Source organism: Amphiura filiformis, chromosome 18, assembly GCF_039555335.1.
Source record: "Amphiura filiformis chromosome 18, Afil_fr2py, whole genome shotgun sequence".
Taxonomy (NCBI): domain Eukaryota; kingdom Metazoa; phylum Echinodermata; class Ophiuroidea; order Amphilepidida; family Amphiuridae; genus Amphiura; species Amphiura filiformis.
The window spans coordinates 13,453,146-13,525,234 of NC_092645.1; the positions used below are offsets into that span (position 1 = coordinate 13,453,146).

The 72,089-nt window shown below is 36.8% G+C and overlaps 2 protein-coding genes and 1 long non-coding RNA gene across 5 annotated transcripts in view; 1 reads left to right on the plus strand and 2 right to left on the minus strand.

The window, feature by feature from the left end:
• Positions 1-7,613, minus strand: part of LOC140139891 (surfeit locus protein 2-like) — a 23,289-nt gene extending 15,676 nt beyond the window's left edge. For all 3 annotated transcript variants that reach the window (XM_072161655.1, XM_072161654.1, XM_072161653.1), the window contains exon 1: positions 7,498-7,613. In XM_072161655.1, the coding sequence (XP_072017756.1) occupies positions 7,498-7,608 (111 nt within the window). In that variant the 5' untranslated portion in view covers positions 7,609-7,613. The remainder of the gene's footprint in view (positions 1-7,497) is intronic.
• Positions 7,614-25,043: 17,430 nt separating this feature from the next.
• On the plus strand, positions 25,044-43,907 carry LOC140139583 (eukaryotic translation initiation factor 3 subunit G-like). The gene is made up of 10 exons (XM_072161288.1): positions 25,044-25,129; positions 25,229-25,275; positions 29,657-29,748; positions 30,435-30,494; positions 35,239-35,343; positions 37,543-37,738; positions 39,632-39,767; positions 40,783-40,915; positions 42,532-42,638; positions 43,112-43,907. The coding sequence occupies exons 1-10, from the start codon at positions 25,113-25,115 to the stop codon at positions 43,128-43,130; spliced, it is 912 nt and encodes a 303-aa protein (XP_072017389.1). The 5' UTR covers positions 25,044-25,112; the 3' UTR covers positions 43,131-43,907.
• Positions 43,908-44,590: 683 nt separating this feature from the next.
• On the minus strand, positions 44,591-45,137 carry LOC140139892 (uncharacterized). The gene is made up of 2 exons (XR_011857183.1): positions 45,005-45,137; positions 44,591-44,844 (listed from the first exon to the last, which is right to left on the minus strand). It is a non-coding gene; the product is annotated as an uncharacterized lncRNA (long non-coding RNA).
• Between the last annotated feature and the right edge of the window lie 26,952 nt (positions 45,138-72,089).

Genomic DNA, 72,089 nt, shown 5'->3' on the forward strand with positions numbered 1-72,089 from the left:
AATGTACCTGTATATCTTTTACATATCCAGCGCGATCAAAAAAAGTTTCTTGATGTTTCTGATCGTCACGATGAAACACTTTTTAAGGACACGATTTTCTCAGTTTTCCCAGCCATTTTGTTTACCCGTTGTTATCGACGTGACCCTAAAGTAACTGATTAGTCTCGACCCCAGAGTGCAACATGGCTGTATCGCGAACATGACTTGACGACAGAAACCGGCTGTAAATGAGATGGGTCATCTCGTGACTTGCATTGTTTCATCGCTGAACACGCTTGTCGAACGTAGGGGGGTCGATGGCTTGAAAATTATCTTTTAAGTACCGGTATCAGAAATTCCAAGTTTAATTTACTTGGATACATGGAATAAGATAACTATGATTTGGAGATCAGATATGTGAGTACCAATTTCATATAAATTGACTGAATTGCAAAAAATATTGTTGAAATGTTTGAGCTGTGCAAAACGTTGTACAAACGGCGTACACGAGACTGGCAAGCGAGTCTAGGATACATCTTAAAAATTTCTGGTGAAATGGTATTAAAAACCCCACTTTAAAATACATGCATGTAGCTTGACAAAATTGAACATTCCAGTACAATCACATTCTATGGTACAATGCGCTTTTTGAAAGAAAGTGAAACCACCTGTTTAGGTGCTAATTGACAAGCAAGAGGCGATCTGCTGTTGCCGAGTAGTTACAACAAGTCATACCTAGAATATTTTCTCAATTTGAATTTTATCCTTTCTAGGTATGACCTAGTCCCTAGTTAAATTTGTGTAACTTCATGTTAAGGGGGTACTACACCTACACCCCTGGGCAATTTTGTGCCTATTTTTGCATTTTTCTCAAAAATTATAGCACATTGAAGACAAGATAGATATGTGGGCAATTCCGCGGTAACGGAATTACAATTCAGAGAATTTTTGGCCCCAGTTTTAAATGCTGTGGCTTAGTATTATGGTCAAACTGAATATGAAAACTTTTATCAGGTCAGATAATACCTCTGCTATCATATAGAAATAAAAATTTCGAAACTTCCTGCATGTGGAAAGATCCAAGACCCAAAGAGTACTGGTAACGGAATTACGGCACAAATTTGGGTCTTATTTTTCCCTTGACTTTCAAAAGGTATTGGCCTCGGGTTGATCTTGATTTTTATTACCTATGGTGTCAACTATAACCTGGCATGAATTGTTTCGGCTATATTTTATGGATATTCCAGTACTAGACCTTTTCCCAAAAAAGGCAGCGGTAACGGAATTACGAACAAGGCGGTTCTCGAACCACGAGTCTCGCCTGCTTTCGCGATCGCCTGCTTTTACGATTACTTTTGGTAGAAGTAAATGAACCTGCAACAACCCATGGTGATTTGCCTGTTCAATTTGAGCTTGATTGAGCTTTGATGATCCCAAAATGACCTTCCAAAAATTGGCTCTAAATGTTGACTGTACCCACCAAGTTTCATGCCCATACAACAGTTTTTAGTAATTTGACCTCAGATGACCCCTGGGTGACCCTGAAATGCCCTTCCAAAAATTTGACTCTTAATGTTGACAGTGACCACTTAGTGTCATGCCCATACAACAGTTTTTAGTAATGTGACCTCAGATGACCCTGAGTGACCTTGGATGACCCTGAAATGACTTTCAAAAAAACATGACTCTAAATGTTGACTGTACCCACCAATTTTCATGCCCATACGACAGTTTTTAGTAATTTGACCTCAGAGACCTCTGGGTGACCCCTGGGTGACCCCGAAATGCCCTTCCAAAAATTTGACTCTTAATGTTGACTGTAACCACTAAGTGTCATGCCCATACGACAGTTTTTAGTAATTTGACCTCAGATGACCCCTGGGTGACCTTGGATGACCCCTAAATTACCTTCTGAAACTTTGACTCTAAATGTTGACTGTACCCACCAAGTTTCATGCCCATATGGCAGTTTTTAGTAATGTGACCTCAGATGACCCCTGTGTGACCTTGGATGGCCCAGAAATTACCTTCCGAAACTTTGACTCTAAATGTTCACTGTACCCACCAAGTTTCATGCCCATATGACAGTTTTAGTAATTTGACCTCAGATGACCCTTGGGTGACCTCGGATGAACCTGAAATAACCTTCTGAAAATTTTACTCCAAATGTTGACTGTACCCACCAAGTTTCATGCCCATACGACAGTTTTAGTAATTTGACCTCAGATGCGCGATGGGTGACCTCGGATGACGCCGAAATAATCTTCCGAACATTTTACTCTAAATGTTGACTGTACCCACCAAGTTTCATGCCCATACGACAGTTTTTAGTATTTTGACCTCAGATGACCCCTGCGAACCTTCGGATGGCCCCGAAAGAATCTTCGGAACATTTGACTCTCAATGTAGATTGTACCCACCAAGTTTCATGCCCATACGACAGTTTTAGTAATTTGACCTTAGATGACCCCTGGGTGACCTCGGATGACCCCAAAAGAATCTTCCGAACATTTTACTCTAAATGTTGATTGTAACCACCAAGTTTCATGCCCATACGACAGTTTTAGTAATTTGACCTCAGATGACCCCCCAACTAGCACCCCAACAGAGACATTTTTGACATAAAACCCGTTTTAGACATTTTTTTGAAAAATGCTTCCTTCACCCTAAAAAGGTGCTTAAAAATGTTCAGTTTCCTATCCTTTTGTACATGAGAGACATTCTTGAAGTCTTTTTTGGCCTAATAACTTGGCCTACATGACCGAAATTGATATATAATGCACAATATAAAAACATTATTTCATTAATTGTTGACCCCCCCAAATTCGAGTGTGTGGGAGGGGCCACATGGGGGGGGGTGCTAGTGAACATTTGACTCGATGTAGCACCCCAACAGAGACATTTTTGACATAAAACCCGTTTTAGACATTTTTTGAAAAAATGCTTCCTTCACCCTAAAAAGGTGCTTTTAAATTTTCAGTTTCCTATACTTTTGTACATGAGAGACATTCTTCAAAGTCTTTTTTTGGCCTAATGACTTGGCCTACATGACCGAAATTGATATATGTAATGCGCAATATAAAAACAATATTTCATTAAATTTTTGACCCCCCCAACTTTGAGTGTGTGGGAGGGGCCACATGGGGGGGTACTAATGTGCATCCTCTCGTCATACTACCCCCTACCACATTATGTTGACTGTACCCACCAAGCATCGTGCCCATACGACAGTTTTAGTCATTTGACCTCAGATGACCCCTGGATGACCTTGGGTGACCTTGACGCACTAACCAATACAAACTTGTTCTGTCTGGGGTGAAGATGCACCCACCCACCAAGTTTGAAGAACGTATGCGACCTCTAGTCTCCGAGAAAATAGGTTTTGCATTTTATGCATAAATTATGCAAATTAGGTACTTAATTACCATATTTTGCGCTGAAAATCGAATCGGGTTGAGATCCTCTGGTCATACTACCCCCTACCACGTTTCATCATCATAGGGCTTAGGGATCTTACGAATCCCCAGATACAGCTCCACAAGGCGGATTTCTTCAGATTTCCAACCATATTTGTAGAATCGTTCCGCATAAATTATGCAAATTAACAACTAAATGCGCATACTTTTCAGCGAAAAACTAATCAGGTGATCAGCAGATGTGTATCATAGCTGACACCAGGTTTCGCTACCATGCGCCCGACGGATCTTGAGATAGTCTGTCCACAAACTCCGCTATCAATTTGCGCTGATTTTCGCATAAATTATGCAAATTAGCTATGTTAATTTGCATATTTTTCACCGAAAACATACGGTTACGGAGCAAACTTGGATACCCTTCCTCCCACCAAGAAGCGTCACCGGAAGTCTTACGGGACCCCAGAGACAGCTCCGGACGGACACACATACATCCACACACACACATCCACACGGACGGACGGACAGACAGAAATAGTGATTACTAAGTCCCATCCTGAACAAAGTTCAGGCGAGACAAAAATGGTAACGGAATTACGTCTCTGAAATATACCACAATAAATAACATTTCTTAAACATCAGATTGTCAGAAATGGCTTTGTTAACACTTCACAAGTTCCCAACTTTAATATCAACCATAATACATTTTTTGTACAAGTCACCTGTATTTCAAATTTGGTCATGTGACTTCTGTAGATACGATAAAAACTATATCAATAATGGAAAATACAATATTTCACATATAAATTGTACCCTAAAATGTAATTAACCACTTTCATTGAATTCCTTGACCTCAAAAACATAGAAAACAGCACCAAAATCAGTAGAATAGGACATAGAAAAAAAAAGTTACATAGACATTCAACGCAAAATGGTAATTGTCAGACCCCCCCCCATAGACCCCCCTTTCCAAATTGTTTTTGGGCTGCATCAACTCATTTTTTGGCCAATTTCAATGAAAATGGTGTCAAAATGCTCAGGAGATCCTACTGCACCAAATAAGCTGGAGCCCCAAGGAATTTAAAACATCATCCTTTTTTTTAACCCTTATACAGCCCATCCATAATTGATTTACTAAATTTGTTGATTAGAAAACAACATAAAATTTCAAAGTACTGGTGAGTGGTGACCATATACAAGTCAATCTTTGTTTGTATGGTGTCAACTAAACCCGGGAAGGATTTTGTTGGGTTACATTTTTATGGATACTTCCATGGTCGACCTTTTCCCCCCAAAACGGCAGCGGTAACGGAATTACGAAAATGGTAACGGAATTACATTTTCAGACATTTACCTGGAAAAATGGATGTGTTAACACTTCAAATGTTACCAACTTTAATATCAACCATAATACAAATCCTGTTTGTCAAATTAAAAACTATTAGGGGGATATACCTCCTAAAAATTGCTTATTTGGAAAACGACATGACACTGTTCTTTTAAATAAAATGGTATATGATGCCAATATGCATATCAGTTGTTGTTTGTATGGTGTCAATTATATCCTGGCAGGATTTTAGGGGGTTATGTAGAGGATGTTTAAAGACATTCCCATGACCCAATGGGGTTTCTGACCTTGGTATGTCTGGTTTTTGTACACATGTGGCAAGTTGACCATACTTTGCATTGGGATTGTGTGCAAATATCTGATGTTTTCATCCTATTATTTAACATTGAAAACATCGAGACTTAGGAATAAAATTAATGCAGTGGGACAATATGAATGTTTCCTGTAAGAAAATCAAATATCAGTCCTAAGTCTCAACTATTAGCTCGTTGGCTGCAGTTTTAAAATGACCATTTTGTGTGTGTGGCAATGGGGACTTTGCCTCTACAATTAGGTTATATTGGTCAAATTTCCCAATCATAGTGCATTGTAGGAATGCCTTTGGGGTTATGTGTTCATGTGTACTCCATACACAACCTTATAGTTCTAATAATAGGCAGCGGTAACGGAATTACAAAAATGAAAATGGAGTTACATCCTTGTAAGTTTACCTGGAAAAATCACAATTCTTGAACATCAGATTATCAGATATGGTTGTTTTAACACTTCAATGTTAATACCAACCAAAATAGAAGTCCCCTGTATGTATGGTAAACTGAAAACTATTGGGAGGATATACCTTAGTACTAACAAATTTTGTTTATGTGGGAAAACAATATAAAATTTCATGGTAATTAATGGGAGTGGGCAACATTCATGTATAATTGTAAGTCAATCTTTGTTTTTATGGTCACTGGTTTCAAACTCTGTAGTCCTGGCTCAGTTTATGGGATAAAGCATCCTATAAATCCTTTACTTGATCAAACTGTAGCCTCCGGCAATCAGGTTGTAATTATGTAATTCCGTTACCAATGTAATTCCGTTACCAATGTTTTAATAGGAATACATTGAACTATTTCAGAAATTGGTGTTTTAGGCTTTAAGTAGACTGATGAAGGAAGAGAATTTACAATTACAGAATAATTCAGCAAGAAATAAGCTCATGAGGAAAACTTCTTTCATATTTCGGTAACGGAATTACAACAAAAAATGGGCAGATTTGGCAATTCTCTCCTGCAAATACCATAACCACTTGTACAAAGTGCTTTACCAAAGAAGATCCCAGGGTTAAAACATGTAAAAGTAGAATAGAAAGTATACATAAGAATAAGTTTTTGATTCAAGGATTTATTGAATTTTGTATAATTTATCCAAGGGTCCTTAAGTCAAGCCAAAAAAATGTTCAAATTTCAAATCGGATTTTTAGGAAAACCACTTTAGTTATTCCAAAACGGTTTTCTGTTCCTTACAATTTATGAATTTGTCCACACAGGAAATGTAATTTCATAGAGGTTTGATAAACTTTAAATGTTGCTGTTTTTGCCATCTCTCATACGGAATTGCCCATGTACGGGCAAGGACTGCAACTACTACACTGAAAATTCAGCAACTCAAAGCAAGTAGTTATTGATTTATTGATCAAATATTGGTTTTCCCTCATTTTTTACTGTAACTCCACACCTGTTGTCTGTGCTGAAATAAAATTTCCAGGGCAGTCCTTGTTGGTATCTCCTACTTTTCTTCAATTCGCTTTCAAATTTCATTTGGAAGTAATAATCAGTTAAAATCAATGAAGAAATTTCTCGCCAATACATTCCTACGGCTTTAGAAAATTAAGCAAGTAGTTGACCTTTTGACCTGATCGGTGCTACGCATGCGATATGTGCAAAGAACTTATTACTACAATATTATTTAATATGTGGAGTCGGCTGATTGAATGAGGCAGTGAAAATGTACTGATTTTGTGATGAAAAGTACAGGAACTTGTATAATAAATATTACGACAAATGGGCAATTATTAATGTGTTAAAAAGGTCCCGGTACTGATATAATATTGGATGGCTGAGCGTGATACCATAACATATCGGATGAGTCATAAAAATATCGGACAAGCCAACGGCGAGTTCGATATTTGTATGACTAATCCGATATGTTATGGTATCATGCTAAATAAGCCATCCAATATTATCATTATTAGGTTTTCTTAACTCCTATATAATAACCCTGAAAACATAATGTAAAATATCGCACTGCTACAAAAAAATGTATTCAATTGCGTGGTGCATTGGGGTTACATGTATTGTATACGTAAAATGCCTATACGATGATACCACCCAATATAAAAATCATCGTATAGATCCCTGTACTAGTTGCCGAGTGGAAATTTATGAATGAACTGTGCATGTGGCGTGCGCCGTACGCGTTGTTAGCTCCGAATTTGCAACATGATCTGGTAGTCGCGCTCGTCAAAGGTTTACTGCAAAATAGTATAACCCTAACTGATCAAAAGGGTAAAAACCCATATTAATAACCAAGTCTCACAAAATCTCACTAAATGTCTATCTGCAAAGCGAACGTGACCGTGGCGGTAGTAGAGCCATCATATCATGCCATCATGAAGCAAGGTAAGCTTAACCGGAAAATTCAGACAAAAAGCGACTCTAAATCATATATCACAGAAGTCACAGACATAAAATCATCGATTATAAATGACCCTACCTTTTTGCTTTCTTTGCAATATTTCAGAGACGGGTGTTTCTTTAAATATGTTTGTATTTCTCCAGAAACTTCGGCTCCCAATTTGTCCACATGGTCTCCAATGCTCGCCATGTTTACAAGCTTTAGACCCCCTGGCTTCTTGAAAATTAATTGGATTGCGCAATTTCCGCGGTAGTGTCTATTGGATTAAAGGTGTATTTCATAATTTTTGACCGTGCACTTTGCACCGGGACTTTGCATTTAATAGGGTGCGGATTGTACGGTATTATCTAAATTATCCTGACAAATATCCAATTAGCTTTATTAAGTTATTCATTCATTCATTCATTCATTCATATTTATTCGGCAAAATCGTCAAGAACAATAAATTTTTGGAAATAAGGGCGTTTTTCGTATGCTGTGACAATCAAGCCCAAAGACTAATTTCAGTTTAGGCCTATGCATTCTAAATTTTGGAAAAGACATGTTTCATTCTTAAACTAACCATTTAGGCTAATTCAGTAACACAAAAAAGGTGAAAATTAAGAGCAAAATTTCGGCATATACTCAAGATTAATGCTATGATTGAGCTATGTTTCATTTAGTGGAACTTGATTATATTTTTTAATCCCAAAAAAAATAGTGCTGTATTAAGGAGGCACACAGGATCACTAATTATCCATTATTATTCACCTCATAACTCGAAAACTATTTATGTAAAGTATATAAAAGTATACATTTTTTGAACGGAAATGAGCTCATAAATCCATTTAAAATGTCAGTTTTGGGTCAAAAAGTACAATTTTCGAGAAAATTCCAAAAAACGGCTTTTTTGACCAAAAATTTTTGGTCCGCCATAAAAAAATATTTGAAAATCAAAAACTGTAAAACATGAATTTTATTAATTTAGACAAATAAATCTAGAAAGTGTTTTTTATTTTTTCGAAATTTTGCTTAGTTTTTAAAATATAGGCAAAAAATCAGTAAAACGTGTGACCCGTGTTCAAATTTTTGAATCATGGGTGATAAAAAAAGTTCTAGGCCCTAATTTAAAAAAATGAAAAAACACTATCTAGATTTTGGCCATATCTAAACGTTTGACTTAAAAACTTACCTCAGTGATGCTTCATTTAGACGCTATGGCGGTCCAAAAATGGTTAAAAGTGGTCAAAAGTGAACTTGCCGAAAATCGCGATTTAGAAAAATACAGCGGATTTTAGGCCCATTTTTGAAGATTATTCCATAAATATATAATCCGGTGACTTGTGACGTTTGGTCAAGTTAGAAAATGAGAAGGGGCGTCCAACTGCAGCAGATTGGTATTTTTTTGGTGATTTTAGAAGGTAAAATATACAATATGACAAAATTATCCGTGCACATTCGGCAGATAATATCCACATGGTGTAGCCATTTTATTTACTGCAGTCTTGTTTCCATGGCGCAGCAGAGCTTCTGGCAAGGTCGCGGCGTCGCGTCTGCGTTTGAGGAGCGACAGGGCGCGCGGACAGACAGACAGGTTACGCGAATAAGTTGCACAATGCATGGTCGTGTTGCCGCGAACGAAACCATGATTATTTAAGGTGGCTGTGTACTCTCAGACATGCATGTAGTAAAAGTGCAATAACTTTGTAATTATTCGCGCAAGACATATAAAAGTATACATTTTTATAAAGGCAAGACATCAATAAATCTTAATATAAATACAGATTTGGGGTAAAAACAACAATTATGAAGAAAATCACAAAATTTGAGTTTTTGGCAATATTTGTTAGGTACATCATAACAAAAAACACTCTTTCCAAAATATTTTATTTTGTTTTTAGCTCAATCTTGAGGCTCCATTCCAAAAACGGTTTTTTATTTTTTGATATTGGCCTTAGTTTTTGAGATATTGACCATATAAGGCATCAAAATGAACTTTTTAAAATTCACAAACGCCTATTTGCACAAAATGATGCCTAAAATCGGAAATAGACCCAAATATAAAAAAATGAGAAAACCGTTTCTTGAGTCGATCATGCTTTTTACGATGATCATATTTGCTTACCTATAGATGCTGTATTTATTGAGTTATCGTGTACCTAAATCGTCATTTTACCGAGAAAATGAACATTGAAATAATGACCGTTGAAGTTTAAAGTGGTCACATTTTGCCCTTTTATCGAATCTCACAGGAGAATGCGGCAGTTTTCGTTTTTCTACCTTATATTACGTGAACATCGGGTAAATCCACAGCCCGTTGAGAAGTTTGAGCGAAATCCATTCATAACTTGATATTCAAATCGAGGGAGAGAACTTGAAAAAACCCACATTTTATCAGCTAAAACGGAGCCATTTGACCACTTGAAATTAGCGTTTCCAAAGGATGCGCCACGCATGCAGTTAAGCGTCGCGTATGCGTAGCGTATCTGTGCGTTAACAAATTGCGCGATACGCAGCGCGATGCGTTGTTGCGCGCGTGTACCTTGCTGATACAACAAAGATTTTCTCTCCTTTAAAATTGCAAACACGAATGAAATAGTGAAATAAAATCCATAAAATAGCGCAGTTGGAGTTTATAAATCTGGATTTTCTTTCCTTGTATTTATAAAAAACATAACAAAGTAACAAATATCAAAAAATCTCAATTTTGCGAAAGAAACAACGTCTTGAGTACACAGCCGCGTTAAGCACAATTTTGTCCTGTTCCGTATTAAAAAAAAGATCATGCTCTGTATTAAAATTTGCGGACATCAGAACATTAAAATTTTGTACTAATTTTTATAATTTTGCTTTAAAAATGCAATGTACGTTTTTGGTGATATTCTTGGTGATTTTCTTCTTTTTTTTTTTTGGTGTTGACAAATATTGCATTTTTATGTTTATTGTCCTTTTCTGAACTGCAAACATGATGTTGTTACTACTCGTTGCTTTTTCTTTTTAGTTGGTGCTTGAGAGGCACCACAGCGGCCCGTCCGCGCCAAAGATATACGCATTTTAACGCCCGTTATAGCTAGACCTACACCACAGGAATCCCAAGTAAAAATTTAAAAGATTCTGATGTGTCGCATTACTCAATATTCCGTTTTTGTTATTGTACTTGTAGGCCGCGCCTAATTGTTTGTTATTATCATATTTTATTTTTAACTTTTTACGGAATATCAAACACGTACAAAAGTCATAGGCCTATTATAGGCCTAAAGCCACAATAAAGTTGTAAAATATTTTGTACCGCATAAAAAGTTAATAAAACTACAACAACAAAAATTTAAAAAAGTGTGTCTGTTGTTGTTTTCAATCAAATAAACGTGTAAAAAATGGGATAAAAGTTGTAATAGGGCCTATGTCTTTAATAAACTTCTTGTAAAACGGACAAAAGTAGGCCTATATATATGTTAAACGGGCAAAACATGGAGAGGTCACAAGAAAACTGAAAACACGGACATTTACATAGCCTAACAAAACCGAATTTCAAAAATAGAAAATGGAACACTTATGGCTTTAAATTAGATTGTGGTTTATGCAGTAGGCCTACCGTATATAGGCATCATGCTATAAAGAGCGTTTTAAAACACTGCATGAAAACAAAAAAAAAAAAATGCTTTAAAGCAGTTTACCTTTTAAAGTATGCAGAAAACATTAAACGTTAAAGTTGAAAGCCAGACAAACATTGCAAATAAAAAGGCATTCGGCCAAAACATTCGCAAAAAGTGTTGTAAAACAAAAAGCTTTTATCGCAATCATGGTATATGGTAGACCTAATAGGCCTACTAATGGAAATGTAGTTAAAACGGGTTATGAAAAAAGCACGAATTTGCGTTTTCGATTATATTTCTCGTTTGAAATTATTATTTAGCATTAAAACATTCATGAAAATGCTTTCATAAACGCGTGCTCGCTATGCCGATTTCAAATATCGACATTTTTTACTTAGAGTTGTAGGCCTATGCCTAGATGGTCGATATGATGTATTGAAATGTCAACGTTTTTGACATTGCGTTAACGGTCAATCTTAGAGAACGTTTGAAAACGAATCTTAAATCCGTGTTTTAATAACACTTTGAAACATTATTCAGGGCCTTAGGTATCTAATATAGGCCTACCGGTAGTAACTGCTTGCCTATTTTTTATGGTCTTCAAAATGAAGACGAGACTGAACAACCGCAGAGGCTCCCGAACCAGGAACTGCATAAAATATAAGCTAATATAGGCCTATATTCTTGTCCAACTACACCAACTTGCAAGGTAAATCAAATAATAACAATGAAATGAATGAAATGAATGAATGAATGAATGAATGAATGAATGAATGAATGAATGAAATAAAACAAATTTTTAAACATAAAATAATAGCCTAATTATGTACTATACGGGCTAAGTCTAGCCTACTAGCAAAATATTTAGGGCCTACGTTTTCTATCGTATCTACCAGATTGCGTCATCATTACAGGGCTTCTTATTACGGGTAACTACTTCTTACAGATAAATTTCATCTTTTCAAGTTCAGAATGAAACTTGAAAAACAAAACAAAAACAAACAAAAAATTCACTATTATGTTCATATTTAAAAAAACCCATAATTTAGGCCTATACCACTATATCAGCACTTTTTTGGCGAAATTGATCGAGTAGGCCTGCTGATTCTGGGACGGGGATGGTGGTAGTCTGTCGGCCCGCAGTTTCGCAATGCAATGGTGCAAGCTTTTACCTTGGAAGAGATCAATACGATAAAATACGGTAGTGATCGCGATTGGCGACTCCAGCGCCTCAATCAGTAATCACCTCGCCCATCCAGTTTACCATGTGTGCGTGTCTTTGCTAGCTGTACACCGCAGTACGCGTTACGAGAACGCGATATATTGCGGGAAAACAATGATTTATTTGCTTTTGCATTTTGACGCATTTTTAATGAAAAAGGGTCTTTAAAATAGCTTTTCTTATGGTTCAAATTTTAAGATTTCTTTAAAATCTATTAATGACAAGATAAAACACGGTTTGAAGATGACATTAGTGATGAAAACTCAATTTTGGCCATGTAACACTTCAGTGATCCTGTGTGCATCCTTAATCTGAAATGGCAGGCTGAAATTGGGAAAATACCCTGGCGCCGCCACTGTGTGGGATGCTACCGTAGCTGTCCTCTTTAAAGCCATATTATAACATTTGCTGAGGAGGACGCCCTCACTGATTTTTTTAATTCACTTTTTTACACGATTATATTGTACTTTATTAAACCAATATACCCTGCAAAATTCAAGACTCTAGGTGCTGTAGTTTTGTCAAAATCCGAGATTTTGAATAAAGCGCCGGAACCGGCGTCTTATTATTACGATGGAATTATTAGTCGAACGCATACACGATGTTCATAACACACAGTACACACGGCGTGCAGGACGGTGATCTACACAACAAAGGGTCGTACCATAACATGACCGAAGGAGTGGTACGTATTGGCGACATACGCGCTGGTAGTAAATTCCAATTTACTTTGCTTTGCCGTAGTTGTTCGGCTCAAAAAATAAAAGGGATATATCTGACAGTAAAAACTAACATTTTATGTCAAAGAATTGCTAATCTATTTTGTATGATAATGTTATAATATTGCTTTAATTGTAGCCCATTTTTGACCAATTTCGTCATAGTTAGCCCCCCTCCCCCGAAAGTTGCCTTTCCTGCTCGCTGTGCTCGCAACATACCTATTAATTAATAGTACTTTTGAACAACTTTAGCTCAAAGTTTATTGAAAATGGATGAATACACATAACATTGTAAAAATTGAATACACATAGTAACAATGTAAAATTTGTTATTTTGATGCAAAAATGTGAATTTTAATTAGGCCTATTTCAAATACAATACAATACATAAGATAAAACAATAGAATACAAAAGAATTCAAAATATTTAGGAAATACATCAGAAATTTGCCGCTTTTTCACCATCCTTTCACACAAAAGTTATTGTAACTTTGCGAAGGAAAATCCGATCTTAATCAAATTTGAAGCAAAAGAACGACTACATTTTAAGCATGATTTTAAATCAATAATCTCGTTTTGTCATTTGAAAACATATTCAACGATATATAGGTTGCTGTGCTCTCCTCTTAAAGAGTACACAAGTATGGACACAGTATAGACAATTGAATCAAGACGATTTATTTGTACTTTCATATAGGCAAACAATCTTTTTAAGTCAACTATAAATGATCCTATCATTTAGCTCTAGTCAAGGGACACTCCAAAACTTTTTAAAAAAATATCTTAAAAAATCGAGTAGAGACCAGTCATTTGACCTAAAAACACCAAGTAGTAAATTAAAACGTATCCGATTGAAATATGTCAATCTTTTAACGATTGATGATAGGAATCAATCTAAATAGATTGAAAAATAGATTGAAATGTTTTTGGGGTTTTTTTTTCACTCTAACTCTCTTTGTAGACTGATTTCACTATCTAATCAAGTGTTACTCCTAATGTTCTGCCAAATGACATATGTTTGGAATGAGATTTCAAACTGTTTTAGAGTGAACATTTTCAATCTTTTTTTTCAACTGGAAAGGACTTGTCCATAAAAATATTTAGGACGGCAAAAGATTGAAAAACAATGAAAATCAATCCTTTCTACTGAAAATCAAATCGAAAAAGATTTGCCTAACTTTAATCGCTAAAAGATTGTAAAAGATTGAGAATCACTCCTTTTGATTGAAAAAAAGTTTGAAAAATTCAAATCACCCGACTGAATATAGACCTTTTCTGATGACGTCACCTAATCGATATTGGGGTCTGAGATGTAAACAAACAACACGTGCGTTTCTCACGTGTCCACGGTGTAAAAACACCAAATACTGCGTATTTTCGCCTCTGTTTTGTCATATTTCACTTTAGCTTCCATAAAATAATTGTTTAAACAGGAACTGTATACTAGTTACCTTTGTTCCAGTTTGTTTTGATGCCATAAAATACAAAAAATACGGTAAAACCGCGATGCTATTTAAAATTCAATCTTTGTTTTGTTTCACAATTTTGTTTACTTTTTACACCGCGGCGAACTAAACGCGTAGTCGAAAACGATTTGTCCCTAATTCGGGAAGGCGAGATTGAAATTATAATTATTAATTTAGGCCTACTGGGGTGATTCAGCGCTGGCTGCTGCTCGCTCATTTACAGAGCATTATAAGGTCACATGTCACAGGGGAAGTTGCCCAAAGGTGTCAAAATTCTCCAAAAATGTCCGAAATTTTGCAACATTTTTTAATGTTACATATAAAGTTCCCCAAAAGTGCGTGAGGTTGCATGACCTATTTGTGCTGCACTGGAAAATTTTTGACAATAGAGGCCGTCAGCGTGACGTCATATGCCGCCATCTTGTGGGTACACGTTGTGATCTTCGTTCGATATCCATGCGTGAGCAGCAAACTCACCGTGTTGAGGCGCGATAACAGCTGCGTGGCACGCTGCGCCCTGCGCGTAGTGTCCGACGCATGAACACACAGATCATTTGTACCCACAAGATGGCGAAAGGCTGACGGCCTCTATTTGATGGAATCCGCGCTCACTTTACGCAGCTTGCGCGGGAGTTGAAGCAATTTTGAGTAATTTTGAAAACTTTTGAGCATCTTTTCAGCAACTTTAAGCAATTTTGAGAAAATGTTAAGCAATTTTGTGAAATTTTGAATAACTTAACGCGATTTTGAGAAACTTAAAAAGCAACTTTGTGCAACTTACCGCAATTTCGAGGAAGTTTTAAGCAAGTTTGTGAAACTTTGAATAACTTTATACTATTTTGACAATTCTGGACCAATTTGGGCAACTTCCCCTGTGACATAGGGCCTATTATAAAGAGTAGAGGTTTGTGATTTAGGCCTATTGGCAGGGGCGGCGGAACGATTTTGAAAGTAGGGGGGGGGCAGTCACTAGGTGATGTAAAAAATCGAAATAATGGTCCCGACTATTTTAATATTAGGCCTACACGTAGGGCCTATTATAGGCCTATATTAATCATGCATGCCGTTTTCGTTACCGGATTGACCTAATTTCAAATCTCGCTGCCCATTTATAATTCTTGACTTTTTACAGCCTGTATTTTAGGCATTGAATTTAGATGTTATGAACGGCAAAGTGATAGCCTCATCCACAATAGAAAATCTGATCATCTACCTTTAATATTACTCTATGTATTTATTTTCAAAAGGCTAAGTGGCTTTGCAGCTGTCTTTTTACCTATGGAAAAAATGGAATAAATTAAAACAAATTGTAATGAAATCGATAAGGTGTTGACTTTATAAGTAAATCAATTAATTATATTTTATATATTTCTTGAACATTTCAAAGATAAATAAATTAAAAACTGACATTTGAAATATTTAGAATTTTATTTGAGATATTCAAAATGCGGTGTTGTTCTAGAAGTATTCTACGCCATAATTGCATTCGAGCTATGTGAGACCCCGGATATCAAGAAAGGACGCACCGTTTTGCGCATGCGCATAGTAGTGATTTCCCGACTTTGAGCATGCTCATTTCAGTGATATCTCGACTTTGCGCACGTATGCGCATTTGAACGAATTCCCTAGTTTGCGCAGCCGAATTTCCGATTTTGAGCAGCGTGCGCAAACTGGGAATTTCTTTGATATGCGCATGCTCAAACAGCCGAATTTCCGAGTTTGAGCAGCCTGCGCAAACTAGGAATTTCCTTGAAATGAGCATGAACGTATGGAACGAAGTCAACACGTAAAGCTAACTTGCATCATGATCACGGACGGTACAACTGTCAAAACGGAGGAAATTATTGCTCTGAAGATTTAATTTTGCTTTCTATCATCAGAATTGTATATTATTATTATTATTATTATTAGTGTTATTATTATTTATTATTATTATTATTATTATTATTATTATTATTATTATTATTAGTGTTATTATTATTATTATTATTGTTGTTATTATTTTTATTCTTCTTCTTCTTCTTCTTCTTCTTATTATTATTATTATTATTATTATTATTATTATTATTATTATTATTAGTGTTATTAATATTATTATAAATATACTGTGGTTTTATTATTGATATAAGCCGGACTATTTGTATTATAATAAAAGTCACATTGGAGAATTTAATTTGTTTATATTATTATTCTCTTTCTTCTGTTACTTATGTATTTATAATGTATCTTTTATCTATTTATAGGCTGTTTATTTATTTATTATCATAACATATTTGATCATTTATTGATTTATTATTATTTACTTAGTTGTTCATCTAACAAAATAAGTACCTTTTTGGGGAACTATATTGGTTATAATAATAAAATAATGATAAACAATACAGGAAAGGATATCATAACAATTGTCCACTTGACAAGGTGATTAGCGCAATGTCACGTTATATAATAGGAACAATAGCTGAATGGCTAGGATATTGAATTCTTTGGTATTAATCATTGACTGGGGTGCTATTATTAATCAATGGAATCTGTATAATATATATAAAATCAATGGATTCTATAATTTAACCAGATTCTTATCATTAAAATCAGCCACCTTTCTTTTGTATGAAAATGTTTAATAAATCATAGACAGTAACACGGTAACACCATGGCTGTCGAAAGATTTAAAAAAAGTTTAAAATGAAATCACATTTCTAAGCCCCTATATCACTAAACTTGAATGTTTAACATGTTTAAGTATATTGAGGGATAGTTCTTATAGTACTAAGAAGAAAAAAAAGGAAGGAAGGAAGAAAGAAACTTGCGGAAAAAAAAAAAAAGATGGGTTTCCTGTCCATTCAGTCTTTCCGATATCCCGATTTTAGATGAAAAGAAAGGAAACAAACAAATCGGCCCTTCAAAATATAATAATTAGCCCGATTTTAGATGAAAAGAAAGGAAACAAACGAATCCGCCCTTGAAAATATAATAATTAGTCCGATTTTAGATGAAAAGAAAGGAAGAAAAACAAATGAAAGAAAGAAAATCAGTTCAAAACTGTTTAATATTATACAATAACTCATAACATCCATGCTAAAAAAAAGACAAAACAATGTTTTGTTAAAACATGGAATAAAATTAAAAGAAAGTCACTGAAAGAGAGAAAACAAATAAGAAAGAAATATAATTTAATTTTCTAATTTGAAAAAGAAAGTCACCCCTTTACAAAGACCTTAATTAATTATCTAATTAAACGATGCTATTACAGTCTACAGGGTGACCATGCACACGGCATAAAACGACCAACTTCTGTGCTTCCAAATCTGGGTATTTGATATACCCAGATGTGGGCGAGTGAACAGGAAAAATAACGAGTTATGAAGTTTAAAATGAAATATATATATATTATCACTAAACGCATTATATAATGCAATCACTTTGTAAACATGTTTGAATGCTGAACATGTTTGAGTATATTGAAGGATAGTATCTAAAGAGAAAGAAAAAAAAAACACCAAAAAGACAAAGCAATATATTGATAAAAAAGAGGACTAATAGTAATTGTAAGTCAATAAAAAAAAGAAAATAAATAAGAAAGAAATATATTTTCATTTTTAATTTGAAAAATAAAGTCATCCCCTTATGGATGCTATTATAGGGCATGCAGTCTACAGCCTGGCCATACACACGGCATAAAACGACCCACTTCTATGCTTCCAAATCTGGGTATTTGATATACCCAGATATGGAAGACCTATGTGAGAGCGTGAACAGGAAAAATAACGAGTTATATGATGTTTAAAATAAAATATATCGCTAAACACATTATTGCAATCACTTTTTTAACATGTTTAAATGTTGAACATGTTGTAGTGTAGAAAGAAAGAAAGAAAGAAAGAAAGAAAGAAAGAAAGAAAGAAAGAAAGAAAGAAAGAAAGAAAGAAAGAAAGAAAGAAAGAAAGAAAGAAAGAAAGAAAGAAAGAAAGAAAGAAAGAAAGAAAGAAAGAAAACAAATAAGAAAGAAATATATTTTATTTTCTTATTTGAAAAAGAAATCACCCTTTACAAAGATCTTAATTAATTGTCTAATTAAAGGATGCTATTATACAGTCTACAGCCTGACCATGCACACGGCATAAAACGATCAGCTTCTGTGCTTCCAAATCTGGGTATTTGATATACCCAGATATGGAAGACCTATGTGGGCGCGTGAACAGGAAAAATAACGAGTTATGAAGTTTAAAATGAAATATATATATTATCACTAAACGCATTATATAATGCAATCACCTTTTAATCATGTTTGAATGCTGAACATGTTGGAGTATAGGGATAGTATTTAGAAAGAATGAAAAAAAAAACACGCTAAAAATTTTCCACCTAGTAGAATTTGGAAGACATTTGCATACCCTACTCGAATTAACTTTCAAACTTTCAAAATGTATACGGGTCTGTAGGAAGCGGCCATATAATTATTTCCAATTTCCATGCAATGCAAGAATAAGAATTAATATACGAAACTAACTATAAATTGCACACAGCTGACAAATGGAGCAGAAACGGTCAGTGTCAAATTATGTCAATCACTGATTATATCTGGTCTCATATGAGAACTGTTATATCAGGCTCAAATATCTATTGGCCCGTCGGGTCAGCATTGTTGGAAGTTATAGTGGCCCAATTCAAAACAGTGGCGTACCGTGGCCGCCCAACCCCGGGGGGCTGAAGAAAATTCAATTTTGCCGCCCCTTCCTCAACAGCCCGAAAAGGTTGACCCAATTTTTTTCTCGGTCGTTTGAAAAAGTGGTTTTCAGGTGCTATCGCCTTAAAAGCTGCAAATTATGATGTAAAGTACCATTTTTTCAAAAAAATGTATGCTTTATCAAATTTTTCCGCCCTTTTGTATTTACTAATTCTTTTTGCCGCCCCTTTGTTTATGCCGCCCCTGTTTTGGCCGCCCTTCATTTTGGCCGCCCCTGCTTTTACCCGGGGACTGGCGCCCCAAAGCCCCCCCCACACACACACACAAAATACTCGCATGCAAAATCCACTGGCGCAGGGCCACCGGACCACCGCTAAATCTGTCCCTGCCTATACGGGTGAAACTGATAATTTAGTTATTATCAAATTTACATTCTAAAGTTATTATGTAGGCCTACAGGCGAATGCCATGTTGCATTCGTGACGTGAAAATACTATTATTCAACAAAGAATTAGGCCTGATTTATAAGCGCTTCTACCAGGCCATGTTGACCGTGTCCAAACAGGGATTTGCCTTTTAATAATGGAGCACCGCGCAATGCCGTATGTAGAATAGGCATATCCATTGGTATATATTCAAAATAACTGTCAGAATAGTTAGATTGTACCCTTTTTCATAAATAAGTACGTGATTAATATTATAATAAATATAGGTGTGGTGTTTGCTAGAAATCAGTAATTTGCAAAGAAAAACGACAATCAGGGGGTTAGCGACCTTTAATTTATGCAAAATTTACCATTAATGGCCAAGTTGACCTTCCCGTTTTCGGCTTGCGGCTAATCACGGCGTATTATACAATTGTATGACTTACCGAAATATGTTAATAGGCCCTTTAATCAACATCGCCATTGATTTGACAATGATTGACAGACGAGATACATATTAATTATACAGCATAATTATAAATCGTATGTGTCAATCATTTGCATAGGCCTATCGTGATTTGGGTTTTACTTTTTTTTATAGGCCTCATGAAAGAAATAAAGAAAGAACATTATTTATAAATGTTATTTTGAACTTGACAATCTTTTAAAAATTGTGATTTGACCATATAGGCCTAAATGATCATGATAATTATGTGCATTTTAAAAAGAAAATAAAACAAATTTTCCAAATCTGGGTGTGTGAAATACTTCAAGTATAATTATATTGGGGATGAAGGGAAAAACAGAGTGCACCAAAGACGATAGAAACGCAGAAAGAAAAAGAAAGAAGAAAAGGGTTGTATATAAGTTGTTTTGGTGAGACGCGTGACGTTCATGTTTTGTGATATGACATTTACAGTGAGCTCTAAATACCGGTAGTTATCATATAGCATTATTATAAAGTCTCAAATTTATTTTCGACATTCTGCGCTTAAAAATACTTAAAAGTCCATTAATGATGTAGGCCTAGATTGCGTATGTGCGTGTTTAGTATTTGTTTGGCGGGTGTGTGGCGAGTGTGGGGTGAGTGTACAACAGGGGTGTGCTGGTTAGTTTATGTGATGAGACGCTTTTGTGATGCTTTATATGGTGAGCTCAAAATGCATTTTTCCGCATTCTGCGCTCAACATCTATAATACCGCGTGTATGTTTGTAGGATTGGGTGTGGGGGTTGTGTAAGGCGGATGGGTGTGTATTTTGTATTGTAGTTTTGATATGATAAGCCTTGGAATTTGGTGGTAGGATATCCTATGTAATGCTAGAAAGAACCATTTATAGACATGAAAAAGATTTTGCAAAGGCCAAAGAACCATTTTGGGGTTCTTGCAATTTCTCATAAAACACACACTATTCTCTTTTAGCTGTGCTGTAATACCCTTCTCTGATATAGTTTAAAAGGGGAAATGATGTGCACGAAAAAAGATTGAAATACAGAAATAGAAATCAAAGCACCTATATCACGTAAGTTGCGTAAGTTTCGTATAGTTTCGTATTTGGTAATGTTTTATACATGTTCAGGGTGCAAAACAAATCTTTCACAACCTTTCATGATGTTTTCACCCTGTAACATGTATTAAACATTATAAAACCCTAAGAAACTATACGTAACTTTTTTGTATACATGTTGAGGGGCCAAGTGGACTTACGGTCTTCTTGCGCTCAGGTCTTCACTTGGTGAAAGAATCAGAGGCTTTTAGCTTCTCACCAAATGACCCTATCATGCCAGCCTGATCGTGCAAACGATGAACTGGACCACTGGCTTCCAAATCTTGAGTGTTTGATATACCTAGATAGGGAAGACCTATTATGTGCGCGCGTGAACAGGAAAAATAACGAATTCTGGAGTTTAAAATAAAATCAAAACCGGCCCTATATCACTAAACACGTTATTGTCGATCAATTCGTAAACATAATTAAATGCTAAACAAGAAAGATTTCCTTGTCTATTCCGGTGATTTCAAACATTAAGTTGGCCGATTCCAATTGAAGCTTTGACATTGTTTAGACATTAAATAATGTCAAAAATCCGCATGAGGCAGTGTTGAAAAACATTAAAACGATCGTAGGCCTATATGACTTCATCTCTTGACCCCGGCGGCCCTGATTTGGTAAAACGATCTAACTTGAAATTAGGAAATTTTGAGATAAATCCATATCATGGGTAATGTGAGGGCGCTCTTTCCATTGGTGACATCCTCAAATCACCACCATGCCGACAAATAATGAGATTTTTATATTTTCTAAGACATTAGATCCGTTTAATGATGTATTTTATTCAAAAAGAAAAACGGCAAGTGTTCAAACTTAAAAGCTCTTTTTCTCGAAACAGCGATTTTAATTTCAAGTTAGATCATTTTACCAAATCAGGGCCGCCGGGCTAATGACAGTTGCACACCATTATCACATTTAAGGAGAAAAAGAAAGATTGAAAGAAAGAGAAAGAGAAAAGAAAAAGAAATTTAAGAAAGAAAAACAGAAATTTAAGAAAGAAAGAAAAGAAATTTAAAAATAATCAAAGACAGAAATTAAAGAAAAGAAAGAAATGAAGACCTTAATATGGAAAGAAACTTAAGAAAGAAGGACACTCGAGGAAAGAATTGGAGAATTTGAGCTTTTCACCAAATGACCCTGCATGTACGTACTAGGCTATATAGGCCTAATAATATATCTAGCTGTAACCAATGACCGGGGAACTCATCACAGTATGAGGAGATGGTCCAGAACGCCGATGTAACCTGTCAATCTTAATTATGTCATGGTCCTGAAAACCCCCAAAATAGTATGTTTTAGACCATGGTCTAAATATGCACAACTTTGTTCCAATATGTATGCTCCTTTAAGAAAGGACTCACAGGAAAGGATATACAATATAGACTTTTAGCATTTCAAAACTTTAAAAGAAGGACTCAAATCCTCTGAACATGCTGATGAAAGAGTCAGAGGATTTGAGCTTTTCACCAAATGACCCTGTACTATACTACACTCCTCAAAAGATTTAAAAGATCAGATGAAAAATTATCAGCATTTTTGAAAACAAAGGATATGATGATAATATTATTGATAATTGTGCTTGATCTTTCAAAAGGCAAAGTAGCATCGGGCCTAAAATTAGGCCCTATATATATACCGGTATATAAGACTCGTGATCATGACATGACACTCAGCTAAGCAAACTTGACTTTCATGTAGGCCTACGTGCGTTTTTCACACAAGCACGATCCGAAATTATATGGTTATAATGATGCATCCTATCACACTAGCCTATACACAAATCGGATAATCCACTAAGTAGGCCTATTTTGAAATGAAATGCTCAAATAATATTAGTACTAATACAGATATCGATAATAACTTAAAAGCCTGCATGACAAGGTATTAAAGTGAAATAACCCTTCTGGCTATTTTAGTCTGAATATGACATTATCTCTATATTTCACTATCCAACATTTTAGGCCTACCGGCTATTTCATCAAAAGACTCCACCATCAACCTGTAAACCTCGGCATGCATAGATGTAGGCATAGGGAGTGGGAATATTTGTGTGTAGGCCCAATATACTGGTCCCGGGATAGGGCCTATATATATGATAGGCCTATATCAAAATGAATCGATGCACGCAAACGGTACTGTTTCTTGTTTTGTTTAAAAAAAATTGTGTTCTTAACAATTTGCCATTCGTATAGTCTTTGAACGTCATCAGAGCTTTCAACATGATTAAAATATACTAATTTATTTATTTATAAAACGACTGCAAAAAGAGACTAGGTCGTGCGCAAACTAGGAAATTCCCATGAATGCGCAGATGCTCAAAACATAGATTTCCCGAGTTTGAGCATGATGCGCAAACTCAGGAAATCCCAAAAGGACGCAGCTTTTAAGAGCTGCGCATATCAAGGAATTGCTGGGTTTGAGCAGCTTTGGGATGCGCAAACTCATGATATCACCATTTCCCGCATGCGCATTTTTCTGCGTAAACTCATGAAATACGGTATGTTACATACATGTGCATTCTCTTCCTACAGGCTAAATCCAAAATGTATTCACAAAACTGAAATTTCATCAGGGTTGCCAAACCCGCGATTTGGGCGCCCAATTGGGCGATTTTCAACTTCCGTCCCGCGACAAAGAAAGTGCTCCCGCGATTTCGCGACATTTGGGCTACTTTGAAAATCTCACCCGCGAAATGTATTAAATGTTGGGCGATTTGTGACAAAGCCGACTTCAAAACTTATTTTTTTGATCATGATTGCCAATTCTTTCAATGGTCATTCAACAAAAGCACCAAACAAGTAATTCAATAAGCAACTAGTTACAAAACACTCTGTGGTCAGTGTGCTTCCCATAACAATGGCACGCACAGGGAGGGGACTGGTTAATCGCATCACATGTTGTTGCTAAAGACCACTTGAGCTGGAGGATTATCCTTAGAATATTCCCATCTAAATACTCACAAGTGGTTTAAGACGACTTAAGTTGCTTCTTAGTGCAGCGGGGTGCCAAGTTTGAAGTTTCTACTTCAACATAAGGGTTTTTTTCCCGTTGGCGGTTCTTTTGAAATAAAAATGTGTAAACACCTAGTACCGATACCGCACATTTTCTTTTGAAACGGCATGATGATCAAAAGTACCAGCCGTTTTGAATTTGATTAAAAATAGTACATGCACACATTGTTATCACTCAGCTGAAGGGAAATTTTTGTAGGCCTACCCCCCCCCCCTATATTGCAATGAATGTGTTCGTTTTCCTGGTATTTTTTTTAAATAATTTTTGTTCGTTTGTTTATAATTTGTTTCAGCATTTCCCCAAAATTAAAAAGATAGTGCAGAACCCCGTCAAAAGTCAACATTTTATTTTCCTTGCAGTTTATTTTTTTCTTAAATTTTTGAAAATGTTTGTTAATTTTTCATTATTTCAATTTGCAGTTTAAACATTTTTTTTTTCTTAAATTTTATTTTTTTTTACTTTAATTTATTTCAATAATTATTTCCACAAAAATTCACAAATAAATTTTCCTTACAGTAGGCCTAAGCCTATAACAAAAAATCAGTTTTTGTTAGTTTTTTATAATTTATTTCAGCATTAAAAAAAAATAGAAAGGGGTGTAGACCCCCCCCCAGCCGTCTTTGAATTTTTCTTTTTTTTAAAACTTTTTTCATTTTTTGTTAGTTTTTTTATAATTTATTTCAGCTTTTCCCAAAACTTCCCAAATAAAGGGGGTGTAGAACCCCCTCAAATCGACTTTAAATTTATCTTCAGCTTTTTTTAAAATTTATTTATTTAATTTTTTCAATTTTTTCAGTTTTTGTTGTTTTTTTAGAACTAATTTCAACATTTTCCAAAATTTCAAAATAAAACGGGGGTGTAGAACCCCCCCTAAATCGACTTTAAAATTTTGGGCGATTTTTTGGCTATTTGGGCGACATTTCACGGCTAATACCCGCGACTTGGGCTGAAAAGTTTTGGCAACCCTGAATTTCATACGCCTTGTAACCTTGCGGGAGATGATGTTGCACGATTGAGAAACGACGTGACCGAAAATCTGCAATATGCCGACCGGAGAGAGGTAAAATAGCTAAATATTTACACTAAAAAGCTCTATATTCCATCTAAATATAGTTTTGAATATTTCTGAATGTTTGTTTTCATGTGATTTGTTTTTCAGTACACAACCTATTAGCTGGGCGGATCAAGTGGAGGCGGGAGATCTCAGTAAGTAACATGATTTTTGTTGGTCTGTTGAATTCGGCAGGTTCATCATTGTTCATGCATGTCATGTTTATTGGTCATGTTTGTTATACATGTCATGGCATAAGGAGGTGGGCACCCAAATGTTGCCGTACAAGTTTGATTGGCATTTGGTAACCACTTTTTCTATGGGACTGGTTCATGCCTCATTTATTCTTTCAGTGACTGTTGATGACATTTGTTGACATAAAAAACATGACAAGGGTATCCTATAGTAAGAATTCCAATTGAATGAACGCAGCTTTCAACTGCTGTACTCGATCCAACCGCGATCGTATATCGCGTATTTCAAACTACAACGCGAGCGCACGACCTTGGATACAATGCTAACCAATCATGAGTGTGTTGGCATGGTTAGATTCGCTTCGCGTTACTCACGCACAGTCGCTGCGCTGGCGTACATCGCACAGTGTACGCAAATGTTCGTCACGCTATTGAAAGCTGCGTTCATTCAATTGGAATTCCCACTATAGGTGAATTCAAATTTGCCATCAAATTGCATCGTTTTATATATCAAATTAAAGCCCTTGTGTAAACTAAGCCAAAACTGAAAACCTTTTTTCATAGCACTTTCCGTAGCAAAGTTACATCTTGTCAAAGATTGACTTTCATCAAAAAGATTCAGCTAGCAAAATTCCCCAAAAGCGGCATTTCGGGGTGTTTCTAGATCTTAGTCTCATGGCGATGGCAGCTTTTTTTAATGGAACTGCTATCAAAATCCTCTAAAATTCCATGTGCGACTTGATTATCACCATAAAAATCATATATTTGGGTCAAGTGAAGTATAGAAAACATATTTATGTAGGTTTCCTTCACCCACCTATTCTCGAAAAAAATTCAAATTTCTATGTAAATATGCATTGTGTTGGGGCCCGGTCTCGCGAATTCGCTGACTAGTAAATGTGTTAACTAAGGTTTGCCTAGGTTACCTAATGACAAGTGCAAGAGTCTAGTTAAAAAAGTTTTAGTTCTAAAGCTGGTTTCATACTACCCTGCCGCGATGCCGCTGAGCGGAGTGGCGCACACGCATTTGCAGACAAACGGACACAATCAAGGGTTGTCATTATTGGTTGAAACACCCTGCCGCTGCGGCAAGCGGCAGGAAAGTATGCTGGGGGCTAAACGTCGAACAACTGGATACAATGACAACGTATGGAAAAATAGATTTTTGTAAACAATTTGAGGTCATTATCAAATTGATATTTTGTACAATTTGTACAGCTATCGAATCTACCCTATCACAAGCAAACGTACCTGTATGTAAAAAGTGCCCTTAAATACTGGACACAATTTGTGTCCAGAACACGAAAAGTGTCCAGACCTCACGCTTGCTCTCTCGGCTACAAGCAGATGACGTATTTACCAACTCTGATGATGCGTAATGACCTGACCTTGTCAGACCGATGAGTTACATAGGTTTGATCCACCAGTCCCTTTACTGCTTTATACGCACGGTCATTTTATTCCGCCATAAATAATGTTTCGAGATGTGAGACAAGGAACTCAGGCTACACAACGTGCACAGCTCTGACAATTTCCCACAATGCCTTGCGCATTTCCAGAAGAAGGCCTGGCAATTTCCCACATTTCGGTAAAATTGTAAACAACGCCTGACGTTTCGATAGGGAAAATGGAGATAGCGAAGTCGCATTTTACATCAAACATGACAAACAACTGCAACTGCAAGAGTAAAACGTTATGAAGGATCGGTATAAATGATTAACAGCTGGTCTGGTGTATTTGAAGTTCATATTGAAGTTTGTAAGTTTGTGACTTCGTATGTTAGGCCAAGTAAAATAAAAACATGTTTCACGTCCGGTTTTTGAAAAAAAAAAAAGAGGAAGAGGGGCTTTTTATTTTTATCGCTGTTTAAGCGTATACAATAATGCCTGGAAAAAGGAGGAGGCCTCTTTTTATTTCTTGTTCTGAGAGATAGGCCCACTCTACTATCACAAAACCTTATAAAAGTGTTTCTTGTATATTAGCAAGGCTATAGATAGCATCTCTACTTCCTAGACATATTTTTTGAAAAGTTATAACTGAATTTCAAAAAATAAAATTGGAAGAAACCTTAAAAAAGGAAGCGGGAGGGGACGTGAAACATGTTTTATTTTTTATTCGGCCTTATGTGCAATAGATATTACAGGAAGCTTAAATTGGCACGCTTTCCTGCAATATGTCTGTTGCTTACGAAAGTTATTTGGAGTTCAGGGCACGTCACACTGAGTGTGACGTGACCGCGCTGGCATGACTTCTATTTTAAAGGGCATTTTGTGATCCACAGCCTCATCCCCCCACTTTTCTCAAAAAAAGATGAGATTTTTATATCAATGGAAACCTCTGCATGTCTGGCTACATAATGTTTATGTACAAAATATTTCTTGCAGATTAATTTGTTTAGCAAAGTCTATATCGTGAAAATCGGAATCAACTGAAATTTTGGGAATTAGCTTTTTTCGCGGATTTTGGGGGTTCAAAGAGTTCAAATATGTGCTGATATGGCCTTGTTCTACAAATTGGGTCTAAAAAGGGCAATTAGCTTCTCAAAACATACAATTTATAATATAGCATCTGTCAAAGGCATTAATTTTGCCTGTCCCAGGAGCAAACTGGCCGTCTAAAATGACAGCCAGACGGGTGGCTAGCTAAACTAAGACCCTGGGTAGTGGATTATGCTCAAGCGCTGGTGTACACACGCACACAGCATCGCATGCAATTAAAGCATGTATGATGTACGGTACATGTATGATGTAAAGGCACTGCATAGATCACCGTGTTGACATCAATGCTACATTTAACAGGCCTAGAAATCTGTGGATTCTCGGAAGAGAATTTTGCGAGAATCCCTGATTCGCACTTGTTACATCCTGCTCATGCGCTGCACAATGATTGAAAAATATACGGTACTGCACTCATACGGTTATGACAGTCTGATTTAGTCATCCAAGCTGGCAGCTCTGGCGAAACGAAAAATCGGCACGCAACCGATGGCTGTTTTTGCTGTTAAAATGCCCTCTCAAATCAGTATTATTGTACAAATTATTAATGATTTAAGTAAATAATACCATAATTTGTCATTTTGGGGGTTCAGTTCCTTATAAATAGTCAAACCGGGACACAAACTGGGTACCGGTACATATTTTTTCTTTCTGTACTCTACCAATACACAACGTGAATCCATATGGATTCGCCCGGTTGATGTTTTACGGGAATCTTTGGAAGTTGTAAGCATGGTAAATGAATGAAAAGATACCGGTACCGGGGTACATCACTTTTATTTTTCAACATCACTTTTAGAATAATTTCAAGATATGCACTAGTTATGATTATAATTATTATATGGTGCCCAATTTTTTGTGGGCAAAATATAAGGGTGTTATCGATAGAGATTTTGTGTATCGCCATGTCGGAAGAAAATACTTCCAACAATCGACATGTATCGACAGTCAACAACCCGACAGCGTGGGAAATATCTTAACTTGCCCATTGCACCAACTTCCAATTAAGCTTACCGGTACCTTATATTCATCAAAACAAATGCTCTACAAAGATCGTGTGTGTGGCATTACTGCTCTACCCCACGTGATCTGCACAATAGTGAACATTATGTCATGATATTCCAAAGCTGTAATTGGTTGAGGTGCCCATGTCACTGACTTGATATTTACATAAATGTGTTTGTCCATTTATTACGGTAAATTCACATCACTGTGATGACATATCTTGTGCATGTCATGTAATTTGTGAATTTTTATGCTCCTGGTTGTGGGGGTATGTCTTGGTATATAATTTTTGTTGAACGTGTGAACTTAAGGTCAACAAACTTAATCATATCCCGGGATGAGTGCATGAGTGGCTAAACTCTCTATGCCGGGGGTGTGGCCTAGTAATTTTCCGTACAAAAAAATTGCTTTCTTGCATGAATGGGAGTTTCCTACTCCTAGTTTGTTTTGGTCTTGTGCTATTTATATTTCAAGTGTTTAAGCTATCAGTGGCTAGTAGCTTTTGATGTTGGGAGACAGTACATCATTCATGTCGTTTGTGTATCGATACTACCATTGAGTGTACCGACATGTCAGAAGTCGTGAATTTTCCGACTATCGATACTTTCGACAGTCGATAACAGGCCTAGCAAAATAATTTACTAGGTGGGCAGGCACTTTTGGGCAATGGGCAAGTGGAATTTACAGAGTGGGCAAAACAATTTACTCGGTGGGCAAATGCCCACCCAGGTAACATGTTATTTACCTCCCTGGAGTTTGATCAGTAACAAACATTGTACAATATTAAAGCTAGAGGTTAGCTAGTTATAATAAATTTGTTTTTGCTTCCTTTCCTCAACCAGGGACTAGTATCCCACCTCCAGAAGAGATTATAGATGGAGACATTAAGAAACTAATTGAGTACAGAAGAGAAGAAGATGGCAAACTTGTCAAGGTAAAATAATTGGTTCAACTATTTTGAGTCGTGAATAGTTTACAACGTAATGAGCACTCCAGGGTTAATATGAAAACTACATGTACATGTACGATGTCATGCCAACATATTGGATGGATGGATTGAACAAGAACAACAACAAACGCCAAACAACAATACAAAATACAAGTTTGAGATTGAGAATATTAAAACTTACGAGAACTAAGTTTATAATATTTGTAAAATGAGTTAAAAGAAAGAAAGAACAATAGACGACCGTCGGAACTATGCATTCATTTGGGCGCAGTGCCGATGATGCCGCGTGATTTGTTTATCAACAATTCAACATGTGATCATGCATTCACGTGTCAAAACATGCGTTGGGGTTGGGGTTTCCTATCTAAATAGCAGGGCGAATGTTTATGTTTTTGGGACATCCCTATGACGTAGTCGGGGATTCCCTATGCAATTTTAGACATCGTATTATCTGTTTTGATACAGCTTCATTAATTATATTACTTCACAGATCTGTTTTGTAAGGCCATATAGGGCTCACTCATCAGAAGCACACAACAATATACAAGTCCAAATTCATTAATTATTTAGCTCCCATAATGGTTGAGCACTTTACCTTTGGCTGATTTCAACCATCTTGGATATATCTTGGATTTATCCACTTAACATATCTCTTGTTTATTTTTGAACAGATTACAAGAACATTCAAAGTAGAGAGATTGAAAGCGTCCAAAACAGTAGCACACAGAAAGGTATAGTATTTTAACAGCCTGTTTAGCATCTAATTAGGTTCTTTTAAAATTGGTATAATTTCCTATATATCAATCACAGTGACCCACTTTCTCTGTGACCGCACAATCCAAGAAAAATAGCGGTTGAAGTGTATAGAAACGTGAATGTACATGTCGGCAATGTGTTTGGAACTTTGATGATAGTTTGTTGTGGTTCCTTCTCATCTGCTATTTCCATGGTTCTTTTAAATGAATATAATTTCCTATATATCAATCGCAGTGACCCACCTCCTCTGTGACCGTGCAATCCAAGAAAAAGGGCCTGCTGACTATGGATTTGACCTTACACCATCACTATATGGCTCTGGTTTTTTTAACATGTATCAAAAGTGTGAACTGAGAGGGAAAAAATGAAATTGACAGAAGACACTTAAAATATGTCATTTCTCAAAGCAGATGACTTGAATTTTATGAAAATACAAAACTTGGAGCTTAATTCTGTTCATTTGGTCTGTAAACTTTGTAGACCCTTTGGCCAAATGAGATTTTTTCATAAAAAGCAACTTGTTGCCAAAGCTAGATATTGCTTACTGTAATGCCCATTAGTTACCAAATTAGTTGTCATAGGAAAATAATGAGTCCAAGTTACTATTGACCAAATATGGCCATTCTGCGATCACTTTTAGGTAACTTTGCAGGCATATGAAACTGAAAAATGGGCAAAATAGCAGGTTTGGTGGTCAAAAATATGCTCTAAATGTAATTAATTTCATCCACATATATTGCTAATCCATATGTGAACAAGGTAATGATAACCAAGTACTGACATATCAAAATAAGTTTGATAATGCCTTTATAGTAAAAATGTAACTCTAGATACTCGTGGGTTTCGGATGTTACATTATTTTGTTAACGTGCATTATTTGCAGGTATCTGGCCCTATTTCTAAGCACATATTAGTTCAAAAATGTAAATGATAATCACTGTCAGATGATTAAACCTATCACTTGAAAATCTAATCATCATTAAATGATATTTTCATCTTACTGAAGAATTTTTTAAATTTAGATGTATATACATGTACTGATATGGCATTTATTCATATACATTGTTACCCACATCCTTATTGTAAATGTGCACTGGACATCATAATAAACCAAATTAATTAGCTCCTGAAGCATTAAGTTGATAATACAAAAGGCTACACCTTTCTTACAATCATAATCAGGCTTTCTTTTACGTCTTCCCAACTTAAGAGTGTTTCGGATGTTACATTACGTTAACATGCAATTGCAATCTAATTGAACTTATTGAGGGAAACATTTGGGATATTTCATTATTTTAGCATAATATCAATCACTTTGAATCAGAAAACCTGTTGAAATTATTCAAATGATTCAAAATATGTGCAAATCGTGTATAATTAAAGGCAGTGATTCGGATGTTACATGATGTTAACATTTTTACAAAGTTTGATGGTTGGAAGTTGAATTAACAAACATGAGATCATTGCATAACAGGTATGTTGTCATGATGGACACTCAGAATTTTTTTAATGCAAGGCACAATCATTTATCATTTGCACACATAAAATATGCAAAAACTGATCGTATAAAACGGCTCATAAGTCTGTGTTAACAAATAATTCCCATGAAACTTGTTCTGTTGTAAGAGTGTTTTTCTTAGTGGTTAATTTGTTTACATTGATAATTTATTGTTTTATCGGACATAATGAAGCTGTATGAAGCATAATAAGTATTTCTCCTGCTTCGTTTCTGGTATATGTGCATATTGATTCCAATAAAGGCCTAACACATGTACATACTTATATATTTTATGTTAAAATAATCACTTTTTTTATGAAAATGCAGCTTTTTTCAATTTTGAAATAAATGATGACAAAATTGCTACTTAATTATTTTCAATAAGTTTTAGATATCATCTAATGCTAAAATATTATAAAGGTTAATGAAATTACAACTTAATTTTGGACTTGTTAACAAAAAATGGGTAACATCCGAAACACATTTTAAATCAAAGTATTTTGCTAGTGTAATGGAGAAATATTCAGTGTAAGTTGCTTTTCAAATTTAAAATAAATTTCTTAGGACATGTGTATATGTCAGTAATGAAATTAATTTGAAAGGAGTGAACCAAATTAATTATGTTGCTTTTTATCTTATGTGTTATACATAGAGACAATAGATATTGTAGAGCTAACAACTTGTAATTTTCTCCACTAGCAAGGTTTACAACTTAGGTGAAATGGAGTCAGCAATATTAGGAAAATGAGGATGTACACCATATTTACTAGAAATTCACATTCATTTAAGTGTATATTCTAAAATCTTCTTACAATGCCCTGTTATTGGCCTCACTTTCCGTTAACATTTTGCCTTGTAACATCCGAAACAAACTTGACATGTTAACGGTTTGCACACTCAAAGAACAAACCTGGGTTTGGTAAAAAATATTTCTACTATGGCCTTCCCATGATTTCCAATCCATTTGACCTTTTTATTTCCCCTCTAATTAAATTTCTTCAACAAAATGTCACTCTTTCTGTCTCGGATGTTACATTTGATTCGGATGTTACCATTGTTAACGGAAATGTTGTGTGTCCAAAATTTTACATAAAGTTAAGAGGAAGTGAAATCATTTTTCATTTAGATACTTGTTGACATGTCTACTTCAACTTAATAATGGAAATTCAAAGCTAGTATTGTTCTTCACATAATTATAAGACAATATGTATTCTTTCGGATGTTACAAAACTGTTAACGGAAAATGAGACCCATTTTAGTAATGCTTCACCATAATTTGAAAACATTCAACCGATACAAAATTTGCACTTAAAATTATTTATATTGCCTTGAGGCAAACATTTGGAGTATTTGTGTATGTTTTACATGATAAAACAATCACTTAGACCATGTTAAAAATAGAGCAAGATTGTTAACGGAAAATGTAACGTCCGAAACATAATTTTCAAGTGCTCAAAATTTTTTCATGTTAGAAATTATTTAGGTAAATCTTGGATTTCTTGGATCTTGTACTAACATGTGTTCATAAAATATTGAACAGAATACTCAGAGCTGATCTGGTTTTATTTTGTAAACAAAACAAATTAGTCACTTTTGTTAGGTTGACAAATTTCCGTTAACAATTGGACATTTGGTCTTCTCACAAGTAAAGAAAGAAAACTGGGACAAATTTTGTTAAGCTATGGGAGATTGGCCTAGGTCTACACTACATAAAAATATAAAAAGTTATCCGGAAATAGGTCATGTGTTTCTGCTGGGATCTCCCAAAGTGTCAGTTAGCCTTTTGATACATGTTAAAAAAACCAGAGCCATATACCACTACATATTCAATTCCTTACAGCCAATAGTAACTGGTAATCTTCAACCCACATTTAATGAATATTTATAATTTGCCACAATGCCTATCATGTGCAGACAAGATCAGTGATTGATGGTATTCATGGCATGGGTCTGGTGTTGCTACTGCTGACAGTGTCATGCCAACGCCGCGCCTAAGCGCAAAGTTGGGCTACTTGGCGATCACTTGCCGCTATTCAAAAAAGCATGCCGCTACTTGCCTAAAATTGGGCTATTTGACAGTGTCAGGCCGCGGCAGTAATTTGATGTATTTTCCTTTCAATTTGCCGATTTATAAAGGTTTTGAGTCTCTAAAGCTCCAAATTGCAATTACAATGGGTTTTGTGACCATTTATTGATCGGTCAGTAACTTCCTAGTAAGTTTAAAAGTCAAGTGCTTTTCCGCCCAATTGGGTGATTTGCGTTATAAATTCGGGTTAATCCGCTTTTTTGGAAGCTTAAAAAATTGGGCTACTTGAAAGTCCTTTACTGCGGCCTCGCGAGTCAATGCGCGGCGCCTTGGCGCTGAAAAGTTTTGGCAACACTGACTGCAGACAGGTATACACCTGCACTGTTGTTCGTACTTGTGTACAAACTCAAAAAATACAATGTATTAGCATTGTAATGTAATGGCATTATGGCAGTACAATCATGGGTGCAAAGTTCCCTGTAGATCTGATCCAAAGTCAGTAGGCCCTATTGTGACACACAATTTTGCTTCTATCCTAACCACTTGTGCATTTTGAACTCAAAACTTTAAAAAGTAAATTATTTTATAGGTGAAGTACAAAACATAATATAAAAAATCGGACCACCTAGATATTTTGAATCAACAAAGATTGCAAGACAAAAACTCCCCCATTTTCCTTTTTGTTTAATGATGATTGGAGTCACCCATTCAGGTAACCCCATTGGAAATTTACACTCTCTGTGTGGAAGATTGAGGTCAAGTCTTCCATAAGGGTGTATGGATTTGAATTGAAAATAATAGCCCAAATGTAATTGTGATTCTAGCATGGAATGATTATCATGAAGACTCCCCCATTTTCCTTTTTGTTTAATGATGATTATTTAATATACTTGTACTAAAGGTGTCTTAAGCTCTATTATATATCTATTATACTTGATTCTTGTTGTGTTTTTGGCAATAATGCAAAATAACTTGAAACACATTTAGCAAGTAATGACTAAGGGATGAAATCAAAACTCGACCAGCGGTCGACCTCTGCTTCCGGGCGGTTCCGTCCGGTTGGACCCAGTTTCCATTGTTCTAAACAATGGAACGTGGTTCAGCCGCCGGTAACCGCCAGCGGTCGAGTTTTGATTTCATCCCTAACAATTTGAACCCATTTTTACCATATGACTTTCTTTCTTTGTTATTGCAGGCATGGGGAAAGTTTGGTAAAGCTTCACAAGATGGGTCCGGTCCTAATCCTTCAACTACAATCATCTCAGATGATGTCTACATGCAGTTTATCACTGCCAAAGATGTAAGTTAGTGGTATCTATGGCATATGTAATACACAATAAATGAGAAAAACCTGCACTTTCTAGTGATAAACCCAGTTTCTCAGAGGGAAAACCAGGTTTCTGTGCGGAGAAACCCAAGTTTTTGAAAAAAAATCAAGTAAAATACTTGGTTTTACAAACCGACAAAAACCAAGTTTAGCGATCAAAAAACATGATTTATCGCAAAAAAAAGAAACCGGTTTCTCTCTTTTATTGTGCAAAATATGTGCCATGGGTGTTTCAAAGAGATTGGTATTAGACCCAAAGAGTGCCAACTCGGAGAATTTACCTTTTATAATGCTGTGGTAAATCCGCCATCTTGGTTTGTCCAGATGGAGAGTAAAATACTGTACCTCTGGCATTGATCGGCAAAGATCGAAATTGAACAATGATTTGCATCTTTAAGTGTTAGCGTTGTCACCATTTATTGCCACAACACAGTGGATGCAGAGTGCAAAGAAGCACATGCCATAAATCTTTAATTTTATCAGACTCATGACAGAATAATCCTGAGGTACACTATTATGCCCTCTATGAGTGACATGTAAACATGGCGGAGTCAGTACTCCTTGGGTGGAATATCTTTTGGTTGTCTGCCGTATTCAAACTTACGGCACAAATGGACAACCTGACCTCATATATTTGGTTGCCTGCACCTTTGACATTATTTTGTTTGTACTGCAATTTTTGTTACAAATCGGACTCCTTAATTTATGAATATTTATTGTATAGATTTCATGTAATCTGATTTGCTAAAAGTGCGGGCATAGTTTTGATTTTGCCCGTTGCTGTGGGTGAGAGGCATAGTCAACTTGCCGGTTGCCAAGGGCCACGCTATGGGCAATTTTGTGTATTTTTGGTAACATGTAGATGTTAGAAATATGGGCAGGGATGAATCGAGTTGATATCATTGGTTGGTAATTCTTTTCTGCGGATTTGGGGTGAAATGGGGTTCCAGCGTTATCGAGGACTTTGTTCAAGAGTTTATTTTCACCGGTTTTCGGTGTCCAGTTAGATGGTCAGTTAGGTGGTCTTGTATTTTCAACGTCCTGAAAATGAGCTTTCAATCTCAAGTGCCTAAAAAAGGCATCAGCATCTCTGCAAACAGTATATTCATTAATTTAGATCTATCAAGGGGGACAAAGTTCAGCCTCTTACTGTATTACTGAGCACTGATTGCTCATCGTCAAAGAGTGTTAAATCAGAATGTATGATGGCAGCAGTCTTGTCACTCTCTTTACGATCATTTGCTTTAGTTTTTGGAAGCAAATGTTCAAGTTTGTGTTCCTTGGTGTCACACATGTGTAGATAAAATTTCCTGCTAAGGCCATGGATTGTATTACTAACAGGAGTAGGATTGGTGAGTTGGCAAACCAAATCTATCTTCTGAATCTGACCTCCTTAGCATGGTCGAAATGTGTTTCCTCATGAGCATGGTTTGAATCAAAGATCGCATTAGACAACGGGTATAGTGACTCGGGTGTTTTGTATTTTTTTGGTGATAACAAGGTTCTGTGGTAACATTAGTATAAAACGAAAGTTGCAATCCATTTGGGATTACTTTTCTGCGCAAACAGGTACTGAGAAAAGATATGTGACTGCTGAAGCGAGTTTTTCCAAAGGTGGCCATAGCCAAAGCCAGTATCGTTGGTTTCACTTGAACAGGATATTCTTGAATTTTATATTTCAATTGCCGATGTAGTCCTGAAATGAACAAAAAGCAAGTAGGTCCTGGTACTGCGTTGCACTGTGGTGAATATATTATATATCGTAAGAATCAAACTTAAATTGATGTACATTGCTAATTCGAAACGTATGGAAACAAAACGTTTCCCATTTTAACCCTTTAAGAAGCGAAGATGGAATGACAAGCAAAAACTACCTTGCAAAAAAATAAAGCAAGAAAATAATAATATACAAAGTAAGAAAATAATAATATGCAAAAAAAATACAAAAGTGAAAGCAATTATGACATAAGAGTACATTGCAAAAACTACCAATGGTTATCCCATATATCACAAAGCAATTACATGCAACATGCACAGGATCTGTACTCTCAGTGTCGATTCAAAATGTGCAGCAACCATTCACACCTCGCTTTTGCCGTGACGTCAGACGCAAACTAATTTTTTTAATTCGGTCTTCATTATAACTAAACATTGTTGTATTTTGTCCTCCAGGGTGATGGTAACCAACAAGAAGAAGACACATTAACCAAACTGAAGCAGCAGCGTATAGTCATGTGTCGTGTCTGCAAAGGCGACCATTGGACCACCAAATGCCCCTACAAAGATTCACTTGAACGTTGCAGAAGGAATTGTTACAAAGGCGGGGACGGAACAGGTGGTGCTGGGTCTGATACAGAGACTGATGGCGGTGAGTGCATGAGTACTACCTGCTGATTGGCTACAAGAAGGTTATATATGATTTATTGAGCCAATCAGCAACAATGTAAGATTATACAGCTGCAGAGGATTGAGCTTGCCTGTTTAGAAGCTGTATTTTAATTGGTCACTCAGATGCATATACTGCATAATTAACCAATCAGAAATGCTGTAAGAATGACAGTAGTTCTCTAGGTCAGACAGGGGCTAAAGAAGGATTTTGTAATGTAGATCCAGAGATATGTTGAGGTTATTATTTCATGCATTTTTATTGGTTGGTTTATGTGAAATCTCCTGGGGAAAAATTAGATCAGTGTGACACAGTAGTATTCAACTCTGATGTAAGAGGCCAGGGGTCCATTTCGCTAAACTTTTAACCCTTTGTAACTCAAGTAACCGTTCGTATAGTTACGAATATCCAACACTAGACGTAACTTTACGAAGGGTTTCTGTAGTAATTCCCTATTACTTACGAAGAGCACCGTTCGCATGTAAGTTTAGTTACGATTGATTTTGAGACTTTCGAAGCTTTGTAAAGCTTAGTGAAATGGACCTCTCGCTTAGATTCTCACTGGAAGTAAAATTAACATATTCTGTCGGTCCGTGCCACGTCATTTCCGGTTGATGATGCGACTCAAATTTGAGTGAAAACAAGTCCTTGGTTCGATTTTTTGTTGATGATTTCTGTCATTTGTGTTGTGTATATTTCGATCGCAAATAGTCAGTGGAAGTTTTCAGAGTGGAAGTTACTTACTTGATTTATTGTTTTATATAATGACAAATTGACAATTAAAGTCCCATGTTCGAGTGTTGGTTTTTCCGAAATTGACGATGTTGTCACTCCAGTCTGGAGTGACAATATTGATAGTCTCCTTCACAGCCGGTTTCTGTCGTTGATTACAAACCGTGAGCCACGTGAAGCTTGGGCCCAAGACTAGAAGCTGGACCGACAGAATACCCACTTTCTTCATTACTGCATATTTTCAAGAATGGATCAGAAAGATTTTGCAGCCAGGTACAATGAGGGCAATGCTTGACTCTTCGTGCACCCTCTCCCTGGGCAGTAAAGTGGCGTACGAATAGATATCGTATTATGCTCCGCATCATTCCCAGTTGACAATGACTTTGTAATTTCGCTCAATTTGTAAGTCCATGTGCACCGTAGCAAACCACACAGTGCAACAAAATCATATCATCAACTGGGACAATGCCAAATTCAATGCAAGGAGTATGATACGAATGATACACACATCATAGAATCCTTTTGGGTCAGAAGACAAGGACCCAACATCAAGAACAGAGACCAGAGGTCCACTTCATAAATCATATTTATGATCCTCTCCCAGTGTCGTAACTAGGATTGGTAGTGCCCGGGGCAAGAAACAAAATTGGCACCCCTACCCCCCACCTGAGAATATCTTAGATGCAGGTAGTGGGGTAGCTAGGGTTTGTGGCGCCCAGGGCTAAGGTTACATAATGCCCCCCCCATTTTTGAAACAATTGCGCACAAGCGCGCAGAATTTTGGACAAACAAGGCTTACTAATTAATTTTGGTTACTAGAAGTTGAATATCGGTCTTATAATTTTCTTTCAATTGATTTTGTGCTGAAAATTTTTACTTTCGTCGCTTGGAGGGGCGCAGAATTGATGCTGAATTGGTCAATTTGGCACCCCCTAAGGGTGGCGCCCGGGGCACGTTGCCCCGCCCCCTAATTACGCCACTGTCCTCTCCCAACTGATAATACACCATCTACGCTCGAGACATGTCTATTCGTAAGTGAGAATCAATAATAGTCATTCTGATGACACCTATGATAGATGATACTTGTCAATAGTGAGTAAAATTTATGGTTTTATTTTTTGTATATTGTTATTTTTTCCATAGGTGCAGCTAAACCTGATGCAGCTAAAAGCGCAGGTGGTCCTGGTAAATATGTACCTCCAGGAGCAAGAGCAGGTGCCAAAGGACGAGGAGAGACGATGGCTTCAAGGAGAGGTAAGAAACAAGAACCGGGAATGAAGTTTGACTCCTAAAGCGACTAATTTGATTTAATTTTTGGTAAGGAATCCTAGAATAGTCCCATAATAAGCATACTGCATTAATGTATAACTCGATGTGGTAAAACCAAAGAGTACAGACTCTGCCATGTTTGCATGTCACTCATGGAGGGTAAATAGCGTACATCCAGATACATTTTTAGGTTTCCAATTACGCTTTTTTGGGCCTTTTAAGAACGTATTTACATGCTTTATCTTGCAGTTTTCAAAAAAGGACATTATTGTGCCTATTGTTTGCTTGTTTGTATTTTGCGTCTAACGCATTGTGCCAATTACAAACGCTTAGTTCGATGAGTCAAATCTTTGTAACATGCAAGCTTAAAGATGCAATTGTCGTTCAAATTCAAATTGTTGACAACAGGATTTTCACACATTGTTGATAGAAAATAATTCTTGGCGACAATAAACATATTCACCAAAGTGCCAAAATCCAGGCAAAAACTTCTTGAATCTGGGTGGTAACTCAGTACAACATATATATAATTATGATGATAATTACATGCAAGCATAGTTAAAGGGGTGTAGTCCAATCATTTCATGTTTTGTTTTCTATCTATAATCTGCCATCAGTATGCATATTCATTGCTTAGGCGACGAAAAAATAAAAACCCTGTTCTACGGGCCCGACCGACCCAGACTTTAAACAAATTGGGACAAAATTTTTCCTGCACAAATGAATACCGACCCAAATTTCGACAATTTCAGAGCCAAATTTTTTTTTTTTGTACTTTCCCAAATTGCAAATATTTACAGATTTTGGTGATTTTTTGGGTCATTTCCATAAATTTATAAAAAAAAGCCCGACCGACCTACCCTACTTAAAAAGTCCGTCCGCCTGTAGAACAGGTTTCTCTTTTTCGTCGCCTTACCACAAAATAATTTTCCTGTCTGGAGTACTCCTATTTTACCTTTTAGTGATTTTTAGAAGTAATGTGTTTTTAAATCTGTTTATATTACTCAACTGTTCTATTTCCACAGGCGAGGCGCCACTATTGAGTTACAAACTTGTCCAGAAGACACAAGGGAGTACGATTTACAAGAATTATTCAGACCTTTTGGAGCTATACAAAGAATATATTTGGCTATGGATAAGAATACTGGTCAATCTAAGGTATGTTGACTTACCGACAGCCTGTATGATAATGGTTAGTACAGACAGAAGAGACTGCAGCTTTCAAAAGCAACATATCCACTTGAGATTACAAGAATCTGTAGCTAATAACTCTTCACATGAAGTATTCAAGTTAGTATTGAGGGAAAATGCCTTGCTCAAGTGCACAACACGATGGCACCACTGGGGCTCGGAACCCGCAATCCTCCAATTGCGAGGCAGAGCCCGTACCGCTGCGCGATCGCAAGTGTTGAAGTCTTGTTCAACCTACCTATCACAGTCTGACTGTGCAAATAAGGCATCAAGGGTGGCTCCATGGAGAGCCAGGATTTTTCTAAAGGACTAGTGCACCTGCTGCTGTGAGAGCCCTGGCATGATAGCGATACTGTTTGACCCCAGATGACCTTTGACCTCGGATGACCTCGGTGTAATTTTTTTTCATGCTCCCCTCATAACTGAAGGATTCCACCTATCAAGTTTAAGCCCAATAGGGCAAAGTTTAAATTTAGCCCCTACATGACCTTTGACCTCAGTTGACCTCAATTTTGTTTCGCGCATATATTCCCCTCGTATCAAGGATCCCACCCACGAAGTTTGAGCCCGATAGGACAAAGTTTGAAATCCATGACCTTTGACCTTTGACCTCGGATGACCTCCATATGTTTTTCATGCTCCCCTCATACGAAGGTTTCGACCCACCAAGTTTGAGCCCGATCGGACAAAGTTTGAAATTTGACCCCTCCGTAATGACCTTTGACCTCGGTTGACCTCGATTTTATTTCATGCATTGTATTCCCCTCCTATCAAGGATCCCACCCACCAAGTTTGGGCCCGATCGGACAAAGTTTGAAAATTTGACCTTTGACCTTGACCTCCGATGACCTTCAAAACCACACGGTCAACATGCTTTTCCTGGCACCTACCCATGTTCCAAATATCGGATCGATGCGTCGCAGCGCGGCGGAACGCATAGCCGGACAGACAGAGACCGCTTATTATTTTATTAGTATAGATAGATAGCCAGGATTGTTCTAAAAGGAAGGAGGACAAAATTTTATGAAAATGAAAAAAACACCTAAAAATCTAAATATCAGTTTCCAGCATCCCAGGGGTATAGTAAATTGCTGTAAAAAAGAGTATACTTCCGTAATGTTGTCATCGTGGAAGTACGCTCTCATCAAAGGTTCTGCAAAATAGTATAGTTGTTGCCCCTTGCCCACACTACTGGTCAGACTGTAGGTATTGTCTGTATATCTTCCTTGAGTCGGTAATTTAGATATTGCTTTTTATTGTATCTCTAAATGTAATAATGAGAAGTATAAAAAAAGTATACATTTTCAGAAAGGATATGATGCAAGGAATTCAACTAGCATAACAGATTCCTGCAAAAATTAACAGTTTTTGAGAAAATCTCAAAATAAGATTTTAATTTACTGACTCGAGGGAAGTATACAGACTATAGGTAGGTGTCACAAGTTAGCATATCTCTCTCTCACTTCTGAGAAGGGGAGTCCATCAGATCAGACAACTTTGGTTGGTTTGCAACTTTCAACACATTTGTTTTTACTGCAATATGTATAACAAACCTCACTCTTTGTTGTTTTTATCCCTGCCAGGGTTTTGCCTTTATCAATTTCTACAACCGTGAGAGTGCAGCCAGGGCTATTGCTGGCGTGTCAGGTTTTGGATATGATCATCTTATTCTCAAAGTCGAATGGGCCAAGTAAGTAGACAAAGGGTAACTCCATCACGAGAGCAGGATCCGTATCAATGCGATCTCCCTGGATGTGTGTCCACCAATTCAGATCCGCATCCGGGAAATGATTGTGTAGTAAGTGTCACAGTGCATATGCGACTGTGCGTTGATGACGCTTACGACAAGAAGATGACATTGGCACGCAGGGCCTAGATTTCGACGAGAATCACAGAATCGATTCTCGTAATGATTCTCGTAAGATTCGGTTGTGAGAATCATGAATTACGACGTTCAGCAAATGCCCGTTTTAAGCTTACTCACATGATATGGCATGGACATTTCTGCATTTCGGTCCCTTTTTCATTAAAAAAATTACAGTGGGCATATATATTAGAATGGGAGGGGTGAGTATAACAGACAATAAGGTGTTCACTTTACTCATTTATTTCACTGAATCTTGTATGAATAACCTATTTTTGTTTTGATTGTTTCAATTACAGACCATCAGGACAACACTGACAGTTGCAAGACTCTACATGGGATCAAATCTTTGCATATATTATGGTCATTCTTCCTTTGCACGGATCCGCTATCTTGCTACCAAAACGAGGTACTCCCTGTAAATGCATGCACAAAAAGTGCATTTTTGTTCTTCTGCTTCTCTAGCAACCCGTTAGATTGCTTTTACAAATCATACGCAGTACTTGAAGCATACATTTGAAAGGCGTATGCACAAAAACGCATTTTGCGTGTATAACCTCGTTTTGAGATTACCGCGCAAAGGGTCAATGGTACCACTACAGGAAACTTACATACATACATCTTCTGTTTATATTAACTTTATTATATAGCCAAGTTTTTGAGGTTCCTATATCATGTGCAAATCATTCTGTGTATTTGAGAAGCATATTGCTGAACTTTGGCATTGTCAGCCAAGATCATGTGAAACATGTTTGATGGTAGTAAAGCTTCTGTTATAAAACAGGGGATTGGGGCCACCAAGCCAGGGGTGACAAAATGTCCAAATTGTGCCACTTACCTGCTACTCAAATTTTGGAAATATCTTCCACAGGGAAGATGAATTTCAAATGGAATTAGCATATTAACAAACTCTATTTGAAATCAACCTCCCTCTATGGGAGATTCAGAATCTTTCTCAGAGGGTATATGAATTTGAAATGGAGCTGCCTAAAGTGCTCATTCCATTTGAAATTCCTATACTCCCCCTGTGAAAGATATTTCAAAAATCTTCCACAGGGGTACATGTAGTGTGGATTTTAAATCAGTAAGCGTAGCCAGCGGGGGCAGAGTGCCCCCTGACAAAAAAAAAATGAAAGAAAAAGTGCCCTCTGACAAAAAAATGAAAGAGAAAATCAGGAGGGCAAAGGAAAAGAAAAGGGCAAGGAGCCCTTTTCTAGCAAAATTCAGGGCCAAAATAGTGTAAAATACAAAATTTTTCCGCGCTACAAGCGCACATTGTAACAATAAAGCCCTTTTTTAGCCGGATAATGGGCGAAAATAGTATAAAATACAATTTTTTCGCGCTACGCGCACACATCATTGCAGTAAGGCCCTTTTCGGGAAGCTCGAAGACATACAGTATCTATGTATTGTATGATGCAACTGCAATTTTTTTCGTCTGTGCCCCAAAAATTTTATTTTCCCCCCCCCCTGACCAAGAAAGCTGGCTACGCCCCTGTTTTAAATGAAATAGCCAAATAAATGTCTTGCTCAAATTTGTAATTTAAAATGTTGATTTGGGTAAATAGAACTCTATTGTAAACTAATGAAAAGTATTACTGCACTTTGAAAAGGGCCACATCATAGACTAATAATAACTGCAGATGCTAAACCAACTGGCAAAGAATGGTCGCCTCTTATGAATATGTGACCATCCACGACGAACCCAGTGTAAAGTCGCTGTGCTTATTCAGAGATATGGACCTATAAGTATTACAATAATCAATAGAAAACAAAGGAATGGAAATTTCCATTGTCTAATAACCTAAGATACTCAAAAGTGCGACTTTACACTGGATTCCTTGTGGATGGTCACGTATGTGAAAATTCTCATTGCATTACTCTGCTTGTTGATGCTCGATCTGTACTTTCTCATCTATGGGCTACATGTATAAGCCAGATGAATGGGTTATTCTATTTGAAATCCATACACCCCCTGTGGAAAACATGACCTTAATCTTCCACAGGGAGTGTGTATTTCAAGTGGGGCTACCTGCAGTGTTCAAAATAGGGCCGCCATTGGCCTGTAACTTTTGGCCTGGCGGTAACTTTTCTAACTGGCATCTAGTTGCCAACCCGGCTGGCCGGTAACTTTTTATGGTCAAGCCCGGCTGGCCTGTAACTTTTTGAGGCATATTTCGAACACTGGCTACCTGAATGGGTGACTCCATCTTGATTCAACTGGAATAGCATGAGCCCAATGAATATACAACTTTCTAGAAATTAAAAATACTCATTCCTTAAATTAAGAAATTTTGCTCTTTGCAAATAATGATATCTGACCTAATTTAAGAATTACTTATTCAAAATAGTTTGGCTCACTATGGACCTCCGCACCTTGTGGACGATTTAGGAATTCCAACCCCAAGTTATATAGGGTTCAGAAGCAAAAATCTTACATACATAGCCCGTATGTTTGTATTTGAACTTGAACACAAAGGTAGCAATTTAAGCCATCAAATACATACATTTACATCTACTAATATGTTTTGTCAGCAAAAGTATTTGCATTCTCATTAATGTAATGAAAACCTATGTTCCAAGTGCAGCAATTTATTTTGAGAGAACATGTTATGAAATCAAAATTTTGTAAGTCTAGCAGATTTCGGCAAACTTATTATTATTTTAAATTTGCACTATTCCAGTTGAAATTAATACACCATCTATGGAAAACATGACCTTAAACTCTCACACAGGGAGTGTGAATTTGAAATCACCACCCCTGTGTGGGAGATTAAGGTCATGTCTTCCATAGGGGTGTATGGATTTTAACTGGAATAGCCCAATTATCTTAGCAGCTAAGAATAATATCCTGGTTAATATGCAAAATGTGTAAACGGTGAAAATAAATTATCATTCAAGAATGACTAAAATATACTGTCCAAGTTACTCTCTGTAGTGTACATGTATCTGTTCCCAGATGCCTCTGAGTATTTGCCATAGAAGTGATCCCATAATCGGATTAACTACCATAGCAATAGAGGAATACAATTTTTGAATAGATCGCCCTGCACTACAAGCAGATTGCAATAATCACCTGTGTATGTCTGCAAACATAGATTGAAAACAATACAGCTCTTTTCAAAGATACTAATCTTACAGGTGTGAGTAATCGGCCTTTCTTTGACATCTATGGTTCAATGCATCGGTACCGCGTGAATGTTGTAAGGGCGATAGTCAAAATTGTATTCCTCTATTGCTATGGTAGTTAATCCGATTAACTACATCACTTATACGGCGAATACACCGTGTTACAGGTAATGAGGTATGAGAATAATCTGTTTTAAAATTGAATTCAGTTTGTTTTTTTAGTTAAAATTTCCACAACTTGATTTAATTTCAGCATGTTTTTGGTACTTTTTGCCCAATTTCACATGCATTTTCAGTTTTTTAAGGAAACTACAGTCTCGTGCCGGAGTGCAAGTAATATAGCACCTGAAGGCTAGCACCACAGACAATTGGGATTTTTTTATGTCGAGCTGTCAGCATATCTTGGCATTAACAGCTGAAATCTAGGAGATAACACTGACGAAAATTCGGCCAGGCACAAGTGACCTGGTGAAGGGGTTCGCCATAGATAGGTCGGGGTATTTTTACAGGACGGACAAGTGTAGCCGACAATATTTAATAAGTCAATGTTCTTGTTGCAGACGCCTCAGTGTCATTGGATATAGACTAGGATGACAGTAAAATTACCCTGACCAGGCTGTCACCGGACACTCACTCCTATTACCTGTGGCATCTTGTATCTGGTTTATTTACAAAATGACATGCAATTAGATAATTCAATTAGTAAGGCTAAATGTTAATGAAGAAATTAATTTAGTATAAATGTTGGCATGGTCCTGACTGTAAGCATACACAAAATTAGTATGTCAAGACTTTGTTGAAACAAAGTACAGTACAAGTTCCGTAGATCTACTATCCACCTATGTTTTAGATGGACATTTTATTTTTGAAAAGACCATACATACAATACATAAAAAAATATTTCGTATAGCCCCCTCACGAAAACTAGTGCATTGCATTTGTGCTTGCTCAATTAGCATTTCGTGCAAATTTTATAAATATAATTTGTTGCCGTTCTTATTTATGGACCTTTTCATTTTACATGTAAAGTCTCAGGAGATTAATATTAGAGAAGGCTGGAAAGGGCGCTATAGCCTCATTTTAGACACTTAAATGCTCATAAAAAAAGAACGGCAAAAAAATTGTGTAATAAAATATGCACAAAATGCTACTTGAGCAAGTACAAATATAATTAAATACTTCTGGAGAGGGGGCTATAGCTAAAATAAAAAATGTCCTATACCTTAGTGGTTATGAAACAAAGGTGTATCCTCCGAAAAACTCCCTGAAGTTTGCCTGCATGGTGGACTTCCTTTGTTTTTTGAGTATTTTATTATGTTTTGGTCAGGGTGTCACCAGTATCATTTTTGAGTGGTTTAATAAGACAGGTGCTAGGCTATATTCAGCAAAAATGTTTTTAAAAACGCTCTTACTGGCGAAGTGATGTAATAAATCAGATTTTTGAATACATCGCGCTGCACTAGTAAGCAGGTTGCACTCATCACCTGTGTATGTCTGCAATCATAGATTGAATACAATAACCGGTCTTTTCAAAGATACTAATCTTAGGTGCGAGTGATCAGCATGATATGGTTCAATGCAGAGGTAGCGCGGCGTGAACATACTAGCGCAGCGCGCTATATTCAACTGTTGTTTTCACCTATTGCTATGGTAGTTAATCCGATTATTAAACTCGTTTTGATTATGGTCAAAACTTTCAAATTTAAATTGGCAGGTTATATAAAGGTCATGAAAATTTCTAAAATATTTTATGTGAAAAAAAACCCAACAGAACAATATCTGAAAAAAATATCAATATATTACTGCAAAAGATTTGAAGCAAAATTTTCACATAATATTTTGTCAACGCTACATAACATTATGTTGGAATGTTTTGCATGAAGTTTCTGAAAATGTTTTCTGAGTTTTATTGAAACGTTTTTGATAACCCAACACATTCTGTAAAACGTTTTGTGTTTGCTGGGTATAGTGATTTTAACTTGCTGCATTCATATTCAAAAGCCTTGTCAGCGAATGAAATGTTTTCAACACTCCTCAGAAGTGACAGCCTTGCTGAAACGGGAATATTCCAATTGAAATCTATACACCCCCTAATGGAAGATATGATCACAGGGGGTGTGAATTTTAAATGGGATTACCTGAATATTTGACTCCATTTGATATACACACCCTGTGTGGGAGATTAAGGTAAAACATAGGGGGGTGTATGGATTTCAACTGGAATAGCCCGTCGAGACTGGAGTTTTTGCTGAAAAAACGTTCTGTGTGAGTTCAGACACATCCTGGCAGATGAACAAGAAACGCTGTCACAACAGGAAAACGCATCCCCTATTATAATAAGCTGCATCCCAAACAGCTTTTTTATGAATGGGATATAAACACATAAAATTAAAAAAGCAACTACCCCTTTAATGAATGACTATTAGTCCAAAATGGGTTATTGCATGCCAAATTTTTAAAAACATTAGAAGCAGAATTTATTTTTGCTCATTGCAGACCTGAAACTTTTCCTCTTTTTAGCTGATTTCCTCAATTTTTTATTCCTGAAATGTATGCATTATTTGTTATTTTCAGCCTTATTTTAGCTTATTTATCATGATTTTGCACTATTTTTCTCTTCGCAAATGGTCAGTTTCCGGTCAGGTCATTGTGACACTTAATTTCTTACAATGCTTTTTAGTCCAAAATCTTCCAAATTTGATGTTGCAGCATACAAATAAAAGTAACCCAAGACTTGAAAGTTGCAGCAAAATCCTATTGCCTTGTATTCAGTAAATGTATTCGGCTCTGATTATTCATGTTTAGCCAATTTAAATTGGGGCCATTGCAAAATGAGGTGTCATAATGCGCAGAAATAAATTCTGTTTCGACTGCATATCCCAAATTTGGCACACGATTAACCGTTGGTCAGTCATTAAGGGGTGGGGTAACTTATTGGGGCTTATTGGTAGTTCCTTTATTTGATGTGTTTATAAGATGTTCTTCGAATAAGCATATTTTGTCATTTTGCGTCTATTATCATGTTTATTATCAGTTTACTGTACTATGACTAATAATGCGGAAGTGAATGTGCAGAAACTTGATCTAAGTACAACTATCAAAAAGGACACAATCGGATTCAAGATAATATTCTTCCCTCAAAACCCCTAGAGCAGGTGCATGCGTGTATCATTTATATGTATATAAGTATTACTTCAGTATATATTTGGGTGTCATTCTGTAGGGACAAATACATGATGATGATGGGTCAAAACAAAGTCTCTACTTAGCCGAGTTTAGGGTTCGTTTCTTGAATAGATTGGCTGATGATATGCATTCAACGCTGGCGAAGTAATAATTGGATTAACTACCATAGCAATAGGTCAAAACAATGTTTGAATATACCGCGCTGCACTGATACGTTCACGCGGTACCTCTGCATTGAACCATAATTATCATGCTGATCACTTGCACCTGTAAGATTAGTATCTTTGAAAAGACCAGTATTGTATTCAATCTATGATTGCAGACTTACACAGGTGATTAGTTCAACCTGCTTGTAGTGCAGTGCAATATGTTCAAAATTATTTTGACCTATTGCTATGGTAGTTAATCCGATTAATTACGTAACTTCGCCAGCGTATTGAGATGAATTTACCAATAAAAAATAAGGGTGATTTATGCGGCTGAATGAATGATGCAAAACATTTTTATCTCAGTGAGATTTTTGGGTTTGTAACTTTATGCAATGCAAAATTCTGCGATTTTTCGCTCAAAATGATGTATACTTCGTTCAATCACGTGCATAGTTCATGAACCACATTTTGTACTTCGTCCTCAAAATTACAATAAAAATGACATAGGCAGTTATCGTAGTAAAGTGACAATAAGCTGATACTTTCGTCCAATAAATAACTTTAAAATGAATGAAAGAAAACGATAAACGGGCCCCTTTACAAAAGCCCCGTGGCGATATTCAAAGTTAAATGGATACTCTAATCGCCTGGCGATGAGCGACTATCGCTGACCAATAAATTAAACCGTTTTTCCTGCAAAAATTAAGTGCGATCCAGATATTGGTTTAAAAACTATTGCTCATAATAGCAACATTTTCATCTTTACTAGACCCATTGGCTTATTTCCCGCCACTTGACATGATTAATGTTCCTGTCTTTATTCCCTAGCAACTGTCAAACAGAAACTTCAAATAAAAACAAAAACAGCTATTATATTCATATGCTAATTCTTTTATAGAAACTTTACCCTTGCAATTTGTATCAGCCATTAGCGCCAAAAAAAATCCGGCTTGAAATATGGGGGGGGGGGGCGCAATCCGCCTGAATTGTCCGACAAAAAGTAGCTGAAAAGAACAAAAAATGGGTCATTTTGTCGAAAGGTGGGGAACACGTCACCCCTTCCCCTGTACTGAGGGCATAAAATTCCAATAAGGGTCGCTTATTCTGACACAAACCCTCACCTATAACCTAAGCACCGGCCTAAGCCCTAATCCTAAACCTTAACCTAACCTTAATCCTAACTTCCCTAAACACTAATCCTAACATTTAGCCTATAACGTAACCCGATCCCTAACACTAACCCGGTTTATAGTGTCAGGGATCGGGTTACGTTCGGGTTAATGTTAAAAGGAGTTTAAACCATATCCAAACCCTAATCCTAAGGTCCGTATGCACAAAAGAGTTAGACCTGGTCCAAGTGGAATTTAGTCCCAGGAGAAAGGACATTTTCATTTACATTTACTTACGTTACATTATTTTGTATTATTTTTGAACTTTGCTTAAAAATCTCTAAAATTTGCTAGCTATTCAAAGGCAATCAAAGGAAATAAGAGTAAAGGATCATTCCTGATGGAACTGAATTCCACTTAGACCAGATCTATCATATTTAGACCCGGTCTAACTCTTTTGCGCATACGGACCTAAGCCTATAACCTAAACTGCCCCTAACCATAAACCCTAAATTGAACCCTTTGGACCAATGACCCTCCGGGCAAAATGAGTATTACCCGTGAAATCTGTTCGCATTTAAGGTCAATGCTTTAGATACCCAAAACATTATTTGCTTTCCTTTCTAGTGTTTACTTGTCTACAGTCCGTCCTGTATCGGATGTGAGAGTTATAGGATTGATTCCGATTATATCTTGTCATTCAAGTTTATACATGTTTATATAACATAGAGATCATCCAGGAACCTATGATTTACGCAAAAAAAATAGCCAATAAAAGTTGTGCGGAACTTTTATACATACAGGGGAAAATAACCAGAGGTACCGAACTGGCTCGAAGGCAATTGCCTTTGATGCCTTTGATGCCTTTGCCTTGGTGTCCCTCAAAATGTTTTACTTTTGTTTGATGCATTCTCTAGCATGTGATTGCCTTGGTGCCCTATAGCGGTCATTAGCAGAATTGACTGGCTGCCCTCGCAAATGCCAAAATGAACTATTTCACTGCATAAAACATACATACAAAACACAGGAAGAAGGAAGTGCATATCAAATTACGAAGTTTTATTATGTAGTAACAAAATTAAGTACTCTATTAGTATTATTATATCTAAATCGCACAATTTGTGGCAATTTTTGACAATTTTTAGGCATTTTGGCAGCCATTTTGAAAAGCGTCCTCTTTCTGGAGTTTCCCACCATTTGAGAAGGGTTTATTTGCATAATTTTTAACTGATTCCCCATACTTCTAATATACAAGAACCCGTTGCACATCTTATTCCCCGTGGCGGAATCACTATTCCCCCCCCCCTATATCCCCAATTGTATGATGCATGTCAAATCTTCAAGTAGCTTCGAACATAACCCCAAAGTTTCTTCTATAGGCATGCAAGTTGAAAATGCTATTATTACCGCGTCAGCCGACCGTGAATCGGGACGTGAATAAAGTGATGCAGCTGGCAATCTGAAGCAACAGTTCAGGGATAGTCCTTCAAGAAGGACCTCGCCGATGGAGGGACGTTATCGGAAGAAAGATCGGCGAAGCTGAGCAGTGAGGGTGAAGGCCAAGCAGCGAAGCCGGGCACGGCCTTCGCTATTATAGTTTTTAACCTCAACCGAAAATCTGAGACATGTACAATCATGGAAATGCATGGGACATGTGACCATCTGAATGCGGTAATCAGAGTCCCGGGATCAGTCGCTCCCCTAGCATTATGCCTGGTATCCATAATTTCTTGCAAATGTTTCCAGGGGTGTAACCAGACCTGACCTTCCGGGGGGACAAGATTGAAAAATTTCCCAATTTTTGACCAAAAGTTGTATTATTTATGTGCGCATCGCGAGCGGCTTGCCGCGAAGTGATAAACGGGTGGGGTCCAGGGGCCCGCCTTAGGGCCCGTGGTGGGGTCCAGGGGCTTCCCTCTTTCTTTCCCTTTTCTCTTCTCCCTTCCCTTTTCTCTTCTCCCTTCCCCTTTTTCTTCCCTCTTTTTTCTTTTCTTCTTCCCCCTTTCTCTTCTTCCCTCTTTTTTTCCCTTTTTCTCTTCTCCTTTTTTCTTCCCTCTTTTTCTCTCCTTCCCCCCTTTTCCCCTTCCCAATTTTTTGCTCTTCTTCCCAGTTTGTTTGTGTCCGGGGGGCAGCTTGCCCCCCCCCCGCCCCCCACTGGTTACGCCACTGAATGTTTCAACTTTTATAGGGGCATAGTCTACATTTAATTACGCATAACATGTATTTTTGATTTTTGAGGCAGCTATATAAACCCATAAATCAGATGTTATCTGCCGAGACTTAGCCATGTTAGCGTCTTTCTTTATGAAAATATTGTAACATTTGTTTGAATGATGTTGCCCGCATATTATCAGGAAGCATCAAGTTGACCCCAATAAGGCGTGTTCTTATCACACATGTCAAGAGTTATCAAATTATATGAATTTTTCCGTGTTTGGGCTGGACGTCTCCTTCAGTATTGTGATTACATCAGTGTATCTTCTTGTTCGCAGTTCTTATACTTCTGCAACCGAAGTGATTTTTGAATTTTCCTTTATCTCTACGTGCCATAAAGATGTGTCAACCGTATATTAACCGTAAGTTAAGCACACTGAATGCTTTTTCTTGAAAGGCTCAGGTCACAGACTAAGCACATAATGAATTTCTTTAGGTATGCTGCATTTATTTTCCAAATTGATATATTTATTACTAGACCTCTTTGGATGTTGCCCAATGAGTTGTAAAAAATTGTCAAAAATGACCAAAGTTGCATCAAATGCCTAAACATTTGCAAAGTTGCATCAAATTGCCTAAACATTTGCAAAGTTGTGCAAAGTTGCATTAAGTTGCCTAAACATTTTGCAAAGTTTCCCAATGTTGCGCAAAGCTGCCATAGTTGCGCAAATTTGCCCAAAGCTGTGTAAACTTTTCATAAAATTGCGGCATAAACCTTTTGAAAGTTGCCCAAAGTTGCTTGCACTTATTACAAAGTTATTACTGCATACCTCCCGGACTAATACCTTTCCATGAACAACAAGGAAAGAACTTAAAACATTAACAAATGCCCAACAGACAACAAATTATCCTAATTAAAAACTTATCACTAGTATTATAGGTTAAACCTGAGACACACCCTGCCAATAGCTGCCTATCTAGTACTGCTGATTTGCCAATTGTCACCGTAACTCAATGACTTCCCTATCAGTTCAATAACCTCTAGGTATTTAACATGGCATAAGAAGAGCTCGTAATCTGGAGGCCTAATTATTACAAAGGGTAACAACTAATTCAAGGGAAATCGCTGCATTACCAGATATATCAAATGATAGAACATAAGCGCCACAAAAACATGCGGCTGGTATATGTATTGGTATAAACGGTCTCGTGTTACAGAGAGCCATGCACGATGTAGTCCGTTACGAAAAGAGTAGGGCACATTGGCGTGCGCAGCACATTGAAAGTGGCAGGGCCAGGTCGGTTCCCCGGGTCGGTTCCCCCGAATGGAGTCTGAGTGCAGGCTTGTGTTTGTGCTGATTAGGAGTGTAAGCTGTGGGCGTAGCCCACACTGTGAGCGGCTTGCCGCGAAGCCCCTCACGGGTGGGGTCCAGGGGCCCGCCTTAGGGCCCTGGTGGGATCCAGGTGGCAGCGGCCCGGAAGTTCTGGGGTTTTAGCATTTTAAAAGGCCAAGGAATCCTATTTTGAGGGGGAAAATGTTGACGTTTTTGCACCGTTCCCCGAATGACCAACAAAAGTGGGGGCCTGTGCCCGCCCCCGCCCCTTGCGCACGCCACTGATAGGTCAAATTAACATACACATGCAATTCGTGATGTTCAGTCAAATCTATGAACAGACATAATCTGCATGCATCAATGGTGGGGATGAAGAACGAAGATTGAGGAGGGCACGAATTGAGTCTCAACTGAAACCTCCAAAAATAGCAGTGCAGCACTTCGGTCTTATTGCATGAAACAAACGGACTATGAAAGGCCCCATGTCGCAGGAGGAATTGCCCAAAGTGGTCAAAATAGTATAAAGTTACTCAAAGTTTCACAAACTTGCTTTAAAGTTTCTCAAAATCGCGTTATTACAAAATTGCTTAACGTTTTGTGTTTGTTTTTTTCAAAATTGCGTAAAGTTGCTGAAAAGAAGCTCAAAAGTTTTCAAATTTGCTTCACCCTCCGCACAAGCTTCGTAAAGTGGGCGCGGATTTCACGAAATTGTCCAAAATTTTCCAATAGCTGAATGCGGTCACGAGAAATAATGTTGCGCAGCTTTGGGGAACTTTTGCAAATTTTCAGGCGTTTTTGGAGAATTTTGCCAACTTTGGGCAACTTCCCCTGTGACATGTGGCCTTATGAAGATGTCGATACTATACTAATTTCCACGAAATGTAAGAGTAAGAAATATTGTTGAAGAAGTATTCTGTATATGCCATTAATATTTTTAATTATTAGCAAAATTGTTGTCCCTTTTGCACGAAATATTAGACCTATACTTCCTCATGTATAGAAAAGACACGGCGAAAGTAGAACCGGATAATTCCTGTATGAACGGAAGTGTCCATTTGGCACTCAGAGTGACTATGTCAAAACCATGGTGGCTTGAAATGGGCCCAATGTCGGCAAAATTGATTTCCAATTATTCCCTTTTTCTTCTACTTTAGTTTCACTCTTTCTTCCAATGTGGAAATAATTGTATTTTTAATTCAAAATGAATAGAACTCCAAATTAAAGTGTTTTTTTAGTTTAAGCATGCATGTTATAGCCTATAGTTGCATCGAAATAACCAATTTAGTAGCTTGGCAATCCCGCATTGGATACGCCCGGGTGGCACCAGTGGCGTGCGCAAAGGGGGGGCACGTCCCCCACTTTAGTGGTCATTCGGGGAAATTCGGGGAAAACGCTAAAACCGCACCTTAAACATGCACCTAAATCAGACTCCATTGGGGGAACTGAACAACCTGCCCCCCCCCCACTTTCAATGTCCTGCGCACGCCACTGGATGGCACTTAACACAAATGACCATACGGTATATGTTCCCCCGGAAAGACCCCCTTTTTGGTTTTCGCAGCTCTGAAAGACCCCATATATTTGACCAAAATAGAGCTAAGAAAGACCGTTGATTTTGATCATTTCAGCTCTAAAAGTCCCCAAAATTGCTCATTCCTCATATTTCTGGGCGATTTTCAACCAGAAAGACCTTTGATTTTGACTGTTCGCAGCTCCTAAAGTCCACATTTTACTTGTTCGACGTTCGCAGCTCCAAAAGACCCCCTTTTACCGGTACGCTGTCAGCTCCCAAAGACAAACCACCTCAAAATTCCGGGGGAACATACTCACCAAAATTCTTTGATGCCGTGCCCCCCCCCCTCGCATTGGATACGAAGAGCCTTTCTTACAGATTTACAAGAGAGTGCATAATGTTAAGTGTCTGGTAGTAAACAATTTAGACAAATGACTTGGACAAACAACCTCATAAAATATAATACAACTGGTTAATAAATGGCTTTATATGTCGCCGGTTGCAATTATAGTGAATTTCCGTGGATAAAGGTGTCAAAATTTATCAAAACAAGAAATGTCTTTAAAAAAGACAATGCCTCCAAGATACCAGTGGGCACCTTTTGTTATTAGTTAAGGAGACACTTATAATGCTAGCTTTAAGGTAACGCTATTGGATTGAAATATGTGAGCCCATTCTCTCCTGATTACAAGACTGAAAAAAAAATTTTAATCGGATATTCGGTTACCAAAATATGGCCTGTCAAAATGGCACGTAACCAAGAAGTTGGTAACAACTTTCTTTTATTTTTGTTATGCAATGTTGTCAGGTAGGCCTTATTTTCTAATTATATATGCAAGAATTATACAAAGTGAAATGTTCAGATCGGCTACAAAATAAGATATAAAACCCATGGATGCCTTTGGAAAATTTCCATTTGCATAATTAATTAGGGCCCTAATCAACTTTTCTAATAAGTGGCCCTAATTAATTATGCAAATTGAAATTTGCCAAAACGCAATCGTAATTTTGTAGTAGGCCTATAGTGTGTGTTCTACCCATGTACCATGCCTCAGTGCCATAGCTCTTTTAATTGTATGTGGTTATCTGAAATCTTTACTTTGCATAATTCGTGCATGTAATTAGAAAATCATCTGGCAACTGGACTTGTCAAAAATATAGAAAATAAAAAGAAAGTTGTTGCCAATTTTTTGTTTTGGTTTCGCGCCATTTTGACAGGCCATATCTCAAGAACCGAATGTAATCTACAGGGCATAAGCTTTAACATACTATAGTATTATTTAAATAGAAAGAAAATCTAAATTTGTGCATTAGCCAATAGGGCCACGGTCACCTAAAGCCATCTTGCAATCTTGGAAATAATTCTGATGTATGAAATAAGACCTTCAAACTTTCAGATATGAAGAGTTCCAGATGCAGGCAGCCGTTTCTGTTTTTTAAATATAGGCCTAGGCCTAAGTTGTATCAAGAGTCATTTCTTGTGGATTTTTTGACTGAAAATTACGATTGTAACGTTTCAGAGTAACAAATTTTCGTATCAGATTATTTTATGCTTGTTTATTATATTTTGTATTCGGGACTAAAATAATATTAATATTATTATATTTAGGGGGGTCTTTTCATAGGCCATTACTTTTTTGTATGTGTAATTGAATAAAAAATCAAAAACATTATTGTTTTGTTTTCTTTCCTTCATTTGTGCTTTGTTTTGCATCGAAAGGGCCAATATCAACACCTTGTTTGTAAGAGGTATTGTGTGGGGAAAGATGATTCTTGCATTTTATTTTTATTTTTATCTTAACAAACAAAAAGCAAATTTCTCAGTCATAGTCTTGAAACGAACATGGGTATGCATGCAAAAATATTGCAACAGTACTCAGTAGAATGTAAAAAACTGACATAGGCCTACATACCACCAACATGACCAACCACGCATGGGAATTGGGGAAGCAAATACTTTAAAACGAATTATTCCGAATTATATCAACGCAATAAAATTGCAATACTTTAGTACATGTATTTGAACAGCAATGAAGCCGGTCATAGGCGCGGCTAGGCGTATCATACCATACATTGCAGTTCAAATGAAACATCATCATGATCATGACATGCCGTTTGTACGTTGAACACGGCACAGCACATACATCTCGTATCATATGCAGAGAAATCAAATAGCTAGCCGGCTAGCCGGTCTTTTCAATCCCATCATTTCAACCTATTATTATGATGTAGACACGCATGCACGATGATTGCGGCCTAGTCGAGCCTAGCCTGCATGCCAGTCGGCCTGCTGACTCACCGCGTATTAAAGCCATAATGTACGATCTGATAATATGAAATTGGTGATTTTTTTCAAACCTGATTTTTTGGCATATTTGTAATGTTTACCCATGTCCCAACTTGCACATAAATGGAATTAGCCAAATTTGTTGTGTTTGTAGGTCAACAGAGCAAAGTTCGACATAATGTCATAATTCTTGAATTATGACATTATGTCCTCCCATAGAACTGCGTGTTAAACGACCAAAATAACCAGCAGGGTTTCTTTCACTTTACCTTGTTATTTCAGTTCAAAATGGACAGAAACCCTTCCCGATTATTATTACTAGCATTATTTCAGCATTTTGAGTGTATGATACTAGTAACAAATTTAAAATGGGAAAGAAATCGTACATTAACTTGATTAAGGCTTTAAATGGCACAAAAATACCTCAAATTTTGCACAAAACAATCCATGATGTCAAATTATCACATCCAAAGTGTCGCCATGAACGTCAGCTTCAACTTCTCCAGCCAAAGTTTTTCCATTGATAATCAGATTTCATGTAATCATGAAATTAAACCTTGTTTGATGTGTATTCCCATTGTCACAGCATAACGGTTTTCCAACTTGTCTTCAACGATAAAGCTGCTAATGAGCGCTGAGGCTACAACCTAATAATTAAAGACCGAATTAAAAAAGACTAGTTTGCGTCTGACGTCATGACAAAGGCGCGCCGTGATTGGTTGCTGACCTGCGCAGTATGGCATTTTTGGTCTGGTTTACAGGACGGCATACGCAAGCTAGTCTTTTTAATTCGGTCTTCAATTATACAACATATGAGTTTGAAAAAATTCTAATGCATAATTCATGAACTTGATATATCCACACCATTGTCGCCACGTGCTAGGTGATTCTAGAATCCCTATAGAATAAGATTAATTTTAATGCTAATTTATTGCACATGCTGAGGAAGCGTGATTACCTTTTTGAACATTCGGAAATGGCGATAGGCGAATTTATGTATGGCGCAGAGAGGTGGGGATATATATTGGGCTCTCGATATTGGGCGGAAATGAGAGTACTTGTCGGAATATAAATTTGTACAATCGGCCTACATGCCGCGCAATGTGCGGCATTTTAGGTGTCAATTTCAAAGCATACTACCTCCTGCGGAGGCAGAAAAAGCTTCAAATTTCAAATTTATTTGATGTGTGAAGTGTAAATACACCAAAAACAAGCTATTTGACATTTTTGATATTTTAACATTGATTGTAGGCCCCTACAGGAGTCGCTTTGGTCTTGGTGGGGATCCCAGACACTATAAGAAATGACGGGCTCTAAAAAGAACTTTTATGTCCTCTCAGGAGAACCCCCCCCCCTCTTGAACCTCTCAAAAGGTTCTATAATTTTGGAGAACCCTTAAAAGTTCTCTAAACAACCGAAAACGGTTCTGTATCACATTTTGGGGGCCATTTTCAACGGTTTTGACACCATTTTTGGTTCTTTTAGAACCTTTTAAGGGTTCTTCTGAGAGGACAACTTTAGAACCTTTATTTCTTAGTGCATTGAACCTAATTTATAGTGTGCAACTCCCTTTGGGCAGAAAACAATTAATTTTTGACTAAATTATCATGTCGAATTTTCGTATTTTTCGATTCTTCATTACAATTAGGGATAAAATCAAAACTCGACCAGCGGTTGACCGCCGGTTCCATCCGGTTTCCATTGTTCAAAACAATAGAAACCCGACAGAACCGGGTGGAACCGGCGGTCAACCACCGGCCGAGTTATGATTTCATCCCTTATAGAAGAATCGTTAGAAAAATACAAGGAGTGCATATACAGTGTAATAAATGCAGATTCCTTGTTGCTCGAGAGAGTGGGCACAATAATGCACTAGCGTTGAATGTTGGGCATCACTACAGAATACCCACCTCACCTCCCAACACAGTGTTAGGGTTAGGCTTAGGGTTAGGGTTATGATTAGGGGGTTAGGGTTAGGGTTAGGGTTATGATTAGGGTTAGGGTTAGGGTTAGGGTTAGGGTTAGGGTTAGGGTTAGGGTTAGGGTTAGGATTAGGGTTAGGGTTAGGGTTAGGCACCCTGAGCGGGGTATTCTGTAGTTACTCCGAATGTTGATGCATCAAATTCACTCGCCCTGCGGGGTTAGGATTAGGGTTAGGCACCCTGAGCGGGGTATTCTGTAGTTACTCCGAATGTTGATGTATCAAATTCACTCGCCCTGCGTGGCTCGTGCAATAATGAACGCATCAACTTCTCAGTGAGTCCAATTTCTCTCTCAACAAGTGATACGAATTGATTAACCTATAAATTAATAAAACAATGTAATCTTAAAGTTTCTTTCACGTTTCTTCCAAGTTTCATGCGTGTCGATATCAAGAAACTTCTAATCTCGTCTCAGTCACGTATAAAACAGATCCTTGGTAGGAAGTCTTCATTTCACATAACTTTGAACACTCTCCAAATTCTCTCATTACGGTAAATTAGGCACGTATCTCGAACTTCCACCTAATTGCGAGTGTTTTGATGCCAATCATTAATCGCGCTACCAATTAAAACCGAAAAATGTTTACATCAAAATGGGGTGGTGGAACTTATTAATTAAAGAGAATTAATGTTATATACATAAAATGATACGATTATATGATAAAGACAATAAAGTCTTGGTTTAATGGGCTGTTTATGGCTTAGCAGTATATGAAGTACACAGTTCCTGACAGATGAAGCATCATGATGGAGTCATGTCTACAGTAGAATTCACCACGACCTTTGCAGGACTTAAACCCCATTAAAAGCTATTAAACCAAGATAACACTCATTGAAAACAGCTCAACTGATTAAATCAGATCTTCTCTGGTTAAATCCACACTTTTTACCTGTGCAATGAGCAATGATCTGGTATTATAGTTTCAGTTGGGTGAACGATTATAAAGGAAAGCAAGGTAACAATACTGTGTGGGCTTTTGTTTACGAAATGAGACAATAGTCTGCTTATTGTTAACCAGCATTCTTGAAGCATAATGGTTGCAGACTTAACACGGTTTGGAAATAATTTCTTCATATTTTTTGGTGTTATCTGTCGTTTACATATCCTTCCTAAAACACAAAAGTGCGAATATTTCCAAACACCTAAATTGGCTAAAAATTTAGGACATGTTACAAAACTATATTTTCTAGAATTTCAGAGAATACTTTAAATATTGGCTGGTTATTTTTCACACAGTGACGTTAACTAGGCAATTGCCTATACGTCTAACATACACTATTTGTAGAGGTCACACGTCAATGGTGAGAGCACTGTGTATTGTGTATAGGAAAACGGATAGTAACTGCAGTACGGTATGTTTATTTCGGTTATAGCCATACTAAAAGCTAATTAAAGCCTACACTTTTACGTGCAGTCTCGTATAGCCAGGACTTTTTCAGAGTGGTGGGGAAAGGGCAAACTTGCAAGGGGCTAAACACACAAAGGCCTTAAAATCTTAACTGTCAAGGTGGCCAGCATCCCATGGGGACAAGAGGGGGAGGCAAAACTTCTCACCTGTGATGGGGTAGGGGCAACTGTCCATTTACCCCTATATAAAAAAAAATAACACTAAGCGCAACCTTCATCTGTATGCAGCTTTTTCTGCGTTTGCTCAGGATCTCAACTTTCCTGGTTTGCTATACACGACAGCTGTAGCGGAAAACGTAGAGGAAAAATCTTTAAAAAAACTATAATCTTTCAGAAGAAATCAAAGAGTAGAACCGAAACTCTGATTTCTGAGTCCTTCCCAGAAAGCATAAGAATGGTTTTTAAATGCGTTTTGGTTTTGCCAAATAGACTCACGATCTTGCAGTCGACTCAAACTACGATCAAACATGTTGGGTTGTATAAAGGTCACAAAAACGTTTGATAATGATATATTACAACATAATTTTCAAAATGTTGCAATTATGTTCATTACTTAATAATTATATAGGCCTAACCATGCTAGGTCTATATTAAAGTGCTTTGTAGCAAATTTTCACAAATGTTTATGAACGTTATTAAAACGTTTTATAACCAGACATTTAAAGTGGTACTACACCCCTAATAAATTGTGTGACTAATTTTGCATTTTTCTCAAAAAATAACTACACACTGGTAACAAAAGTTATGTATATTATAGAGGCAATGAATCCAATTACTTAACTGAAATTTCAGTGATTCAAGACGAGTGGTTAATTATGCTAAGAAATGAGGTACATTCTAGCGGTACCTCTTTTCTTTTCATAAATAACGTATACCGCTTGTCTTGAGTCACTGAAATTCCAGTGAAGTAACTGGAATCCTTGCCCCTATAATAAACATAACTTTTGTTACCTGTGTGTTATTATTTTTTGAAAAAAATTAGCACAAATTTATCAAGGGGGTGTAGTACCACCTTAAACGATTTTTGTAAAACGTTTCGTGTTTGCTGGGTTGCATAATGCGTAGATTTGTGAGAACGAAAAAACGGTGCTTCAAATGGTTCTTTGGCTGTCCTCCATGGGGCACCTTAAAGGTTCTTCAAACAACCTTTGAAGATTCTCCAAAGGGGTCTTTATAACCCCTATTGACTATAAGAACCGTTTGGAGTTCTTGAACAATCCTTAACCTTTTTTTACTTCTGAGTTTGCTCACTAATGCGGGACAAAAAGGTTCTTTTTTTTCTAAGAGTGAATAGTTTATTTTTCGAACACATATCACTGTTGGAGAGCATGTAACAGCTTAAGCAAGATCTGGAAGTCTGCTCTACCAAAGAAATTAAAACTGCCGGTTTTCAGTGCAAAATTAACAGTGGAGTCTGATGCGAAGCCTGGACCATAACTCTAAAGAGCTGGACGGCTGTTCAACACTCTAATGCTTACAGCGTACAACATCCATTGGAAGCAGCACATAAGCAACAAAGAGATGTATAAAGACCTTCCTAGACTCTCAGAGAAGATCAGAGAAAGGAGAACATCACGCTTCGCTGGACATTGCTTCAGGTTTAAGTGCGAACCTGCCGCCAATCTGATAATCTGGACACCCAAACATGGAACAAGAAATCATGCACACCTTTATGTAGATTTATTCAAGCAGGACACTGGACTGGAAGCATCATCTGACCTGGGAATGGCGATGCAGGACAGGAGGATATGGAAAACCACCCGAAATAAGCAAGCAAGCAAGCAACCTCCAGAAAAGAGTGCGTTCTCTCAGTAGCTCTCAGTGCCATCCGATTGAACTTCAGTTCAGTGAAGCGATCAAAAAATCTCCTTAATTTCATTTAATGTGCCATGGGCTATTATTCTTAAAAACTGAGGTAGTAATTCGATCTGCATTTGATATTGGGTATACATTATATCAGATAGTTAAGATTAATTAGGCTTTGAGAGAGTAGGGCGGTTTCAGCAAAAGACCATATACAATTCACATGATCAACAATTTGCAAGTTTTGGAATGTTCGTTTTTTAAATTTTAATAATCGCTGTTCAAACTATGTGCATCATGCAACCATAAATAACAGCATAATGCACATTTGCTGATATGACGAATAACAAATACCAATTCCACCTGCAGCTCACCGTACCCAAAATAGCATATCCATACTTCCGTTGGATACAGACACGCTTGGCAAAAATGAGTCATTGAGATCGCTATGAACTGTTTGCAATAACGCAGGTAATTTGTCATTTGTTTTTGTAGATATTACCTTCTGATATTACTTACTAATCACTCTCAGAAAAAAGTGCAATTTAGAACCTTTTTGTCCCGCAGGGAGCACCCACAACAAAAAAGGTTCTCCGCGTGGGTTCTTTATCATTTATATGACCAATATTTAGAGCCCAAAATGGTTCCTTATAGAACACATATGCTCCCTTTGGAGAACCTTTAATGCTTCTTTGAAATACCTTTAAAGGTGTCCCTGGGGGACAGCCAAGAACCCTTTCGAAGTAGCTATTAGTATTACTAGCATATGGTATGCTAATGCTCCCCTGGAATTCGAAGATGGTGTGTCTTTGGGAGCTGATGGCGTACCGGTAAAAATGGGTCTGTCGACTCGGAGCCCGACTCGGAGCTGCAAACGGTCAAAATCAATGATCTTTTTTTGGCTTTCGGCGCTCTGTTTTGGTCAAATTCAGGGGTCATTTGGACCTCCGCGGTCCAAAAAACAGCCTGGGTCTTTCCCAATAAAATAGATATAGGTGTAGGGCTGACACTTTCAAGGGGAATTCGGTGAGAGTAAAATACACAAAATATTTGGTCATTGGGTGAGAGCATGATCTTTGGAATTCAGTGAGAGCAAAATGTTTAAAATATGGGGTCATTGAGTGAGACTGTGAGAGATAGACCGTTTGGGCATAGGGTGAGAATATGACCTTTAAAAAAAATAACCCGGTCCTGTAAGATTTTGGGTGAGAGCCAAAAGAAGCCTATCAAACATTGAATTTTTAGTTCTAATGGTTTCAAATGGCTTTGTTATTTCAAAATATAGTAACAAAAATCAGAGATAAAATGAAGGTTGCTGTTCTAATTGAAACATAAGGATCTTTGGGTGACAGATGGAACTGAAAAAATAATGGGTATTTGGGTGACGTGACAGAGCATGTGTTCAAAAAATATGGGGTCTTTGGGTGACAGCGATGCTGAAAAGGGGGCGGGTCTTAACAGCCCTACATATACGCGTCACGTCCAAAGTTGGAGTAGCAGCATACCCATATAAGATAAGCGTCGTGACGAACTTATATTATCATGTCATAGTGACGTCAAATGGAGAATGTTGGTACTTACCTTATATCTACCCGGGAGTTTTCAACTTTGGTAGATGTGTGCGGCTGGGACTCCGAAAAACTACCCGACTTTAACCCAAATTTGACGAAAAACAGACCCGAAATTGTATTAATTTTCGGAATATTTTCGCAATGTTGCTAAAAAACATTTTGCCCTTTCTTAAGGGCTGGGGTATGAACGTTTGGACAGTATTTATTTTGGGACATTAGAGCACATCAGACATATCGAATTGCATTCTGAATACGAAGAATGTCATTCTGATATAAAATAATTTTGATTTTTTGAAATTCGCAATTTGATACACATTTTATGGCAAATCATTAAAAATTGATATTTTTGATATTTAACAGTACTTGAAGTAAACTTTATAAATCTGATGATTTATACTTAAAGTGTATGTAGGTGGGATGAAAAGCCGACGATCAATTGAAAATTTTGACCTTTCGTATTGAAGATATGGATTTTTTTCCCAAAACACCAAAATAAATTAGGTCTTTTTGGGAAAAATCCATATCTTCAATATGAAAGGTCAAATTTTCAATTGACTGTCGGCTTTTCCTCCCTGCTACATACACTTTAAAATATATCATTAGATTTATATAATTTACTTCGAGGACTGTTATATATCAAAATTTGAAAAATATCAAATTTTTATAATTTGTCATAAAATTTGTATTATATTGTGATTTTAAAAAATGAAAATTATTTGATGTCAGAAAGACATGCTTCGTATTCAGAATGCAATTCGATAGGTCTGAGGTGCTTTCATGTCCCACAAAAAATACTGTCGAAATGCAATAAACGCTCATTTTGGATCCCTTAAATAGAGAGTTCATTAAATTGTGGGCAATCAATAACCCAAAATGGCTGAATGCACCGTGAGTCTAAATGGCTGAGAATGCACGTACCCCGAATCTGATGCACACCCCCCGTACCCTCATTTTCCCCCGACAACCACCCAGGTATATCCATTGGCAAAATTGGTACTAAATAACAGCATAATTATTATAGTGTGGTATAAAAATCCAGAGGATGCTGGCATCACGAAATACTCCTTTAAGAGCTATTTAAGGGGGGTCGATCTTTTGTGCGTAATTATAGAGGGCCAGTGGATTCACTCTATCATTAAAAAAATTATTTGAAAAATTCAAAGAGCCCTAGGAATAAAAACTGTAGTGTAATTCACGCCAGATACAATTTCTTTATACGACAAAAAATAATTTTTGTAATCGATCAAAAACAAACGTTTTATATCAATTTTAAATTTAGCCTGAATCCGTAAATATGGTACCTCTCGCCCTTTTTTAGGTCAAGGCTATTTTTACCATTATGCAGCGAACCATTGTTGAAGCTATTTCACATACATGTACAAAACATTCTAGAGAAAGAATGAGGTCATATAGTGTTGTAATTATAGAGGGCCAGTGGATTCACTCTATCATTAAAAAAATTATTTGAAGAAGTCAAAGAGCCCTAGGAATAAAAACTGTAGTGTAATTCACGCCAGATACAATTTCTTTATACGACAAAAATTAATTTTTGTAATCGATCAAAAAACAAACGTTTTATATCAATTTTAAATTTAGCCTGAATCCGTAAATATGGTACCTCTCGCCCTTTTTTAGGTCAAGGCTATTTTTACCATTAGGCCTATGCAGCGAACCATTGTTGAAGCTATTTCACATACATGTACAAAACATTCTAGAGAAAGAATGAGGGCATATAGTGTTGAAATATCTTTTGTTGATTTCGAATGATAATGTCATGAAGTCGTAAATTTTAAGGTCAAATTCCTAAAACCAAAACAAAACATTGCGACGCAGATAATTCCCGACTTTACGCAATTTCATCATCACATCAGTGTCTTTATTATTTATTTGAAACCTTTCCCAAACGTTCGTGCTATTTATGCATAAAACGGCTAATCTATCTTTACAAAACGCGTCTTTTTTTAGTAAACAAAAGGCTAAAAGATGGCATTATGAGATTTATCTTTTATCATTACACTCATCCGCTCAACTGCTACGGTGGCCGAGTGGTAAAGCGCTAGACGCGTAATCGAAGGAAGTTTAGAATCGCTGGTTCGAGTCCCAAAGAAGCCTGTGGAAACTTTTTTTTCTTCAACATTCATGATCGCATTCCGAAATGAGTCACTTGTCGGTAAATCATGTATCGTATCCTTAAATATGAGGAGCTAATACATAAAGAATTTAATATGCAATTTCAAAGGTTTGATTTTATCCTTCTACATATGGACCATGTGGACTGTGAACCTGGTTTGATTTCCTTCAAGTTACTAATTAGATTGAATTAGTCAAACGTTATCACCAATAATTAGTCATTTGAAAAGCGAATGGTTAGCATGTATGATATATTACTACTTTGGCAACGCAATTAAGGCCATTCCCGAACACATGAAACCTGTCATGTGAATTATATACTCGTGTGCTCGTATAAGTAAAACTTAAAAGTGAGTTCGCGCACGCTAACCCTAACCCTACTAACCCTAACCCTATAGTCCCAACCTTAACCAGGGCCGGATTACATTGGGCCATATGGGGCCTCCCAAAATTGGGGGCCTCCAAAATTGCCCTGTGCATGTTCTTTTTTTTAACCCGAAAATACGATGTTTGGGACCAAAATATGGTACAATTGGTCAATTTTGAGCGCTTCGCGCGCACTGGCCCTTTACATAGAAAATTCACCTTCATTTTGGGCTAAAATTGTCTAAAATTGAATTTTTACTGTCTTATTGTAGGCCCCTATTTGTAAACCAAAACTTGAACACTTGAGTGTACATGCCTTCCTCACGGTGAGTTTGGGGGCTCCAGATTTTGGCCTGGCCTTCAGGGGGCCCTGCAGCCCCCAAAGGTAAATCCGGGCCCTGATAAGGATTAGTGGTATTGCGGCCCATTATGGTTACAAAAAGAAATAAGTTCCCGCACTCAAATACCAATTTAATACACAAACAAAATGATCAACATACAAACAAACAACAAAACCAAGCTATACAAAAGTTTTTTACATTTTGTACATAGACCATTTTATTTCCATTTTGTGAGTCATTTTACAACATCTACAAACATATGATATATACGATTATACGTGCACCCAATTCAAGTCAGTGACCATTTATCCATTTGCGAGCTTACAATACATAATACACATGTACATTTTAATGTTTTGAATAAACTGCAAAATTCTTTATAAAAATATAAATATTACTATTAACATAATACACATCATATATGCATTTAATTTATACTTTTTCACTCGTAACTATTTTCATATACATTTTTTTACAATAATGTATAGATATAATCAATTGAAGTGCATTAAAAGATTAAGTAGCCAAATAAGGGTGGTTGCGAAATATAACATTATAATTATGATAACTTGATTATTTTTTACAATATTAAATGCACAGGATAGGCTAGATGAAATAACAACAAATCTTTATATTAATTCACTCTACCAAGTACCAACACATAAATACCGGGGGAGACACTCACTGAAAATGGGTGTGCGGCCACATCGACCGTCATTTCCATCTATATATTTCACCCATGACCCCATTTGTTGTTTTACTGTCACCCAATGACCGCTTTTAAATAGTTGAACGGATTTTAGCTCTCACTGAATGGCCCCTATTTTCTCTCTGGTTCCCCAGCATCAATTTTGCCTCCTACGGGAAAAACACCACCGTGTCTGCTTACAAAGTCAATTATTATGATGTATATCTTCATGCACGTAAATAACATAGCAGATACTACACTTTGATTTGGGAGTCAAATATTTTGAATTAGTCTGTCCTCTAAGTAAAAGGCAGTATCTGATAGCACTAAGTAGAGCAGATACAACACTTTGATTTGAGAGGCAAATATTTTGAATCAGTCTGTCCTCAAAGTAAAAGACAGTATCTGATAGCACTAAGTAGAGCAGATACAACACTTTGATTTGAGAGGCAAATATTTTGAATCAGTCTGTCCTCAAAGTAAAAGGCAGTATATGATAGCACTAAGCAGAGCAGATACTACACTTTGATTTGGGAGGCAAATATTTTGAATTAGTCTGTCCTCAAAGTAAAAGGCAGTATCTGATAGCACTAAGCAGAGCTGATAATGCATTCGTAGTTATAGTCTGTATGTATACCTTCCTCAAGTCAGTAATTTAGATATTGTTTTTATTGCTTCTCTAAATGTAATGATGAGAAGTATAAAAAAGTATACATTTTCAGAAAGGAAGCAAGGAATCCAACTATAGCATAACAGATTCCTGCCAATATTAACAGTTTTTGAGAAACTCTTAAAATTTAATTTTACTTTACTGACTCGAGGAAGACTATAATATAATAGGAGACATTGTTTTTTAAACCTGCATTCTGCAGTCAAAATGCTGTATCTACATTATGAAATAACATAACAGAATACAGTTCATACATGCCTTCCTCCGAGGCAGTAAAGTAAAAAATCATGAGATTTTCTCAAAAACTGCTCATTTTTGCAGGAATATGTTTTGTTATACTTGCGTCATTTCCTTTCTGAAACTGTATACTTTTATATACTTATCATTATTACGTTTAGAAAATTAATTCAAAAACAATATCTAAGTTACTGCCTCACGTATAGACAAATATTTTGAATCTGTCTGCCACAAAGTACAAAGCAGTGCCGCAATTTTGCTTCGGAAGCGGCGTATTGCATAGCATGTAACGATGAAACAAGGTTTTAATCGGTGTTATATAACCACATTAATGAACGAATAAGACACTTGTAAAAGAACATTTAAGATATATAATATAATATAAACAGATAAATGCAACGGAAGCCTGGTTCGATCGGAAGGATGTAAAAGTAACAAAATTGACAATATTCATGATATTAGCTATAATATTGTTAAATGGCCGCCATAGTATGTGTTTTGATTTCAGTTATATAAATGATTCTTGTATAGTTGGCAAGATACAGGCATTTTCTTATTATGACATTGTTACTCTTATAAGCACAAAGCACAAATTCGTAATGTGCTCTCTAAATGTACACCGACGTGAAATGAGAGAGTGAAATGGAGGACAGTCCATTTTTGAGTGGAAAAAAGTCACTCTAAAAGGATTGAAAAAGTAGTCTGTATACTTTCAAAAGAGTGACTATTGCCTAAAGAAAATGTACTTTCTTTCATTTTAGAGTGTTTTCCACTCAAAAACGCGATGTCCTTCATTCAACTCCTTGAAAGAGTGGAAATTCACTCTGTTAAATTTAGAGAGTAATATGCATCTTGGTGATCGTGAAGACGTTGAGGTGTAAAAGGGCCAGAACAACTTCTGCCCTGAACTCAACAACTTCATGGTATGATCATATGAATATCTAAAGAGATTTTTTTTTATTTTCTGCAATCACTTTCTATAGGCTGATATGCATTACAAACAGTCATTGACCTAAATTGGTCAAAAATGGCTGTCAGATAAACATGATTTTGATTATTGCCATCTTGTTTTCTGATCTAAATACATCTAAGTACAATATAATATCCTTATTCCTATGATCTTAACTAAATAAAAAGAGCAAATTATTATGCGCTCATTTATTATACTATTAGTGATATAAACTAAATATAATTAATATATTTGATATTTGATTTATATTAAAATATGATAAAGCACACACCATAATTAATAAATCGCACTATGATACACACTGTTCTTGTACATATCGTAAGATTTTCTCTTGAGAAGACCCTCACTCAAAATTCGGATACGACGTAATAAAGAAGCTTATATAAGTGTTTTTATGTGGGGCCTAGAATACTCCTAATTTGAATGTTTTTGATGCACGACCTTATTAACAACAACATTAACTCATTAACACCAATTATATATACTTGAACATAGTAAAATACCTTTCAATGTTTTGGGTGAATGAACTCTTATATATACTCCATGATTATCATATAAGGTCAGTTATCTATGACTGAGGGTTAAATTGGGGTTATTGAACTCGCTGCCATTGGTTCGAAAGTACTTCAAACGAGACCATTTCTGCTCATCATCATGGTCATGTGACCATCCACCACGAATGGGATGTAATGTCGGGAGAGCTTGCTTTGAGATTCATTGTCTCAAAAAACAAAAACAAAGGATTCATCAATTCATTTACTGATTTTGAAAGCAAACATCAGGGACATGTGTAATAATGATAATAAATTGGTAATGTAAAGCTTGTTTTTAGGAAAAACTTGCCTGTCTAACATCTCATAAAGTGACCATGTCGACATTACAGCCAATCTGTAGCTGACGGCCAAATATAGAGATAGAAACCTGAATGAGGTGCACAGATGTATACTAAATGTTTAAAAGTAAAATCTGCGTCGAAATGTGAAACTTATTGGACTGTGTTTGTAACCCAGCCATCTGGTTCTGATTATTACAAAGCGAACAAAGAGAACAAAGAATATCAAATTCATTGCAAGCAAATAATATCTACCAGATAAAACAAGGATACTGACAAAATCCGTAAGAGGTACATTTTCATACGCAGAGTTTAAAATAAAACATTTTTCATTATCTCATGTATGTAAACACATTTACCTTGGTTACGACAGGTTTCAATCCTACTGTGTTTCTATAGCAACGGAATTAATTATTTGTGTTTTCATGCAATCAAAACAGTTTAAACCACATTCATTTTCCAATGCTATTGTTTTACATAATTTCCTGGATTCCATAATATTTGTTAATTGATCATATTGCAGCGCATATAGGGTTGGTTATACTCTCGAACATCCCAAGGACTTTTCTCGGGGATGTTTATCTGTGGCTGTGTTCACTATGGACCACAATGGCCTCATCCCAATAGCAGGATTCAATAACCTCAATATAACAATAACAGTGCAAAATTTGACCTCAAGTTGCAAAGTAGAGATTTTGTACCCCAAAGTTGCAATGGTCATTCAATGAATGTTTTGGGGTTAAAGAACTGTGTCCTGATAGATGCGCATGTTTTGGATCCTAGTGTTGTTTTTGCACGTTATCTTCACAGAACACATTGTACTTTCAGTTGCTGGTCTCTACAACAATGAAAATATATACAAGAATAATATTCACTTCCACCGATAGCAACATTAAACGTTGTTAAGAGAGTAGGGCGAAGTTTAGTTTGATACAGAAACGATCTATAAGCACGCAATAGTAACAGTACACCGTAAACTTGGTTAATTAACTCTAGTTTACTGCAATTGTTTTTCAAAAGCACTTCCACGATCAAGCATTCGAAAAAGGCGAAAAAGTCACGTCAGATTTAGAATCACATGATAATAAAAGCATCACATGGCATGGAAATGAACATGTGATGCGGTTATTCTGTCCTGAAGAGTTCAACATCTCACATTAAACGATGTTGATTATTACATAAAGAATATGGAAGGACGATCACTTTCGCATGATTCGTTTGTTACACAAGATTGGCTGCTGTCTGTGTTTAAAGAATCATAATGTGATCTGACAATTCTGACAATTGGCGGGTTTTCTAAGTCACCATACTCTTGTTAATTATTAAGCAATTTTGTAAAACATGGTGGTCTATCTTATACATACACGGACACCATTCACGTCTTTAAAGTGCTTAAAATCAACACATATTATTATAAT

What these genes read in the sequence shown, in the direction of transcription:
- LOC140139583 (XM_072161288.1), top strand. An exon ending in AAACAGTAGCACACAGAAAG is followed by an intron (nt 30,495 to 35,238) that starts GTATAGTATTTT and finishes TTGTTATTGCAG; the next exon opens with GCATGGGGAAAGTTTGGTAA. An exon ending in TGATACAGAGACTGATGGCG is followed by an intron (nt 37,739 to 39,631) that starts GTGAGTGCATGA and finishes TTTTTTCCATAG; the next exon opens with GTGCAGCTAAACCTGATGCA.